The sequence below is a fragment of the Procambarus clarkii genome, chromosome 61 (genome assembly GCF_040958095.1).
Source record: "Procambarus clarkii isolate CNS0578487 chromosome 61, FALCON_Pclarkii_2.0, whole genome shotgun sequence".
Classification (NCBI taxonomy): Eukaryota; Metazoa; Arthropoda; class Malacostraca; order Decapoda; family Cambaridae; genus Procambarus; species Procambarus clarkii.
The window spans coordinates 20,872,350-20,944,438 of NC_091210.1; the positions used below are offsets into that span (position 1 = coordinate 20,872,350).

At 42.6% G+C, this 72,089-nt stretch overlaps 1 protein-coding gene across 1 annotated transcript; it reads right to left on the minus strand.

The window, feature by feature from the left end:
• Positions 1–24,981: 24,981 nt before the first annotated feature.
• LOC123774265 (uncharacterized) lies at positions 24,982–46,364 on the minus strand. Its single transcript, XM_069308056.1, has 3 exons — positions 46,187–46,364; positions 27,034–27,602; positions 24,982–26,853 (listed from the first exon to the last, which is right to left on the minus strand). Exons 1-3 carry the CDS (start codon positions 46,362–46,364, stop codon positions 24,982–24,984), a joined length of 2,619 nt encoding a protein of 872 aa, XP_069164157.1.
• Positions 46,365–72,089: the final 25,725 nt, after the last annotated feature.

Here is a 72,089-nt window from a genome sequence, read left to right on the forward strand (position 1 = left end):
CGATGATATTGTGGTGTTCGCTGATTCCTGGAAGGATCACATGGATCGAGTTTTAGATTTGTTCGATCGATTGAAGAAGGCCAACATGACGATCAACTTAGCAAAAAGTGAGTTCGGGAGAGCCCGCCTGGAGTACCTTGGATATATAGTAGGGCAAGGCTAGGTTGCTCCGGTAAGAACAAAGGTGGAGGCCATTGACAACTTCCCGGTGCCCAGGAGTAAGAAAGAATTGTTGAGATACCTCGGTATGATTGGGATATTACCGGAAGTTCTGCGGAAATTTCTCCACAATAGCCGCTCCTATGACAAGTTTGCTATCAAAGAGCAAGAAGAGGGAGTGGAATGGAACAGCACAAGAAGCGTATGAAAAGACCAAAAGACTGTTGACCGAGGCGCCTGTACTAGTGTCGCCCAATTTTGGAGCACCGTTTACGTTATTTGTAGATGCCAGTGATATAGGGGCTAGAGCTGTACTGACCCACCAGAATGATGGAATTTACCGCCCCGTGTCCTTCTTCTCGAAGAAGTTCGTTAAGCACCAGAGGTCGTACAGTACTGTCGAGAAAGAGACTTTGGCCCTGGTGATGGCATTGAAACATTTTGAAGTGTATGTGAGTGGGGGAGGACACCCAATGACGGTGTATACAGACCATAATCCTCTAGTTTTCCTGAGGAAAATGAAGCATGCGAACCAGAGGTTAACCAGATGGTTTTATTGCTCCAAGAGTATGACCTGGTGATAACGTAGTTGGTTGATTTCTTGTACCAACCCGCAGATCCTGATGTTGCAACTGCTGTGTTGTGGTCCCTGTACATCCTTTGCATTGGTCTGTTTCTTTTTACTTTCATGACATATGGGCGAGACAATGTAATAGCTGATGCGTTATCTCGAGCTTAGCCACTAGAATAATTCTCAAAAATAAGGGGGGAGGGAGTGTTATGATCCCAGGTAGCCGAAAAATGAATCTCCCCTTTGAGAATTATTCTATCAAGCCTGACCTGACTAGGAGGTTGGAGATATACAGACATGAAGATTCATATGCAAAAAAATTGGGTAAATTTTACAGAGAGTTTAAGAATATGGGCAGTGAATAAGAAAATAGATAAATGACTGGTTATGAGATGTGGATAATTTGCTGGAGGCGTGAGGCTCGCTTCAGGAGAGCTCTGACCCAACTTAAGTACCAGACATCGTAAGAGAAAGCTGCGCCTCATTTGAGCTCCCGTTGGAGAGGATCCCCTGTTGGATATACCTTCAAGAGAAGGGAAACGTGCAGACGTTCCAACTGTGGAATCGAGCTGGGAACGTTGTGGTCTCAAGTCCTGGACGGCAAGGAGAGTTTGGTAAGCCGCCCAGAGACATTATCGTGGGCCGTGGGAGCGCCCTGATCAGACTCCGTCAGAGGGAGAGCGCCCTCGACTAGACAATCTGTGGTTTCTCTTTGGAAGAAGTGCCTGAGAACTTCGAAGCCAGCACAGAGGGAGTAGTTGATGAGACTCCAAGGTAGTGGAAAGTACTGAGCTCTGTGGGAGAGCAGCCATACAGTGAGTATGAGACCCTCAAGCTGTGAGAAGAGGAATAATGGAAACGAAGTTTCACGAGTTTTTGTGATACCAGTGGTGAAGCACCATTGTTGATCAAGGAAGACTTCATGGTGTAGCAACCAGGAGAGCTATGGAGGACCCTGGTAAAAGTGGTGAAGCACCATAGTTGATCAAGGAAGACTTCATGGTGTAGCAACCAGGAGAGCTATGGAGGACCCTGGTAAAAGTGGTGAAGCACCATAGTTGATCGAGGAAGACTTCATGGTGTAGCAGCCTGGAAGAGCTGCGGAGGATCCTGGTAGATAAACCAGGAAGAACCTGAAGATGTCAGGGTAGCGAACTTCCAGATGTGAAAGGGAAATTCTGGTTGATTACTTGTAGGGAGTTGGTAGAGTGTTTGGTTGTCATTAGCGTGCAAGACGCAGTGAAAGGTGATTAATTGTTTGCCATTTTTCTGCCAAGGAATACTTATACTGAAGTATAGAGTTACAGTCGTAGGCTGGATTACCTGCAGAGACATATATATGTCTTCTAGGACTGATAAGGTGATCGATTGATCATTGTTGTATATCAAGGAACATTTATACTAACATTTATGTTATTGCATTCATACGCTGGTTTTCCTTGCACATGTTTATAGATATATATATATTCTCTTGCTGACAGTGCAACATTGTGTTATAAGACTTGACCTACTTGAGGAGGTTGGTAGTATTAGGTGGTGAATCAGGAGATAGGACACCACTTGATAAGCAGATGATAGAGTTCTGATGGTGTTGGAGTGCAACCTGACTGAAATAGTATAGAGTGTAGGTTTCATTATTATTATTATTATTATATGTGTGTATGTATTGTGTATGTGCTTTGTCCAGTAAATGTATTCAAATTTGGTGGTGTTTGCCCTTGTCCTAGTGAGGCTTCCCAGGAAGTAGGAAAGAAGGAGAGAGAGAGAGAAAGAACCAAGAACCACAGCTGTGGACAGGGTAGAACGGAAAACTAATAAGTCAAAGGGGATTGAGATCATATCCCATAAGTAGAGAGTGGGGAGTCACAGCGGCTCGAGTGGGTGTGTGCACGGGACAACGAGGCTAAGTATTGGAGCCGCATCGCCTAAGCGTGTGACGTTGAGCCCCTCTCCTAGAGTCAGAAGCGCCCAGGGTGATCTCCTGGTAAAGTATAAGCGCTATACCGAGTTTTGGGTTGCGTTGTCCATAAGGAAAGATAAATAACACCACACCCAACAATATAATACCTTGTTGTACCAGCCCAACCTGAAAACCTCAATGTTTTGTTCAGTGTCCTGTGTGTGTGTGTGTGTGTGTGTGTGTGTGCGTGTGCGTGTGTATGTGCGTGTGCGTGTGTATGTGTGTGTGTGTGTGTGTGTGTGTGTGTGTGTGTGTGTTTATTGTAGAGGTGGCACGGTGGGGGGTCGAGTTAACTGATGGAGGGAGAAGGAGAGAGGGAGTTGAAGGGAGAGAGGGAGTGAAAGGGAGTGAGGGAGAGCGTGGGAGAGAGGGAGGGCGGAGGAGAGAGGAAGGAGGGCAATCAGGTGGGTGAGGAACGGAAGGTCAGTCCCAGAGGTGAAGGGTGAGGTTGGCGGTAGGCTGGTTTGTGCGTGCGTGTGTGTGTGTGTTAACATTGGCGTGTTATGGTGAGGGGGAGGCGGGGGGTAGTCGGTGGCGGTGTAATGTAACACACAGGTGTGAAAAAACTAGTACCAAGCTGAGACTCTCGAGCTACTTATTCGTATTTTAACTTACGTCCAAAGCTATTTGTTATATATAAAACACTATACACCTTGAATGACCGACTTTGAGAGGCACTCACCTCCAAGTAAGCATCCCAAAGCACAACTAGATGATTTATGAAGCCATGTCCGCCTTAATTGTTGACATCGAATTAAAATTGTTAATTAATTCCTGTAGTCTCTCCTCATAGTTCATACCTCTCAGCTCGAGCACTAGTCTGGTGGTAAACCTTTGAACTTTTTCCAGTTTAGTCTTATCCTTGACTAGATATGGACTCCATGCTGGGGCTGCATACTCCAGGATTGGCCTGACATATGTGGTATACAAAGTTCTGAATGATTCCTTACACAAGTTTCTGAATGCCGTTCTTATATTGGCCAGCGTGGCATATGCCGCTGATGTTATCCCCATGATATGGGCTGCAGGGGACAGGTCTGGCGTGATGTCAACCCCCAAGTCTTTTTCTCTCTCTCTGACTCCTGAAGAATTTCATCTCCTAGATGATACCTAGTATCTGACCTCCTGCTGTGTGTGTGTGTGTGTGTGTGTGTGTGTGTGTGTGTGTGTGTGTGTGTGTGTGTGTGTGTGTGTGTGTGTGTGTGTGTGTGTGTGTGTGTGTACATGTGTGTACTCACCTATTTATGCTTGTAGGGGTTGAGCTCTGGCTCTTTGGTCCCGCCTCTCAACTGTCAATCAACTGGTGAACATGTTGGTCCCTGAGCCTACTGGACTCTATCATATCTACACTTGAAACTGTGTATGGAGTCTGCCTCCACCACATCACTTCCTAATGCATTCCATTTGTCAACCACTCTGATACTAAAGAAGTTCTTTCTAATATCTATGTGGGTCATTTGGGCACTCAATTTCCACCTGAGTTCCCTGGTGTGTGAGCCCCTTGGGTTAAATAACATGTCCTTATCTACCCTATCAATTCCTTTGAGAATCTTGTATGCCTTTTTTCAGGGATATTCCTGGGTGGGCCGTAAGCCTCTGGCTGGCCCACTAAGTGTTGCTTGTTTCTGTTTTACTTGGGCGGAGTATGAGTATTTATGACTCATATGGTCGCCTCAGTAAGATTTTGACCCACGTGTTTAACAACTTCTTCTGCTCTCTTGACTCTAAGTTGAACTCTTAATGGGTTTGTAACTCTGCAATGTGTTAGATAATGTTCCAGTGGTCTGTCGGGCATTTCTCCATAATGCTGGCATTTCCTCTCATCTTCCGGAACCTGTAAGCCTTTTTCCCATGCACATAGGTATCCAATCCTGATGCAATGTAAATGTACTTCTGTTGGTCTACTGCTCCCTTTCATGAAACTAAATGGTTCGTAGTTGGTTGATTTCTTGTACCAACCCGCAGATCCTGATGTTGCAACTGCTGTGTTGTGGTCCCTGTACATCCTTTGCATTGGTCTGTTTCTATTTACTTTCTTAATCTGTGATAGACTCTGTGGTATGTAAATATCTACATTTCTTCTCTTAGTTTGCAAGGTTTGCAGCTTCGTCTGCAATGTTATTTCCTATTATTCCCACATGACTTGGCACCCAGTTGATAAGTACCAGTTGGCCGTGTTGTTTGAGTGTTTGCATTAATAATATGACATTTGTGATCAGATAGATGTTATCACATATGTGTTCTTGTTGCAGGATTTCAATGGCAGTTCTCAAATCTATATGTATGATAACATGCTGTCAGTGTTCAGCAAGAGCATGTTCCAAAGCCTTTTGAATAGCTATCATCTCTGTTTGTAAAGTCGATCACTGAACACCCATTTGAGAGTCTCCAATTGTTTACAAATTTTCCTGCTTTAACTGCAGCTCCGGTTTCTTGTCCCTGCTGGTCTACTGTTCCATGTATGAAGTAAGAGAAGCTTTCAGATGCCAAGTTTGCTTCTATATGCATCTGTGCAATATTACGTAGCAGATGAGGATTTGTCTGGTTCTTTTTTCCTTCAAGAACCATAACCTTAAAGTCTGCTGGCGGAGATTCCCAAGGGGCTTGCATAACAAAGTCTGCATGTATTTTGTCGACACCCCTTTCAGTGATTGTGTTTGTTATATCGAATGTATTTATTGATGGTTTTTATCGCACAATGGGTCCACCTGTTGCTATTGGAGACTCTTCTGTCCAGAGTTTGCGCTCCAGTGATTATATCTTTAAGTGAACTGATTCTAAGTCTAGTCAATTTCTTGGTCACCATGCACGCAGCAACTCCTTTTACCCTTATTTCAATTGACGTTAGCTTGGTTTCTAGTTTTAGGTTCAATATTTTAGTCCATCTGGGAGCTCCTGTTATGACTTGCATTGCATCATTTTGAATAACCTCAACGTTTGCCCATTGACCAGGAGAAAGAGTGAGTAAGGCACTGCATAATCAACTAGAAAACGAACGGCATGTATGTAAAAGGTGATCATGTCCCCCTAACTCTTCTGACTTCCAGCGACGTGAGGTTTAACTCCCATAGTCACTCTTCGTAGCTCATACCTCTCAGCTCGAGTACTAGTCTGGTAGCAAACCTTTGAACCTTCTCTAGTTTACTCTTATGCCTGACTAGATATGGATTCCATGCTGAAGCTGCATACTCAAGGATTGATCTGACATATGTGGTATACAAAGTTCTGAATGATTTCTTACACAAGATTCTCTAACTGCCGTTCTCATGTTGGCCAACCTCGCTGATGTCATGCTCTTGATATGGGCTTCAGGGGACAGGTCTGGCATGATATCAACCCCCAAGTCTTTCTCTCTCTCTGAGTCGTGAAGAATTTCATCTCCCAAATGATTCCTTGTATCAGGTCCCCTGCTCCCTACACCTATCTTCGTTACATTACATTTGCTTGGGTTAAACTCTAACAATCATTTGCTCGACCATTCCTGCCGCTTGTTCAGGTCTTCTTGAAGCCTCAAGCAGTCCTCCTCTGTCTTAATCCTTCTCATCATTTTGGCGTCGTCAGCAAACATTGAGAGGAATGAGTCTATACCCTCTGGGAGATCATTTACGTATATCATAAACAGGATGGGACCATGTACAGAACCCTGTGAGACTCCACTGGTGACCGCACACCAATATGAGCTCTAACCCCTCCCTGTAACTCTCTGCTGCCTATTGCTTAGGTACTCCCTTATCCACTGGAGCACTTTACCAGTCACTCCTGCCTTTCTATCCAGCTTATGCAACAGCCTCTTATGGGGTACTGTGTCAAAGGCTTTCCGACAGTCCAGAAAAATGCAGTCCGCCCAGCCTTCTCTTTCTTGCTTAATCTTTGTCACCTGGTCATAGAACTCTATCAAGCCTGTAGACAAGATTTACCCTCCCTGAACCCATATTGGCGATTTGTCACAAAGTCCCTTCTCTTCAGACGGTTTTTTCTCATTTTTTTACTAGGTTTTTTCTGAACTACAGGACACTGGCCTGTAGTTCATTGCCTCTTATCTATAACCCTTTTTGTATATTGGGACCATATTAGCCTTCTTTCATATTTCTGCTAGGTCTCCCTTCTCCAGTAACCTACTATACACTATGGAGAGAGGCAAGCAGAGTCCCTCAGCATAATCTTTCAATACCCATTGTGAAATCCCGTCTGGACCAACAGCCTTTCTCAAATCCAGATCCAACAGATGTCTCTTGTCCTCATCTCTGGAAATTTCGAACCCTTCCAAGGCTGCCTGGTTTACTGCCCCCCCTCTCCTAGTGCAGCGACCTCATCTTGTTCTATTGTGTAGACCTCTTGAGACCTATTGTTGAGTTCTTCATTCACCTCTTTGTCATTCTCTGTATACCTGTTCTCGCCTGTTCTAAGTTTCATTACCTGTTCTTTCACTGTTGTTTTCCTCCTGATGTGACTGTGGAGTAGCTATGGTTCAGTCTTGGCTTTGCTTGCTATATCATTTTCATAAGTTTTTCTGCTTCTCTTCTCACACTAACATACTCATTCCTGGTTCACTTTCTGCTTTCTGGTGTTCTGTTATTTCGGGAGTTCCTCCACGCCCTTTTGTTCAGTTCCTTTGCTTCCATACATGCCCTATTAAACCACAGATTATTCTTTTGCTTCTCGGATTTTTCTTTTTGAGCCGGGATGAACCTGTTTACTGCCTCCTGACACTTTTGGGTGACATAGTCCATCATGTTTTGTACATACGTAGCTCTGAGGTCTGTGTCCCATGGTGTCCCTTAGGAAATTTATCATCTCATAATTTCCCTTTCGGTATGCCAGCCTTTTGTTTCCTAGTTCTTTTTGGAAGGAGATAAATCCTAGCTCTACCAGGTACTCAAAGATCAATAAACTGTGATCACTCATTCCCATGGGTGCTTTCAACCTAACTTTCTTTATATCCCACTCCTTTAGGATAAATATCAGATCAAACATGGCTGGTTCATCTTCCCCTCTCATTCTCGTTGGTCTCTTGATGTGTTGGCTTAGAAACTTTCTTGTTGCCATGTCCAGCAGCTTAGCTCTCCATAAATTTGGTCCTCCATGAGGGTCTCTGATCTCCCAATCTATCTTCCCGTGGTTGAAATCTCCGATGATAAGTAGTCCAGATCCATTCCTGCTAGTGACAGAAGCGGTTCTCTCTATTATGTTAATGGCAGCCATGTTGTTTCCATCATATTCCTGTCTGGGTCTTCTGTCATTTGGTGGTGGGTCATATATGACCACGACTATAATTTTTTGTCCTCCAGGTACTATAGTACCTGTTATGTAGTCACTGAAACCTTCACAACAGTGAATGACCATCTCCTAAAAAAATCAGCCTTTTCTTACCAGCAAAGCTACACCACAACCAATTCCTCTTCCTTCTCTCTTTTTTCTCACAACACAGTAGTCCTGTGGGAACACTGCATTTGTTATGGTTTTTGTTAGCTTTGTTTCTGTGAGTGCTATTGTGTCTGGGTTTTCTTTCCATTCTCCAAGTTCACTTGCTTTATTTGTAATTCTATCTATGTTAGTGTACATTGCCTTGAGGCTCACTTTCTTTTGTCGCTTCTCATATCGCCTCCTTGGTGAGCATTCTGTTGATGGGGGAGGCTGTTCCATCGGTGTGAGGATTTGTGAGGTGGATGACAGGGTCTCAAAGGATACTAGGGTAAGGGGTGGGGGGACAAGTGAAGGGGGACAGGGAGGGTATGGGATGTGGGGGAAGGGAAGACAGGAAGGCAAAAGGGGGGAGGGGGGACATATTGGGAGGAGGGGAGGGGTAGAAGGGTGGGAATGGGGGGTGGGGAGAGGGAGATTTGACTGAACATTTGAGTGGGGGCAGGGAGGGTTTGGGGTTGGGGGTTTTCTATGCAGAGGAGGGTAGTGGAGTTGCCCTCTCCTCTGGTGTTACTGGGTTGCTGATTGTGGGTTCCCTCCTCACAGAAGGTATGTTGTGTTGAGAGCTGTTAATTCCTGGTTTTCTCCTCTCGCCCTGCGCTTCTTCCTTGCTTCTGTTGCCATGGCTCTCTCCTCCATCATCATATCTCTCTAGAGGAATTCCCTTTTGAATTCTTCCACATATTGCAGGTGGCTCTTCTTTGTTAGAATCTTGTCCTTTGTGTTCTCGTTTGCAAACACTATCTTTAACATATGGTCTCGGTCCTTGTTGTACCAGCCTAACCTGAAAACCTTCTCAATGCTATGCTCAGCCCCTTCCATCTCTAGTGCCTTCAGTATTTCATTCACTGCTGCTCTATCCTTATCATTCCATTCTGTCCTATTGGAGCTGTCCTGCTCTTTAATACCCACATCTATCACTGATATTTTTCTTCCCAGCAGCTGACAGGTGTAGTGTGCCGCTTCCTGTGAGGTGGCTGCTTTCATGGCTACCTCCATCACTGTGGACATTACATCCGATTTTTTTAGCATTTCTGCTACTGTTGCTAAATTTCTGCAAATGTTGGCATTCCCTTTCAATGTACTATTTCCACCTTCTCCTTGGATGATTATCTGAGTCTCAGCCTCAGTATTGCTCCCTTTGAAGGTTTTAATCTCCTCCTTTGCTGCTGTCAGCTCGCTTTGCAGGTTGCTTATTTCATTCTTCATTTCATGCATCATTTCCTGCATCTCACTCCTGATATCCTCCAAAAAGTGGGTGAACATTTCTTTCATTTGGTCACCTTTAGTTTTCCCTGTTCCCCTGTTACTTCTAGCTGCCATGTTGGCCCCTGTTCCTATTATGCCATGATAGGGTTTGCCAGGAGGGGGGGTAGAAAGGGAGGGGAGGGAGAGAGAGAGAGAGAGAGAGAGAGAGTGAGAGAGTGGAAATAGAGAGAAAGGGATCTGGTTATCTTGAGATGATTTCGGGGCGTTAGTGTCCCCGCGGCCTGGTCCTCGATTAGGCCTCCACCCCCAGGAAGCAGCCCATGACAACTGACTAACACCCAGGTATCTATCTACTGCTAGGTAACAGGGGCATAGGGTGAAAGAAACTCTGCCCATTGTTTCTCACCGGCGCCCGGGATCGAACCCGCGACCACAGGATCACAGTTCAGAGTGCTGTTCGCTCGGCCGATCGGCGATCGGGATGAGAAAGAGGGTTGGGAGAGAGAGAGAGCAAGAGAGGTTGGAGGTGGAGATGGGGAGGGGGGAATGTGTGTGAGTGGAAGTGTGTGAGTGAGTGTGTGTGAGAGGGAGTGTGTGAGTGGGAGTGTGTGAGGGAGTGTGTGTGAGAGGGGGTGTGTGTGAGAAGACCAGGCAGAAGGGTGGGAGGAGGGCTTAAGAGTGTGGGTGGAAGGTGTATGTGTGTCTATGGTGAGAGGCAGGGTGGTACGGAGGGCGGTCAGCCGGTGGCAGGAAGGAGGGAGAGAGAGGAGAGTGGGAGAGAGAGGTAGAGCGAAGGCAGGTGGTGTATAGTGGGGGGGATTTGCGGTGTGGTGCTATGACACTTGAGGAGTGAAAAAGTAGTACCCACATGAGCCCTATATTTCAAGATTCTTTACGTTCTTTTAGCTGATATCCAAGACTACTGTACACTGTACACCGTTAATTGACATTAGAGGCTCTTACCTTCCAGCTCAACCACCAGAGCACACTAGGTGAGTATGAAGCATAAGAGGCAGCTGTAGTTGTTGTTGTTGTCCACACCGCTGGCAGCTCCTTTCCTGCCTCGTGGCACAGATGTCGTACTCCTATTTTAGTTGTCTACTTAGCACAATCCAACACTTCACCTAAATTACTGTTGCCTATGCGTTGTCTTATACACCGCACTATCACTACACACTGACTGTCCTCCGAATCTCCTTGATGTCCAGAGATATGACTACTTATTCCAGGAACGCAGCCCACACGTGTTCCCTGTCCCAACGCCCCTGACTGTGTGTGTGTGTATGTGTGTAATTGTGTGTGTGTGTGTACTTACCTAATTGTACTTACCTAATTGTGCTTGTGGGGGTTGAGCTCTGGCTCTTTGGTCCCGCCTCTCAACCATCAATCAGCAGGTGTACAGGTTCCTGAGCCTATTGGGCTCTATCATATCTACACTTGAAGCTGTGTATGGAGTCAGCCTCCACTACATCACTTCCTAATGCATTTCATTTGTCTACTACTCTGACACTGAAAAAAATCTTTCTAACGTCTCTATGGCTCATTTGGGCATTCAATTTCCACCTATATCCCCTAGTGCGTGTACCCCTTGTGTTAAAAAGTCAGTCTTTATCTACCCTATCAATTCCTCTGAGAATCTTGTATGTGGTGATCATGTCCCCTTTAACTCTTGCGTCTCCCAGTGACGTGAGGTTTAATTCCCGTAGTTTCTGCTCGTAGCTCATACCGCTCAGTTCTGGCACTAGTCTGGTGGCAAACCTTTGAACCTTTTACAGTTTAGTCTTTAGTCTGTGTGTGTGTGTATGTGTGTGTGTGTGTGTGTGTGTGTGTGTGTTCACTAGTTGTGTTTTTACGGAGGTTGAGCTTTGCTCTTTCGGCCCGCCTCTCAACTGTCGATCAACTGTTTACTAACTACTTTTTTTTTTTTTTTTTTTTTTTTTTTTTTTTCACACCACACACACACACACCCCAGGAAGCAGCCCGTGACAGCTGACTAACTCCCAGGTACCTATTTACTGCTAGGTAACAGGGGCACTTAGGGTGAAAGAAACTTTGCCCATTTGTTTCTGCCTCGTGCGGGAATCGAACCCGCGCCACAGAATTACGAGTCCTGCGCGCTATCCACCAGACTACGAGGCCCCTCGTAGTGTGTGTGTGTGTGTGTGTGTGTGTTGTACTCACCTAGTTGTGCTTGCAGGGCTGTACTCACACTGCTTTTTGGTCCCGCCTCTCAACTGGCAATCAACTGATGTTCAGATTCCTGAGCCTACTATGCTATATCACATATACATTTGAAACTGTGTATGGAGTCTGCCTCCACCACATAACTGTCTAATGCATTCCATCTGTTAACTACACATTTAGTTAGTTTAGTTCATTTATTATGCACCCCATGCCCATCTTGTGGGCTGTAGTGGGAAGTGTTACCACATAATGGGCTCAGGGACTCAACTCCACAATTCATTTAGCTAAACAAGTTTCATTCTTGATAAGCTTGTTACACAATTCAATATACGTTGTCTCATCGTCAATAGATTCGAGATCAACAACAAGTACAGTTTCTAAATTAAGTAACTGACTTATATGGAGAGCTAGTGTCAAAATTTATATGTTTGTCCTGCACACCGCCCCTCATCCAGTGCGCAGCGGTGGATAGGTTACAATCACTTAGTTACAGCCTACAGTAAGCAAACATGGGCTATTTGGCTAATATTTCTGGTAGCAGATCATTTTGAGTGAAATATATACACATCTTTGGAGTATTTGTTATAGAATTGTTTCTGAATTCACATATCTTTTCGCACTCCATCACATAGTGACGGAGGGTGTGCGAATAATTTTGTTGACACAGTTTACATTTGGTCAGGTCTACATCAGCAGATAATGAGATTTCCCAGAGATACTTGTAACCGAGTCTAAGCCGAGCAGTAATAACATCTAGAAGTCTGCTGGTTTTATTGGATGATCCATAGATGTATATATAGATCCACACACACAAGTAGGGAAAAGGAGTTGACTTGAGCCGTCACCTTCATATTGAGGATGGCGTGCAAATCCCGTAGACTGCGTTGTGATATGAAACTTGGTGTTCTGGTGAATCGCGTAGACTTTTATCAAAAATTGGTTCGCAAATCCCATAGTGTGTTTTGGAAATAGTTGTAGAGTTAAATGAAGAGAGCAAATCCCTTAGGCTTAAATAGGAAGATAACCCCATAGATAGTGTAGCCTTTATTAGGTGATAGTTATAGACTTAAATGAGGAGTGCGTATCCCATAGACTTTAATGATAAGATATGTGCAAATGACCTAATTGCGACACAGTGGTTGCAAGGATCAGGTTGGGTTACCGTTACCTGTGGCAGGTGGCTGCAGGTGACGGGTCGCCCAATCCTGAGCACTCCAGTTGCAAACTCTGTGAGCAGGAACTACAGCACGATCTCCCGCACTACATCACTGAATGCCCAGTTATTAGACCTTTCAGACCAGTTGGCATGAGGTACCTGGAGCTTTGCAATTACTTTATTCACTCTCGTATTCTTGAAGATATCCTCACAATGCACCCAAAATTTGCCAGTGCCGGCTATTAAACATATGGCTCTGTATGACTAACCATCCTGCGAGATGGGGACTTGTATTACCACTGCTACCTTATTCAATCTTGTGTTGATGATATCCTCAAAATGCATCCGAAGTCTGCCAGTGCAGACCGCTTATCACATGCCTCTGTATGACTAACGATCCTGTGTGACGGGGATGTCTTAGCATCACCTAGTTAGCTTTTTTGACACACTGTACTCCACTTCATGTAGTCTAGGGTAGCTGCACTAATGCATATGTACCTAATATGTTAATAAAGAAAAAATGACCTAATTGTTGCACAGAGTAAAAGGTCTCGAATCTCCTTTGTATGGATACCTTCACACATAAATATAACCCATCATAATGAGGCAGACATTGCAGCCAAATTAGCGTGTAACAAAGATGAAGTTGAATTATATCTAGGTATCCCCATCTCTGCTGTCAAAACTGTATTGGTCCAAACACTCAGATCTGATAGGAATGAAATTACTGACTCCCAACGACCTAAAAGTACTAGTATAAAAAGCTATGATCTGTCCAGATCTGAAATCTATATCTATGGGCAGCAAAAAACGTCCACTAGACTGTGTGACACAGTGGTTGCAAGGATTAGGTTGGGTTACCGTTACCTGTGGCAGGTGGCTGCAGGTCTTTGCAGGTGCAGGTGGCTTTGCAGTCTCCGTGGTGTAGTGGTAAGACACTCGCCTGGCGTTCCGCGAGCGCTATGTCATGGGTTCGTATCCTGGCCGGGGAGGTTTTACTGGGCGCAAATCCTTAACTGTAGCCTCTGTTTAACGCAACAGTAAAATGTGTACTTGGATGAAAAAACGATTCTTCGCGGCAGGGGATCGTATTCCAGGGACCATAGGATTAAGGACTTGCCCGAAACGCTACGCATACTAGTGGCTGTATAAGAATGTAACAACTCTTGTATATATCTCAAAAAAAAAAAAAAAAAAAAAAAAGGTGACGGATCTCCCAATCCCGAGCACTCCAGTTGCAAACTCTGTGAGCAGGAACTACGGCACGATCTCCCGCACTACATCACCGAATGCCCAGTTATTAGAACTTTCAGACCAGATGGCATGAGGTACCTGGAGCTTTGCAATTACTTTATTTATTCTCGTATTCTTGAAGATATCCTCACAGTGTACCCAAAATTTGCCAGTGCAGGCTACTAAACATATGGCTCTGTATGACTAACCATCCTGCGAGATGGGGACTTTTATTACCACTGCTACCTTATTCAATCTTGTGTTGATGATATCCTCAAAATGCTTCTGGAGTCTGCCAGTGCAGACTGCCCATCACATGCCTCTGTATGACTAACCATCCTGTGTGATGGGGATTTTTTAGCATCACCTAGTTAGCTTTTTTGACACACTGTACTCCACTTCATATAGTCTAGGGTAGCTGTACTAATGGAGATGTACCTCATGTATTAATAAAAAAATCGCATTGTTAGAGTGGAGTTTATTGGGGAAAAGTAATAGGATTAAATGAGGAGAGGAGTGTATATTCTGTAGGCTTTAATGAATAGATGTGTGCAAACCCCCTGTGTTAATTCAGAAGTAGTGTGCAAATCCCAAGAGTTAATTCTGGAAGTTGTGTGCAAACCCACAGAGTGGCTTAGTATTTTTATGAAAGACAGTATTTTCCTGAGTGATTTAGTATTTTTCTTAGTAACTTTATTTTTTCTCAGTGAGTTAATATTTTCTGACTGAATTAGTATTTACCTGAGTGTCTTAATATTTGGCAAACACTTCGTCAGGCCCTGGGGATTTGTTTGGTTTGAGTTTCACTATTTGTATAATAACATCATCCCTGGTAACTGATAAACTAGTCAACCTGTCCTCTTCCCCACCCACATAGGCTTGTTCAGCTGACCGTACAGAGTTAAGTTCTTCTTTAATAAGTACAGAGATAAAATATTTATTAAAAATATTACACATCTCTACGTCATTATCCGTTATCTGACTTGTCTTAGTTTTCAGTGGACCTATCTTTACCCTAACGTTTGTTCGATATAGCTGAAAAAACTTTAGGATTTGCCTTTGCTTGCCCTGCTATACGAACTTCATAGTTTCTTTTTGCTCTCCTTATCTCTTTTTTTTAACATTTCTAACAAGTTGAACAAATTCTTGTTCTAAACTGACTTCCCCATTCTTAATTCTTTTGTACCAAGCTCTCTTTCTACCCATAAGGTTCTTCAGATTCTTTGTTATCCCTTTCGGATCATTAGTATTTGATCTATTCAATTTGTATGGTATACTACATTCCTGGGCTTTGCTTAGAATATTTTTAAATATGTTATATTTTGAATCCATATCGAAATCCCGTTTTACATCACCCATCGCTGGGTTCATGTCTTGCTCCAAGACCGGCCTGGGATCTGAAATCTGGGATCTCACAAGGATCCTACAATCTCTCTGAGACACAAACCATGGTTTTACACAGTTTTCCCATGCACCCGACCTCTGTCAATAAGCTATTCTACCTCTTCGCCCTTACTTCATTACACACAGAAATCATAAGTGTGATGTATCAAATGAACAAATCCACAAGAGCCGAGATAAGGGTTCGATCCTACGTCCGAGAGGATCCCAGACGCGCCTTTATCGACTGTGCTGTAACATGGTAAATGAATTGCAACCGGGAATTCAACTGACCTCACGCGGATTTGTGGGATTTGTTCATTTGATGCATCGTGCTATTGTGATTTCCATGTGTAATGAAATAAGGGCGAAGAGGTAGAATAACTTATTGAAAGAGCTCGGGTGCATTGGTGGAATTGTGTAAAACCCTGGTTAGTGTCTCGGAGAGACTGCAAGATCCGTGTGAGATTAATTGAATTCCTGGTTGCAATCCTTTTTACCATGTCGTAGCACAATCGATTAATTCACGTCTGGGATCCTCTCGGACGTAGGTTCGAACCCTCATCACGGCCCATGTGGATTTGTTAATTTTATTGGTATATATAAAGCACATATGCGTATGTTTCAGTACAGTGGGTACTACAGAATGTGATATTTAAGTTGTTATTACGTGTACCTCAATATTTAGAATAATATGAAGTATTATTCACAAGTTCGTAATGCCTGAGGTTACCTGTGGGGGGGGGGGGGTCGAGAATATGAAAGAGCTGTATTGAGCTCTGAGGAGATACAATATATTTATATACTTTGCATGTAGGGTAAGGTAAGATTACTAATTTATTGTTGATCTGTCATTATATTATCTGTGTATACCCTTTAAATTGGCCTGTTAAATTTTGTGGCTTAAAGTTACGTTATATTTATCCATATGGGGAATTCGTCAAGCCATTTGGGACTCTAACTTTTTCAGTTTCCTCACTTTGCCAGCCTTGAGAGACTTAGTTTTCAGGAAAGACCCAGTGACTCTTAAGTTTGTTAAGGTCTATTGACTGTTCTTTGCCCAGTACTAGATACTGTAACGTTTTGGAGTCTAGTGAGACTTGGATTTTGATAGTCCTTAGAGACTTTAAAGTTGGATAATGTTACATTGAGTACAACTTAACCACATCAACTTAATGCACTTCAACTGCCGTCTAGTGTACCAATGTTTCTAAGTTGAATGGAAGCTTATCTCGTGGTTAGCTTAACGTTATAATATCTAGTAAATGTAGTGCACCAGTGTTAGTGAGTTCCTGTACCTTAAGGTTGACATGTATATAGCTTCAGTGATAAGAGCAAATGTAATAACATTAAAGTGTTGTAAATAATGTTGTAAATAGTTAGAATGTGTGTTACGTTCACCCAAGTAAACTGTTAGTGTTAACTGTAGACTTTTCCTATATCACTAGATCGAATAAAGTTGTGATTTATTTGAGGCCAGAAGTGCCTGCCCACTGTTGGGAAGGGGAAGTTTACAACGCGAGAATAGCATGGGGGATCATTGCATGGGTTCCTAATTAATATTTCGTGATCAGGGATGAACAGTTAATTAATAAATTTTAATGCTGATAAACAGAGTCAAATACATTTAAGCTAACAAAATATCACGATTCATACCTAATCATTTATAAGAATAATGAGCTAGAACGAAATATTGATACTCTACAATTTATCAGACATCTTTGTTAACCTTATTCATAGTTCTGGTGCCTTAACCACATAATTAATGAAAATAAATTTGAAAGACTACAGCGAAGTTTAGAGAAATATAAATTCATGCTTTTAATATTGTGTAGAGACAAAATTTCATATAATAAATAATTTGAACTTAAAAACTGTTGATGCAATGAAATCGTGGCAAGGGATTGGTCACTTACTCATCCAACACCTGACCTTTTATTAATGACTGTATAATTTTTTTCGATTGTCTATGTCTATATCAACATGAAAGAATGTCTTTCCAAGGCTGGAGGCCAGATGCTTGGGGCTAATCTCAAGAAAATTCACATGGGTAAAGGCGATTCTATGATGGTCATATTGTTCTTGAGGTCGACTCGACTCCCTTGGCCATCTTTAATGTAACGTTGATCCTCGAGGTGATTTACCAATTGGAAGAGAGATAGAGAGAATCGGAAGGAAGGAAGACGAGAGAGATAGAGAGGCTGAGAGACAGAAAACAGAGATCTGAGTACCTCCGGTTAGCTTATCTGTATATTTCAATATAAAAGAAAGGAAAACAATGCATTTGCCTTTATACAGAAAATCTCGAATATATTACAGGTATAATTACCTTCCCAGCTGGCCGAGAATGGTGGGTTTCATGCTTAATTAGTAAGTACTTAAGGAAATAGCTACGGCTCACATGCTAGCCTGCCTAATCTTTTGTATAAATAAATTAATTAATTAATTAATTAATAGAGCTGTATTAAAATTACTGTCAGTAACAATAACAGTAATACTAGTAGGCCAGACATTTGTTGTGGGGTGGCATTGTTTCTACTTCCTTTCTGGCTAAATGTCTTTGAATGTCTTCTAATGCAACTATAATTTAAATAAAGAATTCACATTACTGTGACGTATTCATCAGAAAATCAGTTGAAGCAATGATGAGATGGAATTTAATTGAATCCCAGGTTACATTGTTATGATTAACCTGTCCTCAGACCATATCCATTGCATCCAGCGGTCGACCCCAAAGATGAATTCATAAATTTTTACATGCTGTTCATTCAAAACGGGAATTTTCTCAAATATAAATTAATATTATAAAATATTAGTATATTGTGCATATATAGGCATAGGTTAGGTTAGGTGTTTTGGTTCTGTTGGCGATTATTTGTATTTGTAGTACGTGGGTGAAGCAATTATAGCGTTTTGGTTCGAACAAAATTCTTCGTGAAGCTCTTGATCCGGAAGCGTTCGGACGTCATCAGTTGTGAGTCATGTTTAAATCGTTTTTCATTTTCAAACAGGGAGTTTGGCGGGTGCATGGAATGGACTGTGATCTTTGTTTATGAGGACGAGTTATTTTACGTATTCGCAGTCTAATCTGTTAGGTTTATTCTTGGGAATACCCAGCATGCAGCTTCGAGTCCTCATCATGGCTTCTAATGATGTTCTCGTTGGTACATTACCGTAATGGGATTTGTTTGTGCATTTATAGAGAAGCGTTGCAGGTAGAACTCCTTCACCACAGCCAGAGTGCGTGAGAACAAAGCGCGAACACTTGATTGGGCTTCAGTGGTGGTCTCATTACCCCTAAAGAATTCAGTTGAATCTCAGGTTTTATTGCTATTGAGCTTTCCAGGGCCGAATTGTTCAGGGCGTAAACATGGGCAACCCGTTTTAGCACACAAAGATCCAAGCTCGTTAATCCAGACGCCAAACCCTCTGTTTATGAATGAAAAGCGGATTACACACAACCCGTCCTCGACTCAAGTCCATTACCTCCAGCGGTCGACCCCACAGACGCATTTATAAATTTTTACATGCTGTTCATTCAAAACGGGAATTTTCTCAAATATAAATTACTATTATAATATATTAGCATATTGTGCATGTATAGGCATAGGTTAGGTCAGGTGTTTAGGTTCTGTTGGCGATTATTTGTATTTGTAGTACGTGGGTGAAGCATTTATAGTGTTGTGATTCGAACAAAATTCGTCAGTGAAGCACTTGTTCCGGATATGTTCCAACGTCAGCAGTTGTGAGTCGTGTGTAAACCGCTTTTCATTCATAAACAGGGGGTTTGGCGGGTGCATTGAATCACTTTTGGGTCTTTGTTTGGAGGACGGGCTGACGACTCACAACTGATGACGTCCAACAGCCCGTCCTCCAAACAAAGATCCAAAAGTGATTCCATGCACCCGCCAAACCCCCTGTTTATGAATGAAAAGCGGTTTACACACGACTCACAACTGATGACGTTCGAACATATCCGGAACAAGTGCTTCACTGACGAATTTTGTTCGAACCACAACGCTGTAAATGCTTCACCCACGTACTACAAATACAAATAATCGCCAACAGAACCTAAACACCTGACCTATGCCTATTTATACACAATATGCTAATATATTATAATATTAATTTATACTTGAGAAAATTCCCGTTTTGAATGAACAGCATGTTAAAATTTATGAATGCGTCTGTGGGGTTGACCGCTGAATGTAATGGACTTGAGTTGAGGACTGGTTGTTTAAATTCAAATAATTACCTACAGAACCTAAACACCTAGCCTAACGTAACCTACGCCAAACTATACATACAATTTTTATGTATAAGAATATTAATTTATATATGAGAACAAACCAATTTTTAATACAGTAAGTTAAAATTAATGAATGTGTCTGGCGAGGACGGCCGTTGCTTTAAACAGCCTAGTATGAGAATGGGTTGACTTGGAAGTACCTAATGTGCAGGTTCGAATCAGCATCATGGCTTGTACTGATTTTCACAACTATCATGTTGTTCCTGCTGGCAATGCAATTCTGTGAAAGGAGAGGCTGGGAAGAGAAACTTTAGGTTTCCTTCCGTGATTTCATCTGTCCATTTAGAGTTTGCAACAATACCAGAGAGAATAGTTTATTGTTCTTAGCGGAAACGTTGAGCATACATGGAGAGCTCTTCCCTTATTTGTGCTCCCCACTGCACACTATGTCTCATGAAGATATATAAGATGGCTGTCCACTTATTGTTTCCTTTGTACTGAAAGGGTCTCTCTCTCTCTCTCTCTCTCTCTCTCTCTCTCTCTCTCTCTCTCTCTCTCTCTCTCTCTCTCTCTCTCTCTCTCTCTCTCTCTCTCTGTCTCTCTGTCTCTCTGTCTCTCTCTGTCTCTCTCTGTCTCTCTCTCTGTCTGTCTCTGTCTCTCTCTCTCTCTCTCTCTCTCTCTCTCTCTCTCTCTCTCTCTCTCTCTCTCTCTCTCTCTCTCTCTGTCTCTCTCTGTCTCTCTCTGTCTCTCTCTCTCTGTCTCTGTCTCTCTGTCTCTCTGTCTCTCTCTCTCTCTCTCTCTCTCTCTCTCTCTCTCTCTCTCTCTCTCTCTCTCTCTGTCTCTCTCTCTCTCTCTGTCTCTCTCTCTCTCTCTCTCTCTCTCTCTCTCTCTCTCTCTCTCTCTCTCTCTCTCTCTCTGTCTCTCTCTGTCTCTCTCTCTCTCTCTCTCTCTCTCTCTCTCTCTCTCTCTCTCTCTCTCTCTCTCTCTCTCTCTCTCTCTCTCTCTCTCTCTCTCTGTCTGTCTCTGTCTCTATCTCTCTGTCTCTCTCTCTCTGTCTCTCTCTCTCTCTGTCTCTCTCTCTCTGTCTCTCTCTCTCTGTCTCTCTCTCTCTGTCTCTCTCTCTCTGTCTCTGTCTCTCTCTCTCTCTCTCTCTCTCTCTCTCTCTCTCTCTCTCTCTCTCTCTCTCTCTCTCTCTCTCTCTCTCTCTCTATTCGCTTGCTCACCCTCTCTTATTTTATACTTTCGCTGAAAAGTTCAACAGTATTAATGATGGCAGCGTCTTCTCATATATTTTGCAAGCTTAGGAAACATTTTCTTCTCGTGCTCATTTTAAAGTCTGGTCCAAGTTTTACTTTATCATAATCTTATATATGCTAACATAAATTTAAATTATGCTATATTTTCTGCACAATTCAGGCTTTTGATGCAGTCCTCAGCGAATCCGAGATTTCATTTATTGAATTGATTTCTAGGTATGATTTCTAGTATTTTGAGAGAATGTGTTCCAGTAAAGAGTTATGTGAGTAATGAATGTTGAGAGGAATGTTGAAGATAATGAACTATTCCTTGATGTTTTAGTAGTCGAGTAGTCTGTCCAATTTGTGTCGTGTACCCTCCACCACCTCTGTTGTGTACCCTCCGCCACCTCTGTTGTGTACCCTCCACCACCTCTGTTGTGTACCCTCCACCACCTCTGTTGTGTACCCTCCGCCACCTCTGTTGTGTACCCTCCACCACCTCTGTTGTGTACCCTCCGCCACCTCTGTTGTGTACCCTCCACCACCTCTGTTGTGTACCCACCGCCACCTCTGTTGTGTACCCTCCGCCACCTCTGTTGTGTACCCTCCGCCACCTCTGTTGTGTACCCTCCGCCACCTCTGTTGTGTACCCTCCACCACCTCTGTTGTGTACCCTCCGCCACCTCTGTTGTGTACCCTCCGCCACCTCTGTTGTGTACCCTCCATCACCTCTGTTGTGTACCCTCCGCCACCTCTGTTGTGTACCCTCCACCACCTCTGTTGTGTACCCTCCGCCACCTCTGTTATGTACCCTCCACCACCTCTGTTGTGTACCCTCCACCACCTCTGTTGTGTACCCTCCGCCACCTCTGTTGTGTACCCTCCGCCACCTCTGTTATGTACCCTCCACCACCTCTGTTGTGTACCCTCCACCACCTCTGTTGTGTACCCTCCGCCACCTCTGTTGTGTACCCTCCGCCACCTCTGTTATGTACCCTCCACCACCTCTGTTGTGTACCCTCCACCACCTCTGTTGTGTACCCTCCGCCACCTCTGTTGTGTACCCTCCACCACCTCTGTTGTGTACCCTCCGCCACCTCTGTTGTGTACCCTCCACCACCTCTGTTGTGTACCCTCCACCACCTCTGTTATGTACCCTCCACCACCTCTGTTATGTACCCTCCACCACCTCTGTTGTGTACCCTCCACCACCTCTGTTGTGTACCCTCCGCCACCTCTGTTGTGTACCCTCCACCACCTCTGTTGTGTACCCTCCGCCACCTCTGTTATGTACCCTCCACCACCTCTGTTATGTATCCTCCACCACCTCTGTTGTGTACCCTCCACCACCTCTGTTGTGTACCCTCCGCCACCTCTGTTGTGTACCCTCCACCACCTCTGTTGTGTACCCTCCGCCACCTCTGTTGTGTACCCTCCACCACCTCTGTTGTGTACCCTCCACCACCTCTGTTATGTACCCTCCACCACCTCTGTTGTGTACCCTCCACCACCTCTGTTGTGTACCCTCCACCACCTCTGTTGTGTACCCTCCACCACCTCTGTTGTGTACCCTCCACCACCTCTGTTGTGTACCCTCCGCCACCTCTGTTGTGTACCCTCCACCACCTCTGTTGTGTACCCTCCACCACCTCTGTTGTGTACCCTCCACCACCTCTGTTGTGTACCCTCCACCACCTCTGTTGTGTACCCTCCACCACCTCTGTTGTGTACCCTCCACCACCTCTGTTGTGTACCCTCCATCACCCTTGTCGTGTACCCTCCACCACACTTGTCGTGTACCCTCCACCACCCTTGTCGTGTACCCTCCACCACACTTGTCGTGTACCCTCCACCACCCTTGTCGTGTACCCTCCACCACACTTGTCGTGTACCCTCCACCACCCTTGTCGTGTACCCTCCACCACCCTTGTCGTGTACCCTCCACCACACTTGTCGTGTACCCTCCACCACCCTTGTCGTGTACCCTCCACCACACTTGTCGTGTACCCTCCACCACCCTTGTCGTGTACCCTCCACCACCCTTGTCGTGTACCCTCCACCACACTTGTCGTGTACCCTCCACCACCCTTGTCGTGTACCCTCCACCACACTTGTCGTGTACCCTCCACCACCCTTGTCGTGTACCCTCCACCACCCTTGTCGTGTACCCTCCACCACACTTGTCGTGTACCCTCCACCACCCTTGTCGTGTACCCTCCACCACCTCTGTCGTGTACCCTCCACCACCCTTGTCGTGTACCCTCCACCACACTTGTCGTGTACCCTCCACCACCCTTGTCGTTTACCCTCCACCACACTTGTCGCGTACCCTCCACCACCCTTGTCGTGTACCCTCCACCACCTCTGTCGTGTACCCTCCACCACCCTTGTCGTGTACCCTCCACCACACTTGTCGTGTACCCTCCACCACCCTTGTCGTGTACCCTCCACCACCCTTGTCGTGTACCCTCCACCACCCTTGTCGTGTACCCTCCACCACCCTTGTCGTGTACCCTCCACCACACTTGTCGTGTACCCTCCACCACCTCTGTCGTGTACCCTCCACCACCCTTGTCGTGTACCCTCCACCACACTTGTCGTGTACCCTCCACCACCCTTGTCGTGTACCCTCCACCACCCTTGTCGTGTACCCTCCACCACACTTGTCGTGTACCCTCCACCACCTCTGTCGTGTACCCTCCACCACCCTTGTCGTGTACCCTCCACCACACTTGTCGTGTACCCTCCACCACCCTTGTCGTGTACCCTCCACCACCCTTGTCGTGTACCCTCCACCACCCTTGTCGTTTACCCTCCACCACACTTGTCGTGTACCCTCCACCACACTTGTCGTGTACCCTCCACCACCCTTGTCGTGTACCCTCCACCACCCTTGTCGTGTACCCTCCACCACCCTTGTCGTGTACCCTCCACCACCCTTGTCGTGTACCCTCCACCACCCTTGTCGTGTACCCTCCACCCCCCTTGTCGTGTACCCTTAACCCAACTCGTCCTCCTAATACAACGTCACATTGTGACTTATATTCTACCTCTACTAAAAACTGTCGTACTAGAAAATGGTAGCGGCTCCTGAAATTGACATACTGTCCCGTTTTCTGTTTTGCGCCCACTCGTAGGTTAGGGTAAGGGCTTTTTAGTTCGACCGTTTCCTGACGGTGGGAAATCTTATGAGGATGGGCTGCTTAACCACCCTTATCGTGTACTCAGTCTCCTACCCCCCCCCCCCCCTCCCCCCCCCCCACACACAACAGAAGCTACTAATAATCTGATAATTTTCGCCCTATAAGCAACAGTCCCGGGCAATAGCTACTAGCTAAACACTGACAACTATAATAAATTTCCTATTAGCTATTAACTTCCGTGTTCTTTTTCGTAAATATTTTCCGGGTTCAAAGTTGATGTAAATCCAATGGACATCAATTAAATCTACTCCTGAATAAGGAAAAAAACAGCTTGGATATATTTTACATTGTGATGGTGAACTTAGCAGTTCTCAGAGTTTTTTCCCCAAATGCCGCCAAACTAACGTTTCCATTCACAGCTCAAGGTGACACCATATCTTGCATCCTATTTTAAAGCTACCTCTGGGATTGACTATATAACATTTTAAGTCCATAACTTTCTCAAGCACACACAACCCTGACAGTTCACTATTCCCATAAGGATAGTACACAAGAGTTCCTGAGACGAGCAGGACGTTCTTCTGTTCTCTGAGGCGTGATGAGTGAAAAGGACTACATACCCCAGCACGTCTTCACAATTGAGGAGCGTCAAGTTGTTTTGCCTGAGAACATTTCGAATGCCTCATACCATTCTCACTCATACCATTCTCACTCATACCTAAGCAACTCACATTACCAGTCGATACCGATGTTCATTAGTCCAAGGGAGCGTCGATATTGTGATTCTGTAAATTTAAATGACGTTGTTATCGATAACGTCAAAATTGAGGTGCATTAAGTGTAAAACACCAACATCCAGGACAACTCTCTCTCCTTATTGCTTAAAATAACATAGATCCGCTTACAATTAATTTCCCGCAACATTGATGCGCAAGACGAGCAAAAAAGCCAAAGTGCGTTCAGGGCGACACTGAAATTCTCTGAATCCATTCACAGACGTCCATGTCGCCTGGGAAGAAAAACAAAAATGTCCAGAACATATATATATGACTACCAAAGGTCACCACATTTTTAAGGATTATGCTTCAGGCACTGTATAGGTGGCACTCAATGCTTCAGGCACTGTATAGGTGGCACTCAATGCTTCAGGCACTGTATAGGTGGCACTAGATGCTTCTGGCACTGTATAGGTGGCACTCAATGCTTCAGGCACTGTATAGGTGGCACTCAATGCTTCAGGCACTGTATAGGTGGCACTCAATGCTTCTGGCACTGTGTAGGTGGCACTCAATGCTTCAGGCACTGTATAGGTGGCACTCAATGCTTCAGGCACTGTACAGGTGGCACTCAATGCTTCAGGCACTGTATAGGTGGCACTCAATGCTTCAGGCACTGTATAGGTGGTACTCAATGCTTCTGGCACTGTGTAGGTGGCACTCAATGCTTCAGGCACTGTATAGGTGGCACTCAATGCTTCAGGCACTGTATAGGTGGCACTCAATGCTTCTGGCACTGTATATGTGGCACTCAATGTTTCTGGCACTGTGTAGGTGGCACTCAATGCTTCAGGCACTGTATAGGTGGCACTCAATGCTTCAGGCACTGTATAGGTGGCACTCAATGCTTCTGGCACTGTGTAGGTGGCACTCAATGCTTCAGGCACTGTATAGGTGGCACTCAATGCTTCAGGCACTGTATAGGTGCCACTCAATGCTTCAGGCACTGTATAGGTGGCACTCAATGCTTCAGGCACTGTATAGGTGGCACTCAATGCTTCTGGCACTGTGTAGGTGGCACTCAATGCTTCAGGCACTGTATAGGTGGCACTCAATGCTTCAGGCACTGTATAGGTGGCACTCAATGCTTCTGGCACTGTATATGTGGCACTCAATGCTTCTGGCACTGTGTAGGTGGCACTCAATGCTTCTGGCACTGTGTAGGTGCAACTAGATGCTTCTGGCACTGTATATGTGGCACTCAATGCTTCTGGCACTGTATAGGTGGCACTCAATGCTTCTGGCACTGTATAGGTGGCACTCAATGCTTCAGGCACTGTATAGGTGGCACTCAATGCTTCTGGCACTGTGTAGGTGGCACTCAATGCTTCTGGCACTGTATAGGTGGCACTCAATGCTTCTGGCACTGTATAGGTGGCACTCAATGCTTCTGGCACTGTATAGGTGGCACTCAATGCTTCTAGCACTGTATAGGTGGCACTCAATGCTTCTGGCACTGTATAGGTGGCACTCAATGCTTCTGGCACTGTATAGGTGGCACTCAATGCTTCAGGCACTGTATAGGTGACACTCAATGCTTCAGGCACTGTATAGGTGGCATTCAATGCTTCTGGCACTGTATAGGTGGTACTCAATGCTTCAGGCACTGTATAGGTGACACTCAATGCTTCAGGCACTGTATAGGTGGCACTCAATGCTTCTGGCACTGTATAGGTGACACTCAATGTTTCTGGCATTGTATAGATGACACTCAATGCTTCAGGCACTGTATAGGTGGCACTCAATGCTTCAGGCACTGTATAGGTGGCACTCAATGCTTCTGGCACTGTATAGGTGGCACTCAATGCTTCAGGCACTGTATAGGTGACACTCAATGCTTCAGGCACTGTATAGGTGGCACTCAATGCTTCTGGCACTGTATAGGTGGCACTCAATGCTTCAGGCACTGTATAGGTGACACTCAATGCTTCAGGCACTGTGTAGGTGGCACTCAATGCTTCTGGCACTGTATAGGTGGCACTCAATGCTTCTGGCACTGTATAGGTGGCACTCAATGCTTCTGGCACTGTATAGGTGGCACTCAATGCTTCAGGCACTGTATAGGTGGCACTCAATGCTTCTGGCACTGTATAGGTGGCACTCAATGCTTCTGGCACTGTGTAGGTGGCACTAGATGCTTCTGGCACTGTATATGTGGCACTCTGCTTCTGGCACTGTATAGGTGGCACTCAATGCTTCTGGCACTGTATAGGTGGCACTCAATGCTTCTGGCACTGTGTAGGTGGCACTCAATGCTTCTGGCACTGTGTAGGTGGCACTAGATGCTTCTGGCACTGTATATGTGGCACTCAATGCTTCTGGCACTATATAGGTGGCACTCAATGTTCTGGCACTGTATAGGTGGCACTCAATGCTTCTGGCACTGTATAGGTGGCACTCAATGCTTCTGGCACTGTATAGGTGGCACTCAATGCTTCAGGCACTGTATAGGTGGCACTCAATGCTTCTGGCACTGTATAGGTGGCACTCAATGCTTCTGGCACTGTATAGGTGGCATTCAATGCTTCTGGCACTGTATAGGTGGCACTCAATGCTTCTGGCACTGTATAGGTGGGACTTAATGCTTCTGGCACTGTATAGGTGGAACGCAATGCTTCTGGCACTGTATAGGTGGCACTCAATGCTTCTGACACTGTATAAGTGGCACTCAATACTTCTGGCACTGTGTATGTGGCACTCAATACTTCTGGCACTGTGTAGGTGGCACTCAATACTTCTGGCACTGTGTAGGTGGCACTCATTACTTCTGGCACTGTGTACGTGGCACTCAATACTTCTGGTACTGTGTACGTGGCACTCAATACTTCTGGCACTGTGTAGGTGGCACTCAATGCTTTTGACACTGTGTACGTGGAACACAATACTTCTAGCACTGTGTAGGTGGCACTCAATACTTCTGGCACTGTGTAGGTGGCACTCAACGCTTCAGTTACTCACTGTGTAAGCGGCAATGCACACTTCAAGACGATGTACCACCACCATTCTGGTGACAGACGTAGGCAGTGTAGTGCTGGATATTCACAATTATTTAAAAAGAATATGCCTGAGTCTTGTGATTAATCAGGGATTCATAATGACTAGTGTGAAATATTACTGGTAACTGTTCTCTTCAGTGTTTTCTGAGGTGTGATGTGAGGCAGACCTGTACCTCAGCCTACTAACCCACCGGCGGCGCCTCATAAGTGCCGAGAGAGATTTCCTTTGAAACCTTAATAGACAATAGGCTGGACTTGTGATCCTGTGGTCCTGGGTTCGTTCCCAGGCGCCGGCGAGAAACAATGGGCAAAGTTTCTTTCACCCTATGCCTCTGTTACCTAGCAGTAAAATAGGTACCTGGGTGTTAGTCAGCTGTGACGGGCTGCTTCCTGGGGGTGGAGGCCTGGTCGTGGACCGGGCCGAGGGGACACTAAAGCCCCGAAATCATCTCCAGATAACAAGAACTCTGACCTATCTAAGTCGTATTATATTTCACATATTTATCATCCTCATACATTACAGACAAATAATGTATTCCTGAACATGTACTAAAATCCTGTTCTCGGTACAGAGGCTATGGATTTTTTTTTAGCCTGCCGTTGAAAACCACATTAGCAAACATTATATTAGTTTTTCTTGCACGTGAATTATGTATTAGTTGCCTGTGTCTGTGTCCAGACGCCAGACAACTAGTAGCGTTTAGTTTACTTTGCGAGTTTAAATTCTTGCTTGCTATCGTTTACAATTAGTTAAATCTTAATGCGCGACTTGCAGCTTTTTTTTAGTTAACTTCGAGAATTGCGAATGGAACGTTAAGCTTAGCCTTCCTATTGATTCTTTAGTTATGCGTGGAACAGTAAGCTCTATCTTTCACCTTCTTGAGGTTATCTTGAGGTTATCTTGAGATGATTTCGGGGCTTTAGTGTCCCCGCGGCCCGGTCCTCGACTAGGCCTCCACCCCCAGGAAGCAGCCCGTGACAGCTGACTAACACCCAGGTACCTATTTTACTGCTAGGTAACAGGGGCATAGGGTGAAAGAAACTTTGCCCATTGTTTCTCGCCGGCGCCTGGGATCGAACCCAGGACCACAGGATCACAAGCCCAGCGTGCTGTCCGCTCGGCCGACCGGCTCCTTCAGTGCGGCAAAAAAATATACAAATATTTCCAGTATAACTGATAAATGTTGTGCTAGGTTGTCAAAAGGAAAAACTTCAGTGAAAGATGCACTTCATATCTGTGTATACACACTGAATGAATAATTTGCGGTATACTAAGTAATATGTTGGCTGGTCAATATCGTATTGTGGTGGCCCTAATAACCCACCAGCGGTTGACAGGATTTAAGCCTACCGCCAAAGGGGATGTCTCAGTTTCCGTTTCAGCAACGTAAGCGAAGAATACCTACTGAGGAATCCACCCGTTTTTCATTATCGAGAACAATGATTTTAGGCTTTTAAAGACCCCTCTAAGCCATTAACTGGCTCTTCCAAGATTCAACTCATATCGGTGCCTAGCTCCCTGGAAACTAATTACTATTAGGTAAACAGAGGCATCAATTGTAATGAAACGTGTCCAAACTTTTCGAAGTGCTCACAAATGTGTATCTGGAAACACTCGATTATGATTCGAAGGCGCCAGATCCTACGCAAAAGCATGTTATGCTAAGTTTCGACTTTGAATCATTAGATACAGAGGGAAAGTAAATACACAACTATTTAGTACATGTAGATGTGATGTAAGTAGTAGGGGGGACGTAACCCTATCGAGAGAACAATGTAACCAGCTCGTGTATTATCTTTGGTCAGCAGGGTGGTATAACCTTTCTCCTAGTAATTGGAAGAGTGTTTGATGTGAAATGCTTATGCTATGCTCAATCAATTATATCAGTATTGCTGGGCCAGATCTCTGGTTGCATCTAGAATTTGCAACTATTAATTGAGTTTTGTTTTTTGTGCATTGTTGGGTACCTCAAAATATATGTCGTGCCTATTTATTTGGAACATTAGGACTGAGCGGTTCAAATTGGGCAAACATAGACATATTTGTGAAATGGAAGGAATTTCATTTGGAGTCGGGGGGAGCAAGCTGGTGGTATTCTTGCTCTTATAGTACATGGTGAGTTGATTCTAGTATTTACCATTTCTCTCTCTCTCTATTTCTCTCTTCCTGTATCTCTACTTCATCTTTTCGGTATTTCTCTCTCTTTTTATATCTCCCACACTCCTATCTTGACTGACAATGTGCTTCTCTCTTGACATCTTATCGGCACAAGTAATCTGTTAATTATGATAGAATCTTTAATACCTTAGAAAAAGGTTATTTTACTGTTATTATGCCAAATGGAATGTGAAACGCGGTGATTAGACGGTGAAAAACGGTGTAACAAAATACTTGTGCAAAAATTGCTAGACTCTTTCTCTAAACCCTCCTTTCCCTCTCACCTGGCTACTTTGTCTACGGGTCGAGAAAGTAGGCAGATGGGTGAAACGTTTCCTATAATACCCTCGTATTCATTTATATACAGAACTGAGTACAGACAATGCAACAGGAAGCTAATGAGTAAGCATCAGCGAATCCACTACTAACGATTCTTGCTGTATCCCTGAATCATGGTTGTATAATTTCGAAAATGTATACATTTCTTAGCTTAAGATTCTTAGTATTCTTGTCACCCAGATCTTTTTCTTACTTATTCTGAATTTATATTTTTTAGCTTATATCTGGTAATCTGTGTAATTTGCAATGTTTATAAACCATACTTTCGTCAGTATGAAGCAGCATTTGCCAATTTATTGTTTAATTTAAAAACCACAAAAGTTATTTGGTAGCTATTTTGAGTCTTCTACATTTATTTCCTACCCAATATGATGACATCAGCAAAGTTGTCTTTTCATTTCCCTGACTAAATCGTTTATATCTAAGAAGAGAGAGACTCCAGGCCAAAACTCTTACGTACGTCCCTTACAAAAATTTCCCATTCGGACATATCTACATTATGCTGTCCCTCTGTTTCCTTTGAATTACCCATGCCCTAAGCCATTTCGGGTTTGTCAACATCAGTTTAATATTAGCCTCAACCTGTTTAATCAATATGATTGTGTATATATATCATGTAACATATATTTATGTATGTATTTGTTTATGTATGTATTTGTTTATGTACGTATGCTGTGTGAATGCTTGATCGTATTTCATAATCAGAGAGTGATCATCTCATTCCCACTCACATATGCTCCGTGAACAAGAAACAAGGACAAGTCTTTGACTGGATACTGTCATGCTCTGGCATGACAGTGTCTCATGTGTGTTTGGTTCCTCCCCACACACACACAGGGTGGCGCGAGGAGGTATGACATACAAAGCAGGATCATCTAAGCACCCCTACAAGCATACTGTAGTGGGGCAGAGGTTCGTTGGACGGAGGTCCACACTAATGCCCTTCGTTACAAATACAACGCAAGTTCCGTTGCCAAATGATAATTTGAAGATCCGGTTTCCAGCAAACAATCCAATGCTTCTATTCTCAGCAGGACAGGCGTATCCCCTGTGCTTCGCGGGGCGTGTTCGGTAAGCAAACATGTACAGGTCAGGGTGGAAAATGTTTAGAGCTCAGTTATCGGGCTTCCCACGGAGTAATTGGCCAAGTTTTGCTAGAGGTTTGTGTTGATCACCTATGCTGGAGTCGGCGAAGTTAAATATTGGTCCACTGCAAACTGATTGTTGCCACACATTGCCAAACTCTGCCAGCGACCTGTTCTACTGTGGCGTATATCCAAGCTATACTTTTTGCCATAATGTTCAATATTTTTATAGTTTCCGAAAATGTCAGATACATGGATCTATTCATCAAATGTGGCGAGGCTTCGCAATAAAAACATCGCAAATAAATGTCGACTAATGATGAATATGTCTTGTTGTTTAACCTGAGCTTGAACTGATCGTCGCTGAAAAAGTTTTGGCTACGCAGTCAGTCTTCACGGAAACTCTGTAGTGAATGGAAAGTGCTCCACGACGTTGGTTAGTGTTTCTGCGGTCACAGCTGTATATAGACAAAACGACAGGTCAGGGGCGTAGCATGCAGTGCCCAGGAAGTTGTCCTTTCATAAGGGAGGAGGATTGTTTTCATATGCCTATGATGTGTAGGTATGAGAGGGTCAATAACTGACCTAGATGACTTGGACGAATAAGAACCTAGTGGCGCCTCGCAGGCAGCATTAGGTCATTGATAATTGTTTAAATCATGCCTGTCAGAAACAAGATATCTAAGAATAAGCTGGGACAAGATGAATATAAAAAGGGATTTGATTATATATTTCAAGAGAGCTGGAGCAAATATTTCATATGAGCTGAGAGAATATATTGCAAGTGAGCTGGGGGAATATATTGCAAGTGAGCTGGGGGAATATATTGCAAGTGAGCTGGGGGAATATATTGCAAGTGAGCTGGGGGAATATATTGCAAGTGAGCTGGGGGAATATATTGCATCGGGGCTTGAATAATGCAGTAAGGCTGGGACAAGATATTGAAAGTCAGGAATTTGTTTGTTTCTTGTTCACCATCCAGCCAGGGACATGTCCTTGTTTCATGTTCACCATCCAGTTAGGGACTTGTCCTTATTTCATGATCACCATCCAGCCAGGGACACGTCCTTGTTGCATGTTCACCATCCAGTTAGGGACTTTTCCTTGTTGCATATTGACCATCCAGCCAGAGATTTCTTCGTGTGATAACCTTCCCCTCAACTTCTCTCACTTCAGCTAAATTATGCAGTTGAATAAGTGTGTCTAGTTGTGTGAAATTCAGATAATGCATTAAAACTTACTAGCGTGTGAGACTATTTCAATGAAACTTTCGGTTTCCCGTCACGAAATTAATGTTTCATCTGTTAGATAAGTAATTCTGCTGAATTAAGGTAATCGTTTTAGGTGTTTGACCTCGTAAATAGTAGTTCACTGAGACATTTACATATATAAAAAGAACGCGGGGCATTGCCAGATTGTTTTTTGTTGGGAAGATGAGCATTTTAAATGAGTGTAGCAATTAATAGGTAGACGAGGCGCATACCTGTAGTCGTTATGATACTGAGAAGCAACGTTACTGAAGCAGACATGAAGCAGACGAGGCGCATACCTGTAGTCGTTATGATACTGAGAAGCAACGTTACTGAAGCAGACATGAAGCAGACGAGGCGCATACCTGTAGTCGTTATGATACTGAGAAGCAACGTTACTGAAGCAGACATGAGGCAGATCAGCAACATGACTGCAGGAATGACACTTAATGGGGGGACAAGTGACACTACTGTAGCTGTTAAGTCAAACACATTTTTGTACCCCTAAACTAGTGTCGTGTGTACTTATCAATATATACAACATTAACAATAATTTAAGAATAATTCATCGTGTAGGGGGACAGGAAGCTAGGTTATATATACAAACATCCTTATGTAATACTAATACATCCTGGCTAATACAGTAATATCAGAAAGAATACCAGGAAGTAGCCTAAATGAACAGGCACATGCAAATGACCTGCTACGGATGTGCGACAGGTTTGCCTTAAACCAGCAAATAGTAGAACCAACTAGGAAGGAGAACACGCTGGACCTCATTTTCACTAATAATGATGAATTTATCAGGAACATAATGATTACAAATACCTGTTACTCAGATCACAACTTAATTGAAGTTATGACAACCATGAGGAGTAGACCTTCAAAACCAGTCCAGATTCCCGGTGGAGGAGATTTAAGCAAATTCAACTTCAATAATAAACAGATAAACTGGGAGCAAATAAACCAGGACTTCACAGAAATAAACTGGGAAGAACAGCTAGAAAATGCAAACCTGAACCAGTGCCTGGAAAAAATAAGCTCAGTAGCACTAGAAATATGTTCAAACCGCATACCCCTAAGAAAAAAAGTGGAAGAGATGCAGATTGGAACGGGAACGTCGTTCGCAATATAGACGAAGAAAACGAATCGCGGAACAACTTGAGAGTCGCACCCTATCTCAAGAACGGCGAAGAAGGTTAGGTAGAGAAATAGAAACAATTGAACGGAAGCTACAAGAATCATACATAACCCAGGAGAGCCAAAGAGAACAAAAGGTCATCATTGAAATAGAGAGAAATCCGAAATATTTTTCCTCCTATGCAAAATCAAGATCAAAAACCACACCTAGTATCGGGCCCCTGCGAAAGGCAGATGGAACTTTCACCGATGACAACAAAGAAATGAGCGAGCTACTGAGGAAGCAGTACGACTCTGTTTTCAGCGAGCCATTAAACACACTAAAGATTGATAACCCAAATGAATTTTTCATGGATATGATACCAACATCAAATCATATATCAGACGTCACCCTATCCCCATTGGATTTTGAAGCAGCCATAAACAGTATGCCTATGCACTCTGCACCAGGCCCGGATTCTTGGAACTCCATATTCATAAAGAACTGTAAAAAAACACTATCGCAGGCCCTCCACATTCTGTGGAGACAAAGCCTAGATACTGGCGTTATTCCTGATATACTACAAACAGAAGAGATAGCACCACTTCATAAAGGAGGAAATAAGACAGAGGCAAAAAATTACAGACCGATAGCACTAACATCGCGCATCATAAAATTTTTTGAGAGAGTGCTAAGAAGTAAGATCACAAAATACATGGAATCACAGCATCTCCATAACCCCGGACATCATGGTTTCAGAACAGGGCGCTCTTGCCTGTCGTAGTTGCTGGACCACTATGATATGGCATTAGATGCTATGGAAGACAAACAAAACGCTGATGTAATTTACACAGATTTCGCAAAAGCATTTTGATAAATGTGACCGTGGGGAGCTGGTCGGCCGAGCGGACAGCACGCTGGACTTGTGATCCTGTGGTCCCGGGTTCGATCCCGGGCGCCGGTGAGAAACAATGGGCAGAGTTTCTTTCACCCTATGCTCCTGTTACCTAGCAGTAAAATAGGTACCTGGGTGTTAGTCAGCTGTCACGGGCTGCTTCCTGGGGGTGGAGGCCTGGTCGAGGACCGGGCCGCAGGGACACTAAAGCCCCGAAATCATCTCAAGATAACCTCAAGATGGTGTTATTGCACATAAAATGCGATCAAAAGGAATTACCGGAAAAATAGGCAAATGGATCTACAATTTCCTGACCAACAGAACCCAATGTGTAATCGTGAACAAAATAAAATCCAGTCCATCAACCGTGAAGAGCTCAGTCCCCAGGGTACTGTGCTTGCTCCAGTACTTTTTCTCATCCTCATATCGGACATAGACAAGAACACAACCTATAGCACTGTATCATCCTTTGCACATGACACTAGGATCTTCATGAGAGTAGGCAACATAGAGGACACAGCAAACCTCCAGTCAGATGTAGATCAGGTCTTTCTATGGGCTACAGAAAATAATATGTTGTTTAACGAAGAAAATTCCAGCTCATGCGCTATGGAAAAAATGAAAATATAAAAATGGAAACCACGTACAAAACTCAGGCAAATCATAACATAGAACGAAAAGGCAATGTAAAGGATCTGGGTGTACTCATGTCGGAAGACCTTACCTTTAAAGAACACAATAAAGTAGCCGTCACAACTGCAAGAAAAATGACAGGTTGGATAACAAGAACTTTTCACACTAGAGATGCTATACCAAAGATGATACTTTTCAAAACGCTTGTGCTTTCTAGAGTGGAGTACTGCTGCACAATGACAGCCCCTTTCAAAGCTGGAGAAATTGCTGACCTGGAAAGCGTGCAGAGATCCTTTACTGCTAGAATCCACTCAGTAAAACATCTAAACTACTGGGACCGACTAAAGAGCCTAAAACTGTACTCCCTTGAACGCAGGCGGGAGAGGTACATAATAATTTACACGTGGAAAATATTAGAGGGGCTGGTCCCAAACCTACACACAGAAATAACATCACATGAGACCAGAAGACATGGCAGGATGTGCAGAATACCCCCGTTGAATTGCGGAGGTGCAACAGGTACTCTGAGAGATCTCTATCAACATCAGAGGCCCGAGACTGTTCAACACGCTTCCACTACACATAAGGGGCATAACTGGCCGACCCCTCACAGTGTTCAAGAGAGAACTGGATAAGCACCTCCAAAGGATACCTGATCAACCAGGCTGTGACTCATACGTCAGGTTGCGAGCAGCCGCGTCCAACAGCCAGGTTGATCAGTCCGGCAACCAGGTGGCCTGGTCGACGACCGGGCCGCGGGGACGCTAAGCCCCGGAAGCACTTCAAGGTAACCTCAAGGTATGTACGTATAACCCCTCCCCCGCCAACCCTGAGTCGAATTACCAACACAGTCCAGTATGTAACCCCACAACAAGCTGATTAACTCCTGGGGTACCTATTTACTGCTAGATGGACAGGTGCATGAGGTAAAAAAAACGCGGCCAACCATTTCTTCTTCTTGAGAATAGGTGCAGTTGGCATGAAGGATTTCCCCCTCGATGAACGCACCAGGACAGATGTTGAGAGACGCTTTGACGGTGAGGAGGAGAAGAATGTCAAAAGTGCTAGTTGCGTCGTGCCGTAGATAGAGGAGCGGCGACTAAAACAGAGGTGGATGGTAGAGGGAGACTTGCCGCACCGTAGGGCGAAATGTTGAGTTCATGGCGTCAGCTGATCCATGGCGTAGCATTGTGCATAAGACACCTACTAATATTTTTCCGGGAACTTGTATATCGGAAAGTCCAAGCAGTATGCTTCCAAAATCATTCACTCGTATAGGGACACCCAGTCACCAGGCAGCGTCTTCGGCTAAGACATCCTATCTGGCACCCCATAAACAAACTCCTTCACCCGCGGCACCCAGATAGTGGAAGAACACCACGTGATCGGAAGCACCCGGGCATCCCGATAAGGGTCCACCACCGGACCTTCACAGGTCACGACCCTGGCAGCTGGGACAAGGCTCCTCCCAGACCGGAGCAATGAAGGAAGGGGTACCGAAGGGGACGGAGGTGCGGCATCGACCCTGCCACTGGGCATAGGAGCCGAGGGCCCTCCCGGCAAACATCTTTCCTCAGCACCATGACAAGGTCCCGATCATCAGGGACAACCTTCCACTGTGAGGATCCAACAGCACGAGGCACAGGGAGGGGGGGGGGGGAGCACAGGAAGCAACTCGGAGCCCCTCACAGCCCCGTCATCTACGGCGGGGGATGCCAGAGCACCATACTCCCCCACCCATACTCCATACTCCACCAATACTCCCCATACTCCAAGCCACATCACGAAGGGGAGACACACTCCGACCCCGCCACGAATGCTTCGAGATAGGTTGCACCACACCACTCCCACCAGGCCCCACTGCAGGCACGGCCACCATCGTCACATCCACACCATCCGAAGTGACCACATCCAGGAAAACAACCTCAGAACACCGGTGCGCACGTTTCTGCAAAGGAATGAAAGCATCAGAACTACAGCCGCCGACACACACAGGCACGGCAGGCACGGCAGGCACCTCCCTCTGCCGAAGCACCCCCTCCAAAATAACTGAACTCGGGTCCCCGGGAGACGGGACCACATCCACAGGCGGGACATGGACCTCCACTTGACATCTTCCACTACACGAAGCGCAAGCAACGGCCAGACACCCACACACACACCAACTCAACAACCCCTGGGGCCACAGCAGTTACCCAACGTATCGCACAGGCCGTGGAGTAAGTAATAATCAATAGAAGGCACCAAACCGGGAAGGCTATGTAGCACGCACAGGCCGTGGAACTCGCCTCAACAGGTGGAGCAGCAGACAGGCAATCAGTCGCCTCAGGCACAGTACCCACTCCGTCTTCAGAGCCGTCCGAACGCAACAGGGGTGGAAAATCCTTCGTACGAAAAACATGCACCCTACCAGTTGCTCTCACGTCGCACGCTCCAGCCAGACGACCTTTGTGATCACACCTATAACAAGTGCGCGGTTGCCCCCGATACAGCCAGCGGAGCGTGTAACCCAACACGGACATCGACGACGGGACACTACACTTCAGCGACATCGTCAGGGTGCGGGAGCCGTCAAACATCCCAGCACAGTGCCCGGCAAGGACCTTGTTCCAACGAACACTTAACACAGTCCCAAACCGTTCAAAACAGGTTAAAAGTTCGTCCCGAAATTCGAAGGGGGGCACCATGCACTGCCACATTCGTCAAGGCGACACTAAGATTCACCACTTTAACAGAACCAGCGGTATCAGGGAGAGGGTAAACACGCCCCTCACACCGCTCGACAAACGCCTGAAAGGCTGCCTGAAGGTGGAACTTGACCACAGCACAGTTGCCCTGAAGCAGCCCACTACGTCCGATAGCTGTACATGTAGCACGTCCACCAAGCTACACCAACAAACTGATGGTCCACCAGCACCGTAAATGCCAGATTAGCCGACAATGTCCTCTTCACTGGAGGTCGAGAAGTCTCCATGGCAAATCCAAACGTCACCCTGTCAGTAACAAACCACCACCAGCAGGGCAACGGGTAATCGACCATCGTAAACACTAGCCAGGAGAGGAGACACCTCATGAGCGTCCGTCCCGACTGGTGGACGACACTCCCAACTATTTCTGTGACGCCAGGGATTCGAACCCGGAATTTTCGATTGAGTCGAGAACGATCCCGACTGTACTACCGGGACCCTCTTATCTCCACTAATTTCCTATCTCACGAGTATATTTGAGCCAAGAAGCAACACTGCGATCACCTGAGATGCATGTATCAACTTCCTGCTCGTGATCAGTAATGGAGATTTGTCGAGCATGTTACATCTCATCTGTTTCCCTGCCATTATTTAGCCAAACATTGGAGAAAAATCCACACTTATCCAGCTTGTATTCTGGTTCACCGACCAGCCAAGGACATGTCTTTGTTTCCTGTTATGTAGTTGTGATTTTTATGTTAAGATTTGCACAGTCTTTCACACTCTCCTGAGTGCTTTGTCAAAGTCTAAGTTTGTGGTTGGGACCAGACTTACATCTCAACGAATAATGTCAGAGGCATTTGTCTATAGAGATGCAAGTAATTATAGACATTACCATTACTTATATAAGCCAAAACATTATTAAACATTTCCAACACACTGAGGGATTACTTTGTGGGATATTCAAATGGAATATGAAGTTGATACGTGTTTACACGAACACGGATAAACGTGTGATTATTTAAACTCAGTGTGGTGCATATGGTTGGATAATATTTTGCATTAATTTCCTGGTAAGAAATTGAATAATTTCTAAGAATTGTATAATAACTCTGGGTATTATAACTTTATTATAGTTATATGAAGTGCATTATTATTACGGAGCTTTATGAATATCTGTATAATATTTTATTCTTTGTTAGATGTTATAACCACTATTATTAGTGATTTACTGTGTAATGCATAAAAGAGATCATTTAGCTATTGACGGTAATGCATTTTGTTAAGTGTGGATAAACTCAAAGAGTAGTGTAGACTTTAAACAAAGATAATGTATCGCTTTTAAGGACTTTATTAAATTTAATAGGCTTTCACAGGCGACATGTTTTTTTTTGTTAAAACTAATGTAATCTTGGTGTTTCTCAGCGTTACAGTCCCCACTGTACTCAATACTATCAATTCTGTTTATTTTTTAATTATATTATAATAAAAATTATAATTAATGAAAAATATTATTATTGTAATTAGTAATTATATTCACATACTTTCATTCACAGTGAAATAATATTGTTAAACTGTAGCTTATTAGCGTATTTATTCAGTGTCTTATACGCCCATACAACCAAAACTTCCCATATATATTCCTTTACTTAACATTGTTGATAAAGAAATTGAAGCAAGACTTGGGAACAGGCGGATCAATCACGAAATATCCTTTTATTAAAGTAAGGTTTCCTGGAGCAATTAACTGTTACTAATAGCAGAATGTTCTTAGTATTAATTGACTTTTAGCATTATAAGTTGAATGCTGTGAATTTAACTAAACTGTATCGATACGTGGCATTCATGTTCATTATATATATATATATTATATATATATATATATATATATATATATATATATATATATATATATATATATATATATATATATATATATATATATATATATATATATATATATATATATATTGTGACGATAATCTCCTTCAAGAGATTGAGCCTGCTCTTCCCTCCATAATCACGTCGTTGAAATTATATAAAACTACTATGGAAGAAATGTCCAACAACGACAACAACACCCTCAAGGTTTGCCAGAGCGCAAAACGTTGCAGCCAGACACCTGTTCGGACTCAAACCGCCAAACTACCCATTGATCGCTACCGGCCCCGCTGATTGGTCGCCGGTCTGGCTGCACCTGCACTCGCCCCCCCATACTACTTGATGTCTGGGGTCGCCACGACCTCAGACCTCAGAATGTTCAGTGCTTTCGTGGTTATCACTCCTCCCAGCTAGACGTTAGCGTGTACTGAGAGAGGTGATAGCTTAAAAGCCAATATTCCAGCACCTCCCATTTAACTTTGTGTTGCACTTCTTGTTATTTTGCCTTAACGTAACTTTTCATTGTGTCATTTAAGTATTCTTATTATTTTGATTGATTGATTTTATTATAAGAATTTGTTTGTGCATTTTATTCATGTTTTGATTTATTTAACGTAATTAAAATTTCATTGTTAAAGTTTACTTGTGTTTTGTGTGTCTTCTCCTTACCTTACCACAGACGAAGTTCCAGTTTTTTCTATTTTTTTTTATAACTATGTGACGAGGCCATACCCCTAGCCTTAAACAGCCGAACACCAACGCGTTACCGTCACAATATATATATATATATATATAACTGAAAACTCACACCCCAGAAGTGACTCGAACCCATACTCCCAGAAGCAACGCAACTGGTATGTACAAGACGCCTTAATCCACTTGACCATCACGACCGGACATAATGAGGTGATAGCCGAGGCTATATGAACCACCCCACCGCCGGCACTCGGATAGTTATCTTGGGCATAGCATTTTACCAAATCACCTCATTCTTTGGGGCACACGTGAGGAACACAAATGCGAACAAGCCTGAATGGTCCCCAGGACATATGCAACTGAAAACTTGAGTTTTCAGTTGCATATGTCCTGGGGTTCGCATATATATATATATATATATATATATATATATATATATATATATATATATATATATATATATATATATATATATATATATGGAAGAATGGCAAGCAGTTGGTATGGGACTACACGTGCGTATCAACCCTGGCTAACACCTATCTTAACCTCAGTGTTGCACAACCAGGTGGCGCTGCCACCCACAGGGAAGCAGCCAAATCCTGTAAGTATAGTGAACTGGATCACCACTACAATTTTGTCCCCATTGCTTCTGAGACACTCGGCGCCTGGGGTAAAAGTGCTACCAGTTTTTTGAAGGAACTGGGTTCTAGGCTCATTGAAACAACAAGGGACCCAAGAGCTGCAAGCTTTCTTTTCCAGCGCCTCAGTGTGGCGATACAGAGGGGAAATGCGCACTGCACCCAGGGTTCCTGCCCGCCATCTGAGGAGCTGGAGGAACTCGACAACCTATGATAACCATCTTTGTAACCCATATGTAACTCCTTTTTTGTAACAAAGTTCAAATAAAGTAAATATATATGTGTACATACAAAAGAATGGGGGTGGTAGGAGAAGATAATATTAGTGTTCATTGAGAAACCACAAGGTCTCCTCTGAATACTTTTTATTTTCTTCTCCGAGGCTATGGGTCCCCACATTGGCACCAGAGGTGGTACCCTCACAAACTTTTATATATATATATATATATATATATATATATATGTCGTACCTAGTAGCCAGAACGCACTTCTCAGCCTACTATGCAAGGCCGGATTTGCCTAATAAGCCAAGTTTTCCTCAATTAATATATTTTCTCTAATTTTTTTCTTATGAAATGATAAAGCTACCCATTTCATTATGTATGAGGTCAATTATTTTTTATTAGAGTTAAAATTAACGTAGATATATGACCGAACCTAACCAACCCTACCTAACCTATCTTTATAGGTTAGGTTAGGTTAGGTAGCCGAAAAAGTTAGGTTAGGTTAGATTAGGTAGGTTAGGTAGTCGAAAAACAATTTATTTATGAAAACTTGGCTTATTAGGCAAATCGGGCCTTGCATAGTAGGCAAAGAAGTGCGTTCTGGCTACTAGGTACGACATTATATATATATATATATATATATATATATATATATATATATATATATATATATATATATATATATATATATATATATATATATATATATATATATATATATATATATATATATATATATATAATGTCGTACCTAGTAGCCAGAACGCACTTCTCAGCCTACTATGCAAGGCCCGATTTGCCTAATAAGCCAAGTTTTCATGAATTATTTGTTTTTCGACTACCTAACCTACCTAACCTAACCTAACCTAACTTTTCCGGCTACTTAATCTAACCTAACCTATAAAGATAGGTTAGGTTAGGTTAGGTAGGGTTGGTTAGGTTCGGTCATATATCTACGTCAATTTTAACTCCAATAAAAAAAATTGACCTCATGCATAATGAAATGGGTAGCTTTATCATTTCATGAGCAAAAAATTAAAGAAAATATATTAATTCATTAAAACTTGGCTTATTAGACAAATCGGGCCTTGCATAGTAGGCCGAGTACGACGTTCTGGCTACTAGGTACAACATATATATATACATATTGTGACGGTAATCTCTTTCAAGAGAGATTGAGCCTGCTCTTCCCTCCAAAGTACGTCCCATTAACAAATAATATAGAAGATATATCCAACAAGTATCACCAAAACGTTTTGCCCAGAGAGCAAAACGTATCCAGCACCGGCGCACTTGTGACAAAATACACGACAGAAAACGAAACAATGGGTATTAGTTGGATATGAGAGCATAAAATTGGAAGTATCTGCCGATGGCCAATTGACCCATACTTCCTCTTGATGCTTCTATATTGGTTCGCATTCTTGAAGTGGGTAGAATATAGTTGTGCATTAATTGACTGGGTATTGCTGGTGTTGACTTTATGATGTGTAGTGACTCGCAAAAGTCGTGCCGCCTGCTATCGCTGTACCTATCGATGATTTCTGTGGTGTTTGTTAAGACTTCTCTGGTGATGGTCTGGTTGTGAGAGATTATGTGTTCCTTTATGAAGCTCTGTTGTTTATGCATTGTTAATCGCCTGGAAAGAGATGTTGTTGTCTTGCCTATATACTAGAGTTCTTTGGGGCTTACAGTCCCCAAGTGGGCATTTGAAGGCATAGACGACGTTGGTCTCTTTCAAGGCATTCTGCTTTGTGTCTGGAGAGTTTTTCATGAGTAAGTTGGCGTTTTTTTTTTGTTTTATAGTAAATCGTCAATAATATTTTCTGTTTTTTGTGTGTATATATATATATATATATATGTGTATATGTCGTACCTAGTAGCCAGAACGCACTTCTCAGCCTACTATGCAAGGCCCGGTTTGCCTAATAAGCCCAGTTTTCATGAATTAATTGTTTTTCGACTACCTAACCTACCTAACCTAACCTAACCTAACTTTTTCGGCTACCTAACCTAACCTAACCTATAAAGATACGTTAGGTTAGGTAGGGTTGGTTAGGTTCGGTCATATATCTACGTTAATTTTAACTATAATAAAAAAATTGACCTCATACATAATGAAATGGGTAGCTTTATCATTTCATAAGAAACAAATTAGAGAAAATATATTAATTCAGGAAAACTTGGCTTATTAGGCAAATCGGGCTTTGCATAGTAGGCCGAGTACGACGTTCTGGCTACTAGGTACAACATATATATATACATATTGTGACGGTAATCTCTTTCAAGAGAGATTGAGCCTGCTCTTCCCTCCAAAGTACGTCCCATTAACAAATAATATAGAAGACATATCCAACAAGTATCACCAAAACGTTTTGCCCAGAGAGCAAAACGTATCCAGCACCGGCGCACCTGCTCGCCCCCGCCACCGTTAACCAGCAAACTGCTTGTCCATCGCCTGCCTGTCGCTGATTGGCTGGTGCCCAGTCGCACCTGCCCCACCACCCGCCACCACGAGTTGATGTCTGGGCTACAGCGACCTAGGGAAGGCAGAATATCTCAGTGCTCCACACAGTTGAACACGTCTCATTGGTAGACTAAGCCTTGGCTTACGTGTACTAAGGGAGGTGGCAGCTTGAAGCCAATATTCCTGCACTATTATTTACTTTGCTATTATTCACTTGTCTTAACGTAACTTTTCATTTGCCAGTGATTATTCTTATTATTTTGTTTGTTGATTTATCTGTTACATTTTTATGCTCAATTTTATTCATGTCTTGCTTTTCTAACGTAATTAAAATTTCATTGTTAAATTTACTTGTGTTTTGTGTGTCTTCCCATTACCTTACCACAGACGAAAGTTCCAGCTTTTCTCTTTTTTTTTCTTTATGTGACGAGGCCATGCCCCTAGCTTTTGAAATAGCCGAACACCAACGCGTTACCAACGCGCATATAGATATATATATCTATATATATATAGATATATATATATAGATATATATATATATATATATATATATATATATATATATATATATATATATATATATATATATATATATATATATATATATATATATATGACCGCATATTCTGTATTTACTATTTTCTGATTTAGGGCTTCTATCCCTCTAACTATTTTCTTAGCATCAGGGCTTAGCTGAAATAGGAGTTCTCCGAAACTCATTTTTGTAATTTCAAGGTGAAGAAAAGAAGTGAATTACTATAGAATGTATTACACTTATTTACACAATTTGCACTTTTCGAACCCCCATGGTTCATTCGCAAGTGAAAAGAATTTTTCAGAACTGGTTGATTTTATACCCGCAATGGGTCAGGTGATAAGACAATAAAGGTAAAAAGAAAGGGGGATACATAAGGGATAAATGGGGGGGGTGAAACATAAGAACATAAGAATAGAGGTAACTGCGGAAGGCCTATTGGCCCATACGAGGCAGCTCCTATCTACATACAAAGATTAATCAAGTGTAATTGGCCTGTTATGTTGAACAGTGTCTTCTGTGTTGGCATCGTTATGTTCTGGTCTTGTCCTTACTCTCATGGTGGGTAGAGTAAATAGTTCCGTGATTTGCGTGTTCATGGTAGGTTGTTCTATTCTTATGTGAATTGCTTCAAGAATTTGTAATCTTCTTGCATCTTGGGTTTTGTCTATTATGCAGGTATTCTTGTTCAACATTTCTCTTGTTAGGGTGATGTCATGGGCTTGTCTCATGTGATTCCTGGGGGCACCGGATTGAAGATGGCATGTCAAACGCCTCGTCAGCTTGGTCGACGTCATACCTATGTACTTACATTGAAGGTTACATCCTTCGTGGGGGCAAGTGTACATGTATACAACGCTTGACTGCTGCAGAGGGTTCTCCGTCGGCTTCGGGCTGTTTTTGATAAGGAGTTCGGAAGTCTTCTTGGTTTTGTAGAATATTATCAGGTTTATGTTTTGGTTAGGAGTAGTGCTTTTTACTCCTTTACGGATTATTTCTTTCATTATTCTTTCCTCTTTTATATGTTCACTGTGCATGGGTGATTTGTAATATAATTTTATTGGAGGTATTGAGGTTTCTGTTCTAGGTTCAGGATTATACCAACGGTCCAAGTGTCTTCTTATAGCAGCGTTTATTTCCGCGTTGCTATATCCGTTGTTCACCAATACTTGAGTTACTCTTTCAAACTCTCTACTCACGTTGCTCCATTCGGAGCAGTGGGTAAGCGCTCGACGAATATAAGCATTGAGAACACTGGTTTTGTATCTTTGGGGGCACTCATTTCTACCGTTCAGGCATAATCCTATGTTGGTGGGCTTAGTATATACGTTGGTACTTAAAGAGGTTCCTGTTTTTGTTATTAGTACATCCAAGAATGGCAGACTGTTATTTTTACTATTTTCATGTGTAAATCGGAGTACTGACTCTCTCTCTAGGTGTCTTTTTAGATCAATTAGTTCATCTGAGTCTTTTACTATTACGAATATGTCATCTACATAACGGCAATATATCAGTAGCAGACAAAAACCAATGTATATTGTAATTGTCCCTTACACACACATATATATATATATATATATATATATATATATATATATATATATATATATATATATATATATATATATATATATATATATATATATATATATATATATATCGTTTACTGGAATTAATTTATACAGCTATGATTAGCTGTTCCAATGAATAAAATGATAAGCCAAATTTACGCTCTGAATCTTTCTCGTTCATTTAATGTAGTCTAAATTAATTTACATGCACTACGATAAAATATTTGTTGTCGCATAATACATTTATTTATGACGTATATATTTGTCAAACCCATTTCCTTCCATACTGAACATTAAATGAATATTATGATTTACACTCGGGATCCCACCCTTGGGAGCTATTGAGCATGCGTCACCCGAGAGGATGGGGAAGAGACTCTTGCCATATTTACAGCTAGTGTGAAGGTGTTCTGAAGCAGCCCAACAAATATCTTTCGATTCTGTAAGCATTCGTACTTCCCGGGACTTCAGATCGAGGGCGCTGCTTTCACTACTTACGATCACCATGTTCAGCAAGGCATTTTACCTCATTAGTATGTCATTAGGCCTGATTTTATACGTAAATGTAAGTGCCCTGTCGTGACGCTGCAGGCGAATTAAAACACCCACGTGAGTGCACCTTTATTCCTCCAATTATTTTCGATCTTGCGGTTATATGTGTGAACACTAATTTGGAGTGGAAATTATAGAAGTTTTGCTTTTCAGCGTGGTATTACAACTGAAGGAGACGTGTTTCGGATTTTGATGATCAGGTGATCCAAAGATTGCTATCTCAGGGCTGGTTTTCAACGTGTTGTAGAGGCTGGACACGATGAACGTTCCTCCAAAAGAGCTAATACGTTTCCAGTCTTATATTGTAGATAGTTATTCTTCATTATTGAGAGTCAAATTATTATTTATTCAATATTTCATTAATTGAATTGCATTAACTTCTAATTATTAACCCCCCAAGTTGTAGGGTGCAAGGGTTTAGTTCTGAATTATTATTAATATTACAGTCCATTGTTCTAAATATATTTAATTATATATATTAATTCATTATTGGAGATCCATAAGCCACTGGTTCAAATTCAAATGTTTATTTAGGTAAAGTACATACATACAAGGGGTGATACAAATATTGATGAATTTATAGATAGAGCTAGTACATATAATGCCTAAAGCCACTATTACGCAAAGCGTTTCGTGCAGGAAAAACACTAAAGACTAAACCTTAATACTAATTGAGATTAAAGGTTGAGATTGAGGTTCTCCTACCTTTAATATTAATATTGGTCCTTCGAAACTTTTACTAAAATTTCATTATAGAACTAAACTCTCCCCCACACAGGTTATCTTGAGATGATTTCGGGGCTTTAGTGTCCCCGCGGCTCGGTCCTCGACCAGGCCTCCACCCCCAGGAAGCAGCCTGTGACAACTAACACCCAAGTACCTATTTTACTGCTAGGTAACAGGGGCATAGGGTGAAAGAAACTCTGCCCATTGTTTCTCGCCGGCGCCTGGGCATCGCCGGCGAGGCATCGCCGGTGAAGCATCTATACTTATACTCACGAAATGAATGGTATGCTAAACAACACAGCTCAATTCCAAAGCAATGTCGCACAAAATAAAGCAAAATAAAAATAAATAAAAATCTATGAAAATTCATTTTGTCATTGCAATCGGAAACACTGAAATGGAATTGTAGCATATTTAGTCAGCCGTCCTCCAAACAAAGACCCAAAAGTGATTCCATGCACCCGCCAAACCCCGTGTTTATGAATGAAAAATGGTGTACACTCGACTCACAACTGATTTTCTTCGAACACTTCTGGAACAAGTGCTTCACTGACGAATTTTGTTCGAACCACAACGCTGTAAATGCTCAGCCTTTCCTCAAAATAAAGCCCCAAAAGCGATTCCATGCACTCGCCAAACCCCCTGTTTATGAATGAAAAACGGTTTACACATGACTCACAACTGATTTCGTTCGAACACTTCCGGAAAAAATGCTTCTCTGGCAAAAATTTTGTTCGAACAAGAATGCTATAAATGCTTCACCAACGTACTACAAACACAAATAATCGCCAACAGACCCTAAACACCTCATGTAACCTAACCAGTGCCTAAATATGTACAATATGCAAAAACATTGCAATATTATTTTTATATAGTTATAGAAAATTCCCGTTTTGAATAAATAGCATGTAAAGAATTATGGATGCTTCCGTGGGGTCGACCGCTGGATGTAATGTACTTGAGCCGAGGACGGGTTGGTAAATACTTCACCAACGTACTATAAATACAAATAATTGCCAACATAACATAAACATCTAACCTAACCTATGCCTATATAGGCACAATATGCTAATATATTATAATATTAATTTATATTTGAGAAAATTCCTGTTTTGAATGAACAGCATGTACAACTTTATGAATGCGTCTGTGGGGTCGACATGGGCATGGCTATACCAAATGAAACAGAGAGTTAGTGTAAATGGGGTTAAGTAAGAGTGGGAAAATGTTGTAAGTGGAGTGCCTCAAGGCTATGTCCTGGGACCTCTGTTGTTTATAATATATATAAATGATTTAGATTCAGGTTTGAGTAGCAACATTTGCAAATTTGCCGATGAAACAAAAATCGGTAGGGAAATTATTATGGAAGAAGACTCACTATCACTTCAAGTTGATCTAAATAGGGTTTTGAAATGGTCAAAGGATTGGCAGATGCAATTTTGCATCGAAAACCCCTTTTACGTCACCTATCGCTGGGTTTACGTCTAGCTCCAAGACCAGCCCACACCCAAGACTTTCCAATCTATTTGACCCAAAAAATTTCTTAGGCTATTGAAATCAGCTTTTCGAAAATCAGGCACTTTAACAGAATTTTCTTCAACAGATCTATTCCATTCTATGCTAAATCTGATTTCTTTATGATCTCTGTTCCCTACCTCACTCCCTATTTCGATGTCCTTAATATATGCTTCCCTGTTAGTTAACACTAAATCTAAAATATTATTTTCCCGCGTTGGTTCCTTAATGTGTTGCGTAAGAAAGCAATCGTCAATAAATTCTAGAAAATCTTCTGCTTCGTTATTCCCTGTTTTGTTCAACCAGTTTATTCCACTAAAATTAAAGTCACCCATGACATAAATACTGTTAGATCTAGATTCTCTAGATATTTCATCCCACAGATGCTTTGCTTCCATTCTGTCTAAATTTGGTGGCCTATATATAACTCCTATTATAATATTATTAGCTTTTTCGTTGAATTCTATTCAAATAGTTTCTGTATGTGGCTCAAATTTGATTCCCTCTTTGAGACTACATTTCAAATTGTCCCTAACTATATGTGGCTACTCCCCCTCCTCGTCTAATATATCTATCTGTGTGAAATAGTTTAAATCCATTTATTTGATATTCAGCTAATAGCTCTCTATTTTCTGCATTCATCTACGTTTCGGTAAGTAATATCTTTATTTTTTCTGTGTGCAGACAAGAGCAATGAAATCGTTTATTTTATTTCTTAGACTTCTAGTCATCCTCCGTCAAACGTCTTGTTTGTTAAGATTTCTCTGGTGATGGTCTGGTTTTGAGAAGAGATTATATGTTTCTTGATGGAGCCCTGTTGTTTATGCATTGTTAATCGCCTGGAAAGAGACATTATTGTCTTGCCTGTATACTGAGTTCTTTGGGGCTTACAGTCCCCAAGTGGACATTTAAAGGCATAGACGATGTTCGTTTGCTTCAAGGCGTTCTGCTTGGTGTCTGGAGAGTTTTCATGAGTAGATTGGCCCATTTTTGGTTTTATAGTAAATTGTCAATTGTATTTTCAGATTTTTGTCAGTAGGAATAACGTTCCTATTAACAATATCTTTCAGGAAACTTTCCTCCGTTTTATGAGCCGTCGAAAAGAAGTTCCTCTAAAATAGTCTAATAGAGGGGTACAAGTATTGTGTTGGGTACCTTACCTGGGTACCTTAACCACTAGACCAACAAGTGGCCCCCACAAAGTGAGGTGAGTGAATGAAATATCTATGCCCAAGTTGATCACCAAGCGCTGTAGGATCCTAGATAAATAGTCTCACGACTATCAAGATTTTTGAACCGTGTGTTGGTCTAGTGGTTATAACCATATAAACGGTTATTCATATTTGTTGTAATAGTGTTTGGTTGGGAGGCATGAGTTAGTACATCAAGAAGGCCATCCTGTCTCCAGAGTTACCTGTTGCGTTAAAATATAAATGCTATGTTGAAATAATTATTTTTTATTTATATAGATTTAGAGATGAGAGTTCCATCCTCAGATTTAAGGAAGAGCATTAATAACCGAGATTGTAATTGTGATTAGAAACATTTGTAGGCTGTGCATTGCTGCCACCTGTTCTATAATGTATACATGAAACTAAGTTACTTCCAGTCCATGTGTAACTAGTTTAGTATATGTATGTTACATAAGTAATAAACAAGTATTAATATACTTATCAGTTCCTTGTCTTTTGTTGTGCTAACGGAGTATTGTTATTCGGAAGGTTTTTAGGCCTCTGTTCCTGGGGTAGGTTGGTAACTATGTGCTCCCCCTCTATACTCAGCGCGGGATATCTTGAGATGATTTCAGGGCTTTAGTGTCCCCGCGGCCCGGTCCTCGACCAGGCCTCCACCCCCAGGAAGTAGCCCGTGACAGCTGACTAACACCCAGGTACCTATTTTACTGCTAGGTAACAGGAGAATAGGGTGAAAGAAACTCTGTCCATTGTTTCTCGCCGGCGCCTGGGATCGAACCCAGGACCACAGGATCACAAGCCCAGCGTGCTGTCCGCTCGGCCGACCGGCCCCCTAGATTCAAGCAGGGAGGGAGATTCAGGGAGATTCAAGCAGTTGGTGCGGAATCAAGCTTGGGATGGGTCAATTTACTTGACTGAGTATCTCAGCTCATTTCTTAAGTTAAGTACAGAGTGCATAATGCGTGAATCTTTGGTAAAGAGTTATCAGTTATTCTGTGTTATTAAATGATATTATTGTGTGGAACACTTAGTGGAGTTCATGCTCATTATTTGGATTTTTGTAAGTGCTGTTGTTTTTAGGTCCTAAATACTCGACACTTATACTTAATCCTAGCTGTATTAACTTATTCTTATATATTAATTATACATACATATATGTATGTGAGAATGTTTTATATTAAGGCCCTTTAGATTCTGTTGACCAAACCACACACTAGAGAGTGAAGGGACGACGGTGTTTCGGACCGTTCTGGACCATTCTCAAGTCAATTGTGATTATACTGGTGATTTACAGCTGAGTTTTACTTTCGCTATCCTGTCATTGTAATTGTGAACGGTCTGTTTTATGGAAACGTTTTGGGAAACTCAGATATATCACGAGCCTTAAGTCCTAGGTCTTAATATTGATGTAAAACCAACAGATTAGGATAGTGTTATTAGCTTATGACAAGAGAAGAATATTGAGACATTATGTGGACAGAAACTGAAAAATACAGATTATTTCAATGAAAAATGTCCTGGGGACTTATTTAAATTGCAAGAAGGAAAATAGAGTCTTACCCTGTGCTTCGCCAAGCTCTTAGAGTGCTCTATCTCTTGAAAATAAATCAATGTCACTTTCACGAATATTTTCCACTTACACTGTAATATGAAAGAAACCTCACCACGATACTTAATAATCGTGAAATATTAACAGTCATTTGTCAGTTTTAATGTCTTCTTCTATTTACCTGCATAATGAATGTTCTTTAACAAATCATAAGCCCTGACAGGGCTTCTGGAATGAGCAACAATTTACCAGGGAATTGTAAGTTGGAGTTTATATAATTGTTGTTGTAAATAAAATGTATATAATTGGGGTTATAATATACAGCACGCTACTTGGAGCACCTCTGCGCCACAATGACATTGCTGCAGTCCTTGACGAAAAGTTTATTGATCTAAAGAGGATGGAAGAGAGAATAGGGGACTTGGATTCCCATGACGCCCTCTACCCTCTCACAAAGTGTCTTACCTTTCCCAGGCTAAAGTACATTTTAAGGTATGCACCCACTTTTGGCAACCCACTACTAAGTCAATATGATGAGCTCCTCAAGTCAATATTCAGGAAGGCGCTCAACCTACATTTATATGATAGTGAGTGGGACCAAGCAACACTACCAGTGAGATTTGGGGTATGAGGCATACGAAAGACAACTGAGGTAACACTTCCAGCATTCTTATCCTCATGTACAGCAGGGAAGATCTCCCGGAGCGTATGAGAAACACAGCGGGAACTCATGATCAGAAGTTCATCTAAGCAGCCAGTCAATGGAAAACGATTGCACACCATCTACCCCGACCCCAAGCCCCAAATGACCACATGTGGAGGTAGTCCACCATATATACATACATACATATATAAATTTATGCGGAAAATCCACAGAGAAATGTGAAAGGAAGAAGAACATTTTGGCCTGATTAAAGCTGTGTCATCACCAGACTGACTAGAGGAAAGAGAGGGAGGGTACAGGCCAACACCTGGAACCTGACCAACCCATCTCTAGGGAAAGAATTAACCAGAAACAGGTATAGCTTAGCTAAGAATAGTCAAAAAGGATTAAAGGGTCAGAGAATAAGGATGAAAGATTAAAGAAAAACCTCATGAACACACAATATATATGAATATAATATTGTAAACAGACATTGTAACCCTTCCTATCAGAGTTTTTTCTTAAACTGTTGTGCAATATTATAACTTAAAAATAGATCAAGTTTGTACATACCAGTACTAACATTAAGAATATTTGAACACTGACTGATTAGAGCAGACTTATTCAAATTCCGTTCCACGAAACCACCACAATTGGTTATGCTTTTCGCCCCATTCCAGTTAATTGTGTGATCACATAAACTCGTGTGCAGATACAATGCATTAGACGTTTGGGCAGTTCTAATACTATAAGCATGTTGTGACAACCGCAATTGTAAGGACTTTCCTGTTTGTCCAAGGTACACAGAATCACAATCATTGCAAGGAATCGAATACACACAACCTGCTGTACCAGGAGAGTTATTTTTTATTAAACTGGACTTGATCGTACTATTAGTGAATAAGATCTGTGGCAGAGACGTTTGTCTCTGCCACCGACTATCAGTAATGGAGCTCTTAGCGCTGTAACATCAGTCAAACCTTGCTTTCATGTACTCCCTAAGAGTAAGGTAATGTCCCACGACGTCTGCAATATCAATGCTGCTGCTTGGGTCAACTGGTTGGGGTTTCCCCCCTAGCCTCCAAATTAGGAGCTCACTTGAGCACAGCCACACTCTATGACGGGTCGTGATGTACTGAGCCCGCCGCCTAAAGCCCCCCGCCTCGTGACGTCACACCGCCCGAGGGCTCCTCCCCATTGGTCCATGATGTCACGTGACCCTACCTGGCCAATCAACAGCCGGCAGACGTCACGCTCTTTTGGCGGGAAGCTGAGCGCCTCGGTGCCATCTTGTAACTCAAAAGGGCGTAAGCCACTTCTGTAACCAAACTAAAATGGCAAATTCACTGCCAACACGATAACGTTCCATACTCTCATGTAGGTCAAAATGATCCCTCAGTCTTTAGTTTTCCCAATGTGTTCCTCGCCCACCTCCTTTAAGAACTTTAGCGCATATTTACCCCAGGCGCCCAGAGTCTCAGAGCCAATCGGCACAAACTTGTAACAACGTTCTAGGTCTCTGTTCTTGTTGGTGTTCTGGGTCTCCCTGAATGTGGTTGTCCAGCCTCCCTCAACTCTGCTGTAAGATTGATAGGTATCAGCCAATATAGACGCACACATGTAATCCCATATGAGCTGTTTACAGTCCCTCCATGGCTGCAGGGTGACTCCATCTGGGCGTTTTTGATTGTTGTCAGGTCTGCACAACTGGGGTTTCCTTTGTGCTGGACACCCAGCTGTAGCCAAACTTCTCTTGATGATGTCATTGACTGCTTCATGTCTAGCAATCTTTCCCTGTGTCTTATGACAGATGAGACCGAGGCTGCCGTATTGGTCCGCCCGTGCATAGTCGCCAATACACCGGTGTTCGGCGGAGACATAGGCGGCAAAGTCCAGGGCAACACCAATACTTTGTTCCCGATGGTCCAGGCGGGTGCCCAAGGCACAGTTTGGAACTGCCAACAGGAAGTCTTCTGCATGGGGGGGCTTGCACGGCTAGAAGATTCGATCTGACCATCTAAGAAGCTGCCTCCAGCAATGCTTTGGCGATGTTCTCCACTATGGGGCTATCCCATTTGGACAGTTTGCCGTCGTTTATAAAAGTTGGTCGAGGGTGTGAATTAGCAGGAGTGTCCCACTGACCAGCTCCTTCTGCAAATTTGGGATCATGAATTTCAATGGAGTTCCTTAGGTATTTTGGTAGTATTTCATTCACTAATTCACTTGTAGCACTGGTCGAGGATAAGAATGTCGTCAATGCTAACTGTGCCGCCTTGTGAATACCTATCCCCCCGAGTCTAACTGGGAGCGTTGCTTGGTCCCATTGGTCATCTTGCAGGGAGAGGTTTAACACTTTCATAGTTATTGACTTTTGAAGTGAGTCATATTCCATTAATTTTGAGCTGTCGAAGGAGGGAGCATACCTTAGGAAATAGGTAAGTCTGGGCAAAGCCAGGCACCTTGTGAGAAGGTACAAAGCATCGTGGGCGTCCAAAACCCCTATTCTTCCCTCCATCCTCCTCAGGTTGTTCAGCTTTTCTTGGAGGTCTACCTCAATGGCGTTCGAGCCCAGAGGTGCCCCTAGCAGCACACAGTTGATGGGAGCGATCACTGGGGCTCCTGGCAATAAGATTCGTAATGCATTTACGATTAGTTGGCTGGAGGATATGATTTCACACTTTGATGGGTTTAGGGTGAGGCCTAACTCCTCTCCCTTAGATTTCACTTGCTGTAGATCTCCTAGCAGGGATTCCTGTGTCCCTGCCAGGGTGCCATCGTCCAGGAACCAGATGGTAAATTCGCTGGACAACCTGCTTGTGACCTCCTTAGCTGCCATGCAGAAAAGGAAAGGGGCAAGTGGATCACCCTGCTGGGCACCTTCTGTGGAAACCACTTGTTCCCCAATCAACAGCGTCGATTCCCTACTGTACCCTGCTGAAACAAAGGGAAGTAGACAAGGAAATCTTATTCGAACTGCTTCCAGTACCACATCCCTTTTTACCTGGTTGAAGGCATTTTTAAAGTCTAATTTAATTAATGCCTTATTTTCTGGGAGGTGCTTAATATGGGCTCGTGCTGCATGGGCTGGTGCGTCACAACCATGGGGGACACCAAAACCTAGTTGATTGGATCAAAGAATAGTTGCAGCTTCTATGCTAATGTTTCTGACAGCCACCCTAGCAACAAGGCGCCGAAGACCCACGGCAATGGGTCTGACTCCACCATCCTTCCTATTAAGGGCACAAAGCGTTACTCTGAAGAAGAAGGGTTTAATTGTATCTGGGATCATCCCAGAGAGACAGTTGTTGACAAACTCCGTGACCTCTGACAGTAGTGTCTCGGCAACTTCGCCGAGAACTGGCTTCGCCATATCCTTGAGGTGCTGAGGACTTATTCCAGTGTATTCCCCTGCTGAGCCTGGTGGAAATAACATGATGGCTTTGTATACCTCTGACGCTTGGAGAAATAGAGGTCCCATGTCTGGGACATTTGTGTCCCAAGCGATGGGTTCCCATGGTACTCTGGGAGGTTCCTTCTATCTCATTGAGTCAGCAGTAGCAGTATTTCTAGGTGCGATTGTTTCTTCACTGATAGGTAACCTAATTGCCCCTACTGTGTTACCCTCTTCAATTTTTTTGGTCACTTGTGTTCCTAGCTTAAAACTGTCATTGGAACTCTTCGGTTGTGTTGAGGAGGGATGGGGATGGGGATCAAGTTGTCAGCTCTGGGGAAATTATTTATTGCCCTAGTGACTGATGAGTGACTTGCCTCCTCTTGCAGGTACGTCTAAGCAAATATTGCCAAGCAAGAGCAAGTTATGCCATGCTTTGATGGTGGCCACGGCATTAAGATTTGCAGACCGCTCATTCACTTTCCTGAGCAAGTATATATTTCCCTGCTGCAAATGGGCGCGCTGCTGTAGGAATGTGGGAAAGAGTTCTGGTGGAGGATGCTTTGATGGCCCCCAGGAGGTCATCTGATGGCATGAAGTTTGCTGGAATGTGTGGGGGTGCCGTGGGGACCTGTGGGCCTTCTTTCTCTACAGGTTCTGTCCATGAACCCTCACAGCCGTTTTGTAGGCGTAGGGTTCCATCGTCTCTAAGGCTGCGAGATTTGTCACAAACCTGACACGTTCCTCTGGGTCTGGGTATATTGTTTCCCAGAACCGTGTTCTTAGCTGAGGAGTTCCTGGTTAGTCGAGGGAGTCCCTTCCATCCGCCGGGCGAGCTGTGACATCGGCGAGCGTGGGAGGGTGGACACGGGTGGTGGCAGCAGGGGTGGACACGGGTGGTGGCTGCACGGGTGGTTAGTTGTCCCTCACACTCACCACTCATATGGGTACTTGTGTCTCCCTCCCTTTTGGGAGGAACATGAATGCTTGCTGTGACCTGTGCCATATCTGGGTGCATGGAGGATAACACATCTCTGCAACACGCACAGTGTGGGTGGTGAATAAGTGAGTGGGAGACGCCCAGGAGCAGGGTGGGCGGGGTGGTGGGGTGGCAGGAGGTACAGTGGTGCGGTGACGCCGGTGGGCGGGAAGAGGGAGGGGTTATGATGACCGGGCACTGCTCAGCTTGAGGAGATGGGGGGGGGGGGGGAGGGCCACACTTAAACACTGGTATAATTTCCTTGTATATCAATGCACAATGGTGAATGAATCATACACTTGTAGTCTGACACACTGTGAGCTCGATTAACACTAAACATGATTGCTGATTTTTCATTTTCTTTCCTCAATTTATTTCTATAAACACATGAGTGCCCCCCCCCCCCCTCGCCTAACCGCACAACAACACCCCCTCCCCAACACCTTCACTGTGTGAGCCCTACAGGGCGCCGCCGTGGCCTCTCACTCACGTTATTTTCCACACTGTAAATCCACCTGTTTGATCCGTTTTTGTTGAGATGTTATACTCTAGGCTCTTCCTGCCCACTCTTGCACCTTGCCAGGATATTCACATAGCACCTTGTGCAGGCTAGGCTCGGTGACGCCAGGATGTCACTAGGTATGGCTCAGTATATAACAGAGCCTCCTCCATGTGTCTGCCCGCCACGGCAGTATATATATATACTACACGGCAGTATATATACTATATACTGTATATCTATATAAATAAAAATGGAAATGTTTGTTTGTTCAAAATCGTTAATGTCCGAAAGTTCTTTACCGATTGCTTTGAAATTTTGACACAACGTTTCATTCGCATCCGGCCAGGTTTTTATATATATATTATATAGATGTCACGTCTGTGACGATTAAAAAAAATGCTTCTTCTGAAAAACTGAGTTTTTCATGTGAGGGAAATCTTCAAAACCTCTTTACCGATTGATTTGAAATTTTGACAGAACGTTGAATTCGAATAGGCGCGTCTTATTATATATCTACTATATAAATGCCTCACCTATGACAGGAAAAAATATGTTTTTTTTGAAAAACAGCGCCATCTGCTGGACATAAGAGTACCACACGCTGTAATCTCCGAAAGTTCTTCACTAATTGCTTTGAAATTTTGACACAACATTGCATTCGAATAGGTGCATCTTATTATATATGTACTATATAGATACCATCCCTGTGACAGGTGAAAACATGCGTTTTTTTTTTAAACAGCTCCATCTGTTGCACATAATAGCAACATGAATGCTATACTAAATATGTCACGAATTCCATTTCAATGTTTCCGATTGCAATGATAAATTGAATTTTCGTAGATTTCAATTTATTTAATTTTTAATTGATTTATTTTGTGTGACATTGTTTTGGAATTGAGCTGTGTTGTTTAACATACACTTCATTTCGTAGGTATAAGTATAGATGCCACACCTGTGACAGGTAAAGCTATGCTTTTCTTGAAAAACAGCGCCATCTGTTGCATGTAAGAGCAACACACACGCTATACTAAATATGTTACAATTTCATTTCAATATTTCTGATTGCATTGATCAATTGAATTTTCATAGATTTTTATTTATTTTCATTTTGATTTAATTATTTTGTGTGAATTGCATTGGAATTAAGCTGTGTTGTTTACCATATCGTCCATTTCGTGATTATAGTTTATTTTTTCGTATTTTAATTTAAGGTTTTAACTGTTTTTCTTATATTTCAGTGATGGGAACATCAGATCACTTGATGTTCCCAGTTTTCTGATGGGAACATCAGACCATTTGGGAAGGCATCGTACGAGGGAGTGGGGAATGGTAAGGATGACGAAGGGACGGAAGTGAGAGATGGTGGGGAGGACTTGGGGACAAGGGAGGTGGGGGTAATGGTGGGGAAGGACTATGAGACGGGGGAGTTTGGGATGGTGGGGACGAGGGGATGGGGGAATGGAGAATGGTGGGGAGGACAAAGGGACAGGGGAGTGGGGCATGGTGGGAAGGAAGAGGGGATGGTGGAGTGGGGAATAGTGGGGAGGATGAGGGGACTGTGGAGTCAGGAATGGTTAGGAGGCCAAGGAGAAGGGTGAGGGGGGGACTGGTTGGGAGAACTGGGGGACAGGGAAGGTTGCAGGGACTCAGCAACGCACAAGCGTTGCAGAGCCCCCACAACCGCAAAAGAAACCCCCTTTTGCAGAGCCCCCGCAAAAGAAACATACAGCCCCCGCATGTTTCTTTTCACTGTCGATGGTAATTGAAAGATCAATTCTCCAAAATTTATTTTTATTTCTAGTCTGATGCGACACTTGAATGCGTTTCGTAATAATTTATTACATTTTCAAAGACTTTTACATTTTTTTTGACATTTTCGTAAGACTTAGTTTACACACACACAACTATAACCTGCAAACACTAAACAGAGTTTAAACAGCTTTCATTTTATACCTGCATTTGGGTGAGGTGATATGTTAAAACAGTTTTGGATGAGGTGAAAACAAACTTTCAACACAAGACAGAACACGAAACAATGGGTATAATATTGGGTAAGTTAAAGGGAAGAATGGAAGTAACTGCAAAGGGCCTATTGGCCCATATTTCTTGATGCTTCTATATTGGTGCGAAGTCTTGAAGTGGGGTGACTCCGCACCAATGACTTAGTCTTGAAGTGGGTGACTTACTTATATATATATATATATATATATATATATATATATATATATATATATATATATATATATATATATATATATATATATGTATATATATATATATAACACTAAGTGTTGAAGATACTGACAAGTGGGTTACACACTTGTCAGTATCTACACCAGTAACACTGGTGTAACATGGTGTATGTGGGTGTAATGTGTGTAGAGGACTGGAGGTGGGGCAAATGGACCCCAGAGCCGTGACGGAGAGCACTAACACACTCGTCAGTAATAACCTATTATTTCCTGTTTATTGTAGTCTGGTGGTGTCCAATATGGTATTACTTCCACAACCCTCTCTCACTACCTCCCTCTCCCTACCCTATCAACACTAGCTTTTCTTAGCTCTCTTCCCCTCTCTCTCGCCTGTCCACACGACACTCCGCCGGTCCCCCACGATTCTGTGTGTGTGTGTGTGTGTGTGTGTTTCCATGTATTTGTGTTTTTTCACTTAATGGAGGTCGAAAACTTGTTACGTGTATCAAGTTCCCTGTAGGTAAAAATTGACCTTTCTCAACGTGTAATCCTTAACAGCTGAGGAGTTTCCAGGTATCTATTTACAGCCCATCCTCCTGTTAACGTAGTTCTTATGGTAATGTTGAGGACCATCGTACATATATTGATGTAAAAGGCAATTAGAAATTAAAATCGCAGTTATTGAATGTGGACCAATCGGAAACGTTTTTGAATTGATGTTGCAAAAAAACTTAGCCTAATCTAACCTTCCTTCTCCTAATACACGCTATCTGAGGCCTAATATAGTACATATATGTACTATATTAGGACTATGAATATTTATGTTTGGTTTTAGTTTTTAAGACTGTAAAGTGAATGGTATTACATTCTTCTATTTAATTGTACATTACGCCTATGTATATACAATGGTCCTCATAGTTACAAAGGTTCAGTAGCGTACGTTGATATATATTACTAAGTGAACAGTGGCATAGGGTGTAAGGATACAGGTTCTAACGTCTAGCCCTGCCTGGAATCGGACCCAGGACCAATCGATTTTGAGTCAATGGCGTTAAATGATTACTAATTTAATATTACAGTATTCACGTGATGGTTTCCTCGAGGTATCGACTCCGGGCCATCGAAAAAGAAGTTTGTCATCTTTATCCGGAAAGTATTATAATGTTTATAAGTAAAATAGCTGCTTTTATGGCTGTAGCTGCTTTTATGGCTGTAGCTGTCTTCATAGCTGAAGCTGCTTCTATGGTTGTAGCTGCTTCTACGGCTGAAGCTGCATTTATGGCTGTAGCTGCTTTTATGGCTGTAGCTGCTTTTATTGCTGTAGCTGCTTTTATGGCTGAAGCTGCTTTTATGGCTGAAGCTGCTTTTATGGCTGAAGCTGCTTTTATGGCTGTAGTTGCTTTTATGGCTGTAGCTGCGTTTATGGCTGAAGCTGCTTATATGGCTGAAGCTGCTTTTATGGCTGTAGTTGCTTTTATTGCGTCAGGTCAGGTGTCCTGGGGAGAGGTGTAAGTGTAATAACTCGTATTTTAATATCTCGACCGCGCACCCCACTACTACCACTGAACTAACCGTGCAATCTCCGCTCTTTCTATGGTAATAACGGATGCTATATCGAACATGTAAGATGTTAACATTCGGGCCGTCATACGAGGACGTAAATCAGTAAACAGAGGAGAGAGAGAGGGAGAGAGAGAGAGAGAGAGAGAGAGAGAGAGAGAGAGAGAGAGAGAGAGAGAGAGAGAGAGAGAGAGAGAGAGAGAGAGAGAGAGAGAGAGAGAGAGAGAGAGAGAGAGAGAGAGAGAGAGAGAGAGAGAGAGAGAGAGAGAGAGAGAGAGAGAGAGAGAGGTAGAGAGAGAGGTACTGAGAAAGAGTGAGACAGAGCGAGAACGAGAGCAAGGGAGGGAGAACGAGAGCGAGTGAGGGCGAGGGAGAGTGAGACACTAGTGAGGGAGAGTGAGACAGAAAGATAGAGAATTTCGTAGTCACAGCCGATCGTATGAGTTACCGAGTGACGCTGCCACCACCCTGAGTTACCGGACAGGGGACCGGAGTGAGATTCGTAGGTCTTGCAGATGGAATAACCTACCAGGACAGGTGTAGGGGACAATTGAACGGTACAAGGATCCTGGCCTGACACTCGAATAATCCTGACCACTTGGGAACTATAGTGTACACAAGAATAAGGCGGGACACACCCAATACTAACACCTCAACACGGGACGGACGGGGGAAGGAGTATTGGATAATTACGGACACTAGGTCACTAGGGCAACGTGGACGGTAGACCTAATATCACTAAGACAAGGAACCATTAATACACATTTACTAACACTTGACAATATATGACTTTATTTTAAATAGTTAAATAAGACACTCTCTAACTATATTTCCTACTAGAGGTCATGAGTACTAAATGAGGTGCTTTAGTACAAGAGAGCCGTACTTACTCGTATGCTATTCCACAGTTTTCCTAGAGATGATGTTCCCTCCCTGAGTCCACACACACCGTCCTCCTTGGCTGCACTACACTCTACTGTCCCATCCATGATCTGCTCCTCAGCCGAACATGAGGGTTTTGCATTTTGATGTTTAGGGGTTAATCCCTGAAGATTATCATGACGGCATCAACTCTGACCTCTTCGTGACTTGGTAACCGCTGACCTGTCCTCCTCGTTAACTGGTACAGAGGTGTAACTTTTACATTGTCTGCCGCCGTCTGACTGGCGCCTGTGTTTTGTTCATCCTCCATGTGGCTTGTTCATGCTGTTATGATGTTCATGTTGTACCACTATGTACTGCTCTCTTGTTACATAAGCATTGAGTAATAACTTTCTTTCTACTTAATTGTTCAATAAATCTGGTAACCACAGCCCTGAGGAGATATTAAAATTTTGATTATTGTTTATAGAAGTACGTTCTATTATTTTCCTTTAGAAGCCCCAGTGTTGGGGATAAACTATAGAACAATTATCCCATAAAATTTTGTGATCGGTCACGCTTACATGTTTATATACAGCAAAGCTTTCTTGGCCATATAAAGTAGGATTAGTTCCTGGGCAAAGCTTAAAAAGTTGCTAAAGCAAATTACTACCAGACTGACACCACTAGGCAGCAGCAGATCGCTACTAAGAACAGCTTCGTCATTCCATATTCTTAGAATTTAGAGCACACCGCTAAGAACATAAGCAAAATGCGTAAAATAGAAACAAAATTCAGTTTCATTTACCCAAATAAAGTTCGAAATTAATTAGTAAAATGAACACAAAGGAGAACTACGGGCTCACCATAGCCCGTGCTGCTTGGAACTTTTTGTTCCAAGTAGTGAATCTTAAACAACAACAACAATTAGTAAACGTCTCTAAGAAGATAAGCTGAGGGTGCTAGAGTCTATAGGGAGTCCTTCTAATGAGTGTAACAAAGTTTATTATGACCAAACAGGCCGGGATCTATAAACCCCGCTTAACAGAACACTAAAGGTCTGTTGGATATGGCTAAGAAAGCTCAGCTTTATATAAAAATGAACGCGAGATCGATCACAAAATTATATGGGATTATTATTGCATAATTTATCCCCAACACTGAGGCTTCAAAAGAAATATAATAGAAGATATATAACAGACAATCGACTTGAGAATGGTCCAGGACGGACCGAAACGTGGTCGTCCCTTCACCTTCTACTGTGTGGTCTGGTCAACATACATTAGCCACGTTATTGTGCCTCATCGCCTGCAAATATAATAGAATCTACTTTTATAAATAATAATCCAGATTTTAATATCTCCTCCTTGCAGTGGTTACCAATATTCTTGTTGTTTTGGATTCAAAATTTACGTGTAGCACGGGCTATAGTGAGCCCGTAATTGAGTTCGGTAATTCACGATAACCTTGTTACTGTGGTATCTGCGTCAACGTTTTAAATGAGGGTAGAATTTCATTCTTTTCTCACTGATTTAATTTTTTATTTTAATGTCGTTATTTTGGTGGCGGATATACATGCACAATGGTCACTAGTGTGTCCCATTTTTCAACTGCCTTTTTAATTTAACCATTGTAGTCGCTGTAGTTTTTGCATCTAATACAACTGTTCTTGCTGGTTGAATGTTGTGTTTGATGCTCAGGGCTTCAGTTGCTTCACATGGTGGTTACCAAATCTGCAGCGATTATATAACAAGGATCTTATTACCTCATGTTTACACCTCTCTCTAAGACACCTGACTTGACGCCATAAGAGCAGCTAAAGCCATTATTCTCGCTCTTAACTTTACTAGGAATTACTATTCAGTTTACACTTCATAACTTGGTAAACTGCTTCTTCTTTGTTTTAACAATTGTTTTTTCCATTGTAGTATTATGTCCTTTATTCCGTGTGCCTGAAGTTTACCTTTGACGAAGATTGACTGGCCGAGGCTCATGGAGAGACTAGCATGCAGGAGCTTCTTGAATAATGGTTGTAATCGCTTGTGTTGTTGGTTGGTAGGAGCAACAACTATTTCATCCAGGTAGGTGTAGGTGTCATCCAGGACTTGGATGAATAAGTTGACGGCACGCTGGAACGTGGCCGGAGCATAACAGTGACCATATGACAGTCGCACATATATAAAGAAGTTAATAGAGGTGATGAAAGCTGACAATTTGTTGGCATGGCTAGTCATCTCTATTTGGTAATATCCCTTTAAGAGATCTAGTTGTGTAGGATACTTGGTATTGCCAAAAGTATCTAGGATTTCATCGATGCAAATTGAACGGCATGAATCCTTTACGGTGACACCAATCAGTTTTCTGTAGTCTGTACCTAACCTATCTTTCCATGCAGGTTACAGACCAATATACAACGTGAGGCCCAAGGAAACTTACACGGTGTAGCTAATCTGTTTTCAAGGGAGACACCGAACTTCTTTTCTCAAGAGTTTCGTTTTCTAGAGACTGGTGAAGTAGTATGGTTGCCTTGTGGGTACAGTGTCAGGTTGGAGTTGGATATCGTGCTGTACCAAAGAACATTTCTGAAGGGCATCTTTAAATTACTTATTACATGGTTAAACAATTCCACGAGGGAAACACTTATGTTACTATTTAAGTCTTTGAAATGTGATAATAAAGTGTTTAAGGTTTCAATGTTGGAAAGCACTGTTCCTTTATCACTGTCACACTCACTTGATGATGTAACTGGGTAATTATCACTTAAATTTAATTCACTATTTGACTGAGGTTGACCAGACCACACACTAGAAAGTGAAGGGAAGACGACGTTTCGGTCCGTCCTGGACCATTCTCAAGTCCATCGACTTGAGAATGGTCCAAGACGGCCCGAAACGTCGTCGTCCCTTCACTTTCTAGTGTGTGGTCTAGTCAACATACTTCAGCCACGTTATTGTGACTCATCGCTTGACTGAGGATGTTCAGTGGTAAATTTTTGATTCATCGTGAACTCCTGTACACAAAACTAAATTTGAATGACCATTATACTGTTGAACAGGTTTATATGGCATAGTTGTCCCTTGTCAGGTGTGCCAGTCAGGTGTCTCTAGAACATAGTTGTGGTTATTTTTACACTCTCTGACTTTAAATGGACCAGAGTGTGTACCTTTGAATGGAGACCATGGAATACGAAAATATGACACGACAAAATCTTCAACATGAAATTTTCCAGCTTTGAACTTCTTATCAAAATATTGCTTCATTCTAGTCTGGGGTTTCTGGAGGTTAAGTTACTTGCCGTTTCTCTTACTTGCTCCTCACCTTGCATATCACTGTCTTGCCTTATGTTTATCTATTCCGTTCTCTCTCCATTACCCGACTTACAACTTACGATATTACCGATAACAGTACAGGAGGGACAGAAACGTGGTCATTACTTCATTTTCTGATGTGTACTCACCTAATATGTGATGTGTGATGTGATGTGATAATATCACATCACATCTAATATGTGATGTCTAATATGTGATGTGTGGTTTAGTCATCATGATCACATGTTTGTCCTCTATTTATGACTTACTTCACCCGGCAGTCATTATAAGTTAGGTATCCATCCATTGAATAAGGTTCACATAACTTTCAGCTAATATGTTTCACATCTCATCAATCAATGTTCTTCTTTTGATCCACTAGCCGTGTCCACCATCCTAACAATTTTGATTTCAAACAAATTTTCCGCAAACCATTCTCCCTATTATTATTATCACACCATGCTTCAATTTCAGACATTAGACATGTTTCACCTGATATCCAATATATATTTCCCCAAAATCTTGTGCCAGGAAATTGCACCATCCACAGATTGATTGACGATCAACTGGTGGATCGCCATCCACCAGTTGATTGACAATTGAGAGGCGGGACCAAAGAGCCAAAGCTCAACCCCCGCAAGCACAATTAGGTGAGTACAATTAGGTGAGTACAGAGTAAGGTCCACGTTTCATCCAACATTCATTTTCCACCTCTCATGACCAAGAACACGCCAGGTTTCATCCATCAAATATGTCCAACCTGCATACCACCTTGCATAATCACTCTATCAAACAAACATGCTTTTACTGTTATGCAATATATATTCGCCTCTTATCATCCACCAAATACTCTCCACCTGTCATATACAAACTTGCTCCACCTGTCACCCACCTTCATAACTTTGTCAATAATTTCTTACACTCGTCTCTCAGTTCACTTTAATTATTGTAATCATAATCCAAACTTATGCATTAAATTCCATGAGAATAATTAATGGTGCGAAGGGTAATTAGTGAAAATGGCTATACCTGGAACGCTGGAGTCGGAACTTACATATGGGGTAGGGAAGAGTGTGCGTGTGGGCTTGTACTCACCTAATTGTGCTTGTGGGGGATGAGCTCTGGCTCTTTGGTCCCGCTTCTCAACTGTCAATCAACTGATGTACAGATTCCTGAGCCTACTGGGCTCTATCATATCTACATTTGAAATTATGTATGGAGTCAGCCTCCACCACATCACTTCCTAGTGTATTCCATCCATTAACTACTCTGACAGAAAAAGTTCTTTCTAACGTCCCTGTGTCTCATTTGGGAACTCAGTTTCCACCTGTGTCCCCTTATTCGCGTACCCCCAGTGTTAAACAGTTTATCCAGTGTTTATCAGTTTATCAGTTCAACCCTGCCAATTCCTCTGGAATATTTGTAGGTAGTGATCATGTCTCCCCCTACTCTTCTGTCTTCCAGTGTAGTGAGGTGCTGTGGGAACCGACCTGTGAGATTTATATTTATTTAATTTATATGAATTTATATAGAATTTATATTTACGTTCATTTATATACTTCGATAGCAATTTGTATGATAATGAGTGGACTGTATTTCTGCAATAATCTCATAATCTCACAAATCGATCCTCTACACATTAGGGGGGGTTTATTAGTTTATATATATATGCAGCCAATCAAACTACAGTATTAACTACATACATTGAAAAGGTTCCTTATCTTATAGTACAGCAGGTTAGTCCACCAGGTATAACTAGGGTGTAGACACCAAATTATCCTCTTTGAGGTAGCTTCCTCACCCAGTAACTGGTGCACAAAGTCTTCCATCCTCGTCTTGACCTGTCAAAAGTGCGCTAGCTGTGAAGCCAGAATCCTATATATGACAAGCTATATCAGAGAAAACACTATACAGTACATGGAACATTGAAGACCTGGCTTAATTACCTTTAGTTTGAGGCTTCCACGTGATCTAACCGGGTCACCCTATATCCTGACATTAATGGCCATAAATGAATGATAAACGGGTTTCGGATAGACACTTAACTTGAATTTGTAGACAGCGTGTTGACAATGGTACACCTTTGGTTTCCATAACACTACGTCCAAGTAAATTTAACAGGAGCTGAATTTGCTCCCGTGTGAGCCTCTGGTCTCGTATAAACAATGGCTGTTTAACACTCCATACTATTGACGTTACTGGCCGACATTGTCCAGAATGATAGGAGCCGAATTTGCTCCACACGTCTCGGAGGTGACACAACAATGGCTCCCCTCCTTCCTCCCTGACGCCTGGCTTACATTGTCCACAACTCAGAAAGTGATAGAAGGGTCACATTTACTCTACTTTAATATTGATAATTAAGTTAATTTATATAAGATGTTTTTATGATGGTAAAGTCCAAAGACTAATGTATTTAAGAATAATTCCCAGCAGAATAGCTGGTGAATTATAATAGTGTGTGGTGATGATATCCCGTTTTCTATAGACGGTAATTCCACTACAAGTTACGTTTTCTATGGGTAACTTGTTGGTAATACAGCTATTATCTGTATGATTATTAAATGGTGTCGGATTTTCCGACATAATTCCCCAGGGGGCTGCTCACGGGTCGAAGTCCTATTTAGAACAGACAAACACCGATACTCCTCCTTCGTATTATTAGATTAATTTGATGTTAGTAGTTAGTAATCACACATTTGTGTGTCTGTTCGTACAGGACGGATGTCCCGTACTAGAGTTGCAGGGGTTAGAAGTCTAATGCGATTTCATTTCCCTGTCAACTCTTGAAAGGCTAATATTCAAGCCTAATTACATATTATTTAACCCAGAAGACTGAATGTGATCAAGTACTACAGTCAAGTATGATTCAGGGACTGCAGTGAGATCAGTGACATCAGATATAACTTGAAGTTTGTTCAGGTAACTAGTCACTGATATATAAACACTGAGGCCCATGGAATACATCTTGATTAAATAATAAATGTATCAAATCAGTCATCATATTTATTGGGGTTTAATTTAGTTAATTGATTCAGAAGATTGAATAGCTCATCATTAAAGTAAAGTATAGTTCTGAGACTGCAGTGGGTTCAGTGACATTGGTCGCAGTGACTTGTAGCTGTTTTAGGCTACTGTTCACTGATTTGCCACTGAAGCCTCATGAACTCATCTTCAGCTTCAAATGATGATACTAACATCAACCTCTGTTACTATAGTCAGCTGTAATCTCCTTAGTATAATGCTACTGGAGAAATATAATCAGCTGACAAATTTAGGTTTCTACTGGTATTGTTTATCTGCAGGCATAGGTCTCCTCAGGCTTGATACTGGGCCTGAGAGTAATTTACCTCCTGCAGAGTTTAACATGGTTATACCCTGATATTTAGTAGGGCTACCAATGAATTGATGGTAGTAGTCTGTCCCCACAAGGACAGCCATTTGGCATTTGATTTGCTCAAATTTACCTGCAGCTGCTTGATAATAGCTTTCCAGGTCAGCATAATCAACTGTTGATTGTTGTGACAAATCTTCACATTTCTTGATCTGTCTTGTTAAGTGGCCTTTAAGACCTGCAAGGGTTCTTTTCATTCTCCCTGCATTATCCATACTGGCTCGTTGGTGAAGCCTTGTGGGGCTTGTACTTGGGCTGCTCATAATACTGAACAAACTCTAATGATAGCCTAGGGTAAATTCTGCACTCACTAGGCAATAATCCTACCTCTACTAGAGGTTAGCACTTAAAATTAATACACATTATATATATACAATCATACACACTAATGATTTGAGTGATAAACCAGTGTCACTGGAAGTACCTTTAGGTTAGCTCTTCTATATCACCCTAGGATGGAAGAGACACTAATTAATCACTCAAAGGTGTAATGATCATAAGTAAATTATTATATATACACAACTCAACTCGAGTTGATAAAAATTACACCCAAAATAGGGTCTGGACCATTCATTAATGGTGTTAGGTTATTCAATATAGTACAACTGACTATGGTAATAATGGGACTAGGAAGAGCAATAATAGTTCAACTAGTCAATGGTAATATCCTACCCTGTTGTGGGTTGGCAATTAGTAAATATTATACTGTGATCACTAGTGCAATATATATTAAATGATTCTCTATTTTGGAGAAATAATATACACAATTATTGATAATAGCCTCTTAATTAGCCTCTATGAAACTTCTAATATTATCAAGAAGTATTAAATATTATTAGTGACCTCGCGAAATAAAGTCCACAAAATTCGTAGATAATCTCTCGCGAAATGTAACACCACGAAATCCGTGAACAATCTTGCGAGGACACAGTCACTAATTTGGCTGGCTTCTATATTAGCGCTGTCATTTCACAGAATAACACGCCACCAAATATCTGTGGGTGTGCATGAAACCGCTGACGAAGCTGAACTCGGCTGAGGGAGGCTCCTGAGCTCCCTCGAGGCTACGCTGCCGTCTTGACTGCTGGCTTTTGTTTAAATCACACTGCACTAGTTTATTTAATGAATCCACTGGTTAACTGGTTCATCCGGTACTAAGATGACCAAATGTGGGTTCAAAGGACCGAATATTCCGGTTCCGAAGGTCCAAATAATGTGGGAACCGACCTGTGAGATTTATATTTATTTAATTTATATGAATTTATATAGAATTTATATTTACGTTAATTTATATACTTCGATAGCAATTTGTATGATAATGAGTGGACTGTATTTCTGCAATAATCTCACAAATCGATCCTCTACACATTAGGGGGGGTTTATTAGTTTATATATATATGCAGCCAATCAAACTACAGTATTAACTACATACATTGAAAAGGTTCCTTATCTTATAGTACAGCAGGTTAGTCCACCAGGTATAACTAGGGTGTAGACACCAAATTATCCTCTTTGAGGTAGCTTCCTCACCCAGTAACTGGTGCACAAAGTCTTCCATCCTCGTCTTGACCTGTCAAAAGTGCGCTAGCTGTGAAGCCAGAATCCTATATATGACAAGCTATATCAGAGAAAACACTATACAGTACATGGAACATTGAAGACCTGGCTTAATTACCTTTAGTTTGAGGCTTCCACGTGATCTAACCGGGACACCCTATATCCTGACATTAATGGCCATAAATGAATGATAAACGGGTTTCGGATAGACACTTAACTTGAATTTGTAGACAGCGTGTTGACAATGGTACACCTTTGGTTTCCATAACACTACGTCCAAGTAAATTTAACAGGAGCTGAATTTGCTCCCGTGTGAGCCTCTGGTCTCGTATAAACAATGGCTGTTTAACACTCCATACTATTGACGTTACTGGCCGACATTGTCCAGAATGATAGGAGCCGAATTTGCTCCACACGTCTCGGAGGTGACACAACAATGGCTCCCCTCCTTCCTCCCTGACGCCTGGCTTACATTGTCCACAACTCAGAAAGTGATAGAAGGGTCACATTTACTCTACTTTAATATTGATAATTAAGTTAATTTATATAAGATGTTTTTATGATGGTAAAGTCCAAAGACTAATGTATTTAAGAATAATTCCCAGCAGAATAGCTGGTGAATTATAATAGTGTGTGGTGATGATATCCCGTTTTCTATAGACGGTAATTCCACTACAAGTTACGTTTTCTATGGGTAACTTGTTGGTAATACAGCTATTATCTGTATGATTATTAAATGGTGTCGGATTTTCCGACAGGTGCATTTCGCGCAGCCTTTCCTCGTAATTCATGCCTCTTAGTTCTGGGACTAGCCTAGTGGCATACCTCTGAACTTTTTCGAGCTTCATTTTGTGAATGACAAGGTACGGGCTCCATGCAGGGGGCCGCATACTCGAAGATTGGTCTTACATATGTGGTATATAAGGTTCTGAATGATTCATTACACAGATTCCGGAAGGCAATAATGTGGCTGTGCAGTAGTTTAGGTTCAGTCTTTGCCCTGCTTGCTTTGTCATTTTCATATTGCCCTTCTGCCTCTCTTCTCACCCTGACGTACTCATTCCTGGCACTCTGGTATCTTTCTCTGCTCTCAAGTGTCCTGTTATTTGTATAGTTTCTTCACGCCCTTGAACATCTTTGCTTAGCTAGTGTACATCTCTGATTAAACCATGGGATTCTCATCTGCATTTAGATTTTTCCTTTTGGACCGGGACAAAAGGAACTTGTCTGCTGCCTCCATACACTTTTGCGTGATGTAGCCCACCATGTATTGGGCCATCTTTCACCCCCGAGCTCTGTTTCCCATGTTACATCTCTCAGAAATTTTCTTATCTCTTCATTGTTTCCCTTTTAGAATGCCAGCCTTTTGTTTTCAGTTTCTTTCCTTGAGTTCATTAACCCTTCTTCGACCAGATACTCAAACGTCAGTACACTGTGACGCTCATTCCTACTGGGGCCTCGAAACCGGTTTCCCTTATATCGGAGTCGTTCTGAGGGAATACTAGGTCGAGTCTCGCTGGTTCATCATTGCCTCTCGTACTTGTACTCACCTAATTGTGCTTGCGGGGGTTGAGCTTTGTCTCTTTGGCCCCGCCACTCAACTGTCAATCAACTGGTGTAGAGATTCCTGAGCCTACTGGGCTCTATCATATCTACATTTGAAACGGTGTATGGAGTCAGCCTCCACCACATCTCTGCCTAATGCATTCCATTTATTAACAACTCTGACACTGAAAAAATTCTTTCTAACGTCTCTGTAGCTCATCTGGGTACTAAGTTTCCACCTGTGTCCCCTTGTTCGTGTCCCACCCGTGCTTAAGAGTATGTCTTTGTCCACCCTCTCAATTTCCCTGCGAATTTTGTACGTGGTTATCATGTCTCCCCTTACTCTTCTGTTTTCCAGGGACGTGAGGTTCAGCTCCTTTACCCTTTCCTCGTAGCTCATACCTCTCAGTTCCGGGAGGAGCCTGGTGTCATACCGCTGAATCTTCTCTAACTTTGTCTTATGTTTAACCAGATATGGACTCCAGGCTGGAGCTGCATATTCCAGGATTGGTCTGACACAAGTGGTATACAGGGTCCTGAACGATTCCTTACACAAGTTTCTAAAGGTAGTTCTGATGTTAGCCATTCTAGCTAGTATCCATGGTGAAATTCCATCCAGGCATATAGCCTTTGTCAAATCCAAATGAAACATCTAACGTCCCAACTGGTAATCACAAACTCCTCTAGTGGTGTCTGATTAGATATTCCCTCTCTTATCTCTAGGACTTCTTCTTGCTCTACTGTCAAGACCCTTGGGAATTT

Bases quoted from the DNA above. Each gene is read 5' to 3' on its own strand.
- LOC123774265 (XM_069308056.1), bottom strand. From the start codon at position 46,364: ATGGTGATCGTAAGTAGTGAAAGCAGCGCCCTCGATCTGAAGTCCCGG. The intron at 27,603-46,186 runs GTGGGATCCCGA...CCACCTACACAG, and splicing joins ATGCTCAATAGCTCCCAAGG to TGCCAGAAGTATTGAGTGCC. The intron at 26,854-27,033 runs GTGCCAGAACAT...CCACCTATACAG, and splicing joins CATTGAGTGCCACCTATACA to TGCCAGAAGCAGAGTGCCAC.